At 37.3% G+C, this 72,089-nt stretch overlaps 1 protein-coding gene across 1 annotated transcript; it reads right to left on the reverse strand.

Annotated features, from left to right (window-relative positions):
* Nucleotides 1-7,644: 7,644 nt before the first annotated feature.
* Nucleotides 7,645-56,613, reverse strand: LOC117394660 (cadherin-20-like). The gene is made up of 12 exons (XM_033993054.3): nucleotides 56,355-56,613; nucleotides 23,159-23,553; nucleotides 21,519-21,813; nucleotides 21,155-21,274; nucleotides 20,349-20,516; nucleotides 19,062-19,249; nucleotides 17,709-17,962; nucleotides 13,422-13,558; nucleotides 12,702-12,823; nucleotides 12,127-12,244; nucleotides 11,420-11,671; nucleotides 7,645-9,462 (listed from the first exon to the last, which is right to left on the reverse strand). Exons 2-12 carry the CDS (start codon nucleotides 23,405-23,407, stop codon nucleotides 8,966-8,968), a joined length of 2,400 nt encoding a protein of 799 aa, XP_033848945.3. The 5' UTR covers nucleotides 23,408-23,553; nucleotides 56,355-56,613; the 3' UTR covers nucleotides 7,645-8,965.
* Nucleotides 56,614-72,089: the final 15,476 nt, after the last annotated feature.

Below are 72,089 nucleotides of genomic sequence, written 5' to 3' on the forward strand. Positions count from 1 at the left end.
AAGGGACCAAAAACAAAGTACACAGAAAGAGTACTTGGAAAGGCCAAGAGAGAGATAGAAATGAACGTTGCTAAGGGGGCTAAAACCAGTTCCAAAATGTTTTTCCAATATTATAACAGCAAGAGAACATTTAAAGAGGAGGTTAAATGTCTAAGAGACACAAATGGCAAAATCATAGACAAAGAAAAAAAAAATAGCAAATATATTAAATTATTACTTTTCACAGGTTTTTTACAAAGGAGGACACAGACAACATGCCCCACATGTCGACCTGTTCCTATCTAGTTTTAAATAACTTTAGCATAACAGAGGCAGAAGTGTTAAAGGGACTAGGAGCTCTCAAAATAAACAAATCCCCTGGGCTGGATGAGATCCTCCCAATAGTACTCAAAGAAATGAAAGAAGTTATTTACAAACCGCTAACCAAGATCATGCAACAGCCTCTTGACACGGATTGTACCGACAGACTAGAAAATTGCAAACGTAATACCGATCCACAAAAAGGGAGACAAAACCGAACTAGGTAACTACAGACCAATAAGCCTGACTTCTAGGAGACAGCATGGTTTTAGAAAAGGGAGATCATGTCTAACCTGCTTGATTTTTTTGAGGATGCAAGATTGACAATGGATAATTGCAAAGCATACATATTTTATTTAGATTTCCTGAAAGCTTTTGACAAAGTCTCGCATAAAAGATTAATTCTCAAACTGAACGCAGTAGGGATTCAAGGAAATGCATGCTCATGGATTAGGGAGTGGTTAACATGTAGAAAACAGAAAGTACTGATTAGAGGAGAAACCTCAAAATGGAATGAGGTAACCAGTGGTGTACCACAGGGATCAGTATTAGGTCCTCTGCTATTCCTAATCTACATTAATGATTTGGATTCTGGTATAGTAAGCAAACTTGTTAAATTTGCAGACGACACAAAAATAGGAGGAGTGTCAAACACTGTTGCAGCAGCAAAGGTAATTCAAAATGATCTAGACAGCATTCAGAACTGGGCAGACACATGGCAAATGACATTTAACAGAGAAAAGTGTAAGGTACTGCACGCAGGCAATAAAAATGTGCATTATAAATATCATATGGGAGACTGAAATTGAAGAAGGAATCTATGAAAAAGACCTAGGAGTTTATGTTGACTCAGAAATGTCTTCATCTAGACAATGTGGGGAAGCTATAAAAAAAGGCCAACAAGATGCTCGGATATATTGTGAAAAGTGTTGAATTTAAATCAAGGGAAGTAATGTTAAATCTTTACAATGTATTAGTAAGACCTCATCTAGAATATTGTGTTCAGTTCTGGTCACCTTGTTACAAAAAGGATATTGCTGCTGTAGAAAGAGTGCAAAGAAGAGCGACCAGAATTATCCTGGGTTTAAAAGGCATGTCGTATGCAGACAGGCTAAAAGAATTGATCTGATTCATGCATTCAAAATCCTAAAAGGTATTGACAATGTCGACCCAGGGGACTTTTTCGACCTGAAAAAAGAAACAAGGACCAGGGGTCACAAATGGAGATTAGATAAAGGGGCATTCAGAACAGAAAATAGGAGGCACTTTTTTGCACAGAGAATTGTGAGGGTCTGGAACCAACTCCCCAGTAATGTTGTTGAAGCTGACCCCCTGGGATCCTTCAAGAAGCTGCTTGATGAGATTCTGGGATCACTAAGCTACTAACAACCAAACAAGCAAGATGGGCCGAATGACCTCCTCTCGTTTGTAAACTTTCTTATGTTCTTATGTTCTAAACAGTAAATAATAATGCTGGTGAGTAATACAGCGGTGTGTATTACTTACGTTATAATCCCCTGGTTGGTCCCGAAATAATAGTCCTGTTACTGTATCCCCACATTAAACACAAGACACATACACTGTTTAGTGCGTGAATTAGTGACTGTGGTACAAATACGGTTTATAGTGATACAAGTGATTTTCCAGGTTTGTGCTGGCCTCTGGTAACAGCTCCGGAACGTGTTAGCTGTCTAGTGATTACAAGCAAACAAATAGACAGAACAAAACAAACACTCACGATTATTCACCAAAACACAGGTCCTTCCGGGTCACTTTATATTAACCAAAACGAAAGAACAGATTACATTGCTTCGACTCCTACTGTCACTCATGACCTTGGTGAACGATTGCAGCCGCTCCTCCAATACGTGGCTGCCACATCATTTCCCTTCCGGGTCAATGAGTTAGTGTACTGAAACAATGCCCCTTTTCTAAATGACTGGCTTCCTTTTAACCCTCAGAATGAAGTGTCAGGCCAAGTAGTCCAAAGTACTCTGTTCCCGTTACTTAGCGCCCTCACAGGTCAGGAGGGAGGTTTACCACCAATAATCATTGTCTTTCTGTCACATGCTCGTACAGTGTCATGGTTATATTATCAAAATAATCACAATTGTTTTCATATTTTTGTCATAAAAAAGTTGAAAGAAACTGAATTCTCCTCGATGTCATGCATCAGTGCTGTCTCCTGCAACTGTGCTGATGCTGTCTTTCTGTTACCACACATGCCATTCAATCAGAGCATCTACATTACTGCAGCAGAGAGAATTGATTTGGATACAAAAAGAGAATTTAGTCAAAGGCTGTCAGATACAGCTTCTCTTGATTGATGCCATTGATCATAATTTGTAAAATATATTTAGTTTAATTCCAAACTGTATGACCCAAGATCTGAGAAAATAATTATTATATAGGATTCATGGAACACACTACAACACTAGATCTTTTGGAAACTGGACATATTTGATCATGGTATACATTCTTTAGTGCAATCAATTAGTCAGTTATCACAGAACCACCTTGGAAAGCGCTCTACATTTACAAGCTTTGAAAACCCATCATCTTTTCATATTTCCCAGTTTCTTATTTGGCCAGCTTTCAGGTCTGTGACCGTCGATTGGTTGTATAAAGATTGATGGGTTCAACTGACTTGCAGTCTCTGTTTTGAACTGTAGTATGGAATATAATTCTCACTTTGTAAAGAAACTAGACAACTGTGGAAGACACTGTATAAAGATTGATTTTATTATTATAGTAAGAGATTGGAAAAGTAGAAGGAAAATGTTATACTGAGTGAAGGTTATGTTTTTATTACTCACACCTTGTACCTTTCAATGCTCTCTCTAATTTAAGTCTTAATCTTTAACCCTGTGTTCAGTTTGAAAAATAATCCACATTGAATCCACACTCCTGGTATTAAAGCCTAATTTCAAGTTCCATTCGAATTCAACAAAAAACTGAGTTTGTGACAGGGACCACAGCGAACTGTGGCTCACAAATCAAATTCAGCGTTTCAAGTGCATTTGTGTGATTGTAACACTTGCATTGTAATTCTTGAGATCTACTAAATAATGCATATATTTTCTATTATCAGTAATATTCTTCAATGGTATTTTGAATGAATTTCAGTTAAATAAAATGTTTTATGTGGAAAAAACAACTCAAATTGGTGAATTGATGTATGGTCAAATAATCCACAGTTTCTAACAGTTTCTCACTTATATTTGTTTTGTCTCTTACATAATCCATTCACTGGTACCCACATACCTCTGGTTCGAACACGAATGGACAGGTAAAGAGAGGAAAGAGTGGCCTGTGGTCAAGATTAAATACTATTACAGTGAGAAGTTAGCATAAGGACAGATCTCAAGCTGTGCCAGTGAGGTGGGCAGTGGTAGCATGGTCCTATCCCCAGAGGTGAGATCACAGCCCCATGAATGTGCTCTAATATATATATATATATATATATATATATATATATATATATATATATATATATATATACAGTATCAAGCAGTTGCAATTATTGTAACTATTCATTGGCTTTAATTGCAGTGACTCAAAGTCAGTAATACAATGACTAATTGAATTATACAAGCATTACTGAGGTTAAAATTAGATAATTAAATTGTCCTGGGGCGCTGCTAAGGTTACAAAAGTATGTTGTTATGCATAACATAGGCTTTCCATTTGCAATCATTTACAGTAGTAGAGTTTTAATAAGATAATACAATAAATTAGTTTCCTCTCATTTCTTAATTTTGTAATATGTGCCATATGAGCTCACTATCTACAGTACCTCTCCAATAATTTAGTTTTGTTAGGAGTTTATTGTCTTAATTGACTGTTTTTATATTCCTCTTTACGAATTACTGAAGAAGGATCCTGATGTTGGAAGAATGGAAATGTGCTGTAGTTATTTATCTAATCAGCGTTATTGAACTTGATTCAATTTTGAAAGAAGAAAAAATTGATTTTTATGTAAAAACAACCCCCCCCCCTCCCCCCCACACACACACACACACACACACATTCTGGTACTATCCTAAGTTGAAGAAAATTCTCAGTTTTCATGGCTTACTTTTAGGTTGCCTGTTCTTGCACTTTCTAGGTCAGTGTCTTCTATCCTGCCATTAACCAACCTACTGCAATGAATTGACCTAGAACGTTGTTTTAGAGTCTATATGAAAGTAAGGCAAGCAAAATGAGTGCATTGTTTAACCTAGTTTGGTACCAAATATATTTGTTAAGCACACCAGTGAGGGGAGCTTGTATGAGTTTGCAAATCTGCTACTACAACCATGACATTGACCAAATACGGCTTCCATATTAAAGCTCTGTTGTATAGAGGCAGTCCACTTCGATTGTCTTAATGTTTGGAACACAGCTGTATTCTTACATGTTCTTAGTTAATTTTAATTCCCGGTGTTGTCTTGAAAAGAATAAACCCTTTCATTGTTGCATTGCTTTAACTGACCAAATCAGAGATACAGACCACACACACTGACAAACTGTATGATTATGTCAATAAAGTTGCATTACAAGTGTTGTTTCGACCTCTGGACATATCAATGATACAGATCCTTTCTTCATTATATTTAAAAACTATTTTTTTCAGATATGAAATATAGCTTTAAAAAAGCAAAACGAAAGAGAAGCAGAACATTTAAAGACTTGATTAATGGACCAAAAAACATATTTGTACATTTTATTACTGGTGTATTTCCCTGTCTTGTAAAGTGTGTATTAGGTCTACCAGTCTTGTTGATTCAACTAAATGACTGCAACTATGTCTTTAAATCTGTCCTGTAAACTGAAAGATATGATGTAAACTTCTGCTTGCATACCTTGGGAAGTATGTACTGTTTACTTTAATCAGCCCAAGTGTTATTTCAAATAAAATTACAAAAGCTTTACTAGACCCACATGATAAGCAGTAGAAATGTTCTTATTAAAATTGTCATTTTGCGTTTAAGATTATCCATGCTGCCTCTGGACAATTTCACACGTGTGTAATTTATTTAATGGAAGATGAGCCCAAATCTGTTTTAAATTGTGAATTCTGAGCAGACATTTACAGCCAAGACTTTGATCTTAGGCTGATCATGCTGCAGCTATTAATGGTAAAAATGAAAATGCATATTATTACCTAAGGGGGCAGGCACAAACGTAACATATTGTGAGTCTTATTAACTTCTATTTGGAATTATACTGATACAGCACACAATGGAAATTAGGTGGCAAAAATCTATGACATTTTAATAAATCTACCTAGGTTCACAGTATTGACTCGTCAAGTGGAAAAATGTTTCTGAACACATCTAATCACACTCTAACATCACACGATAATACAACACTTTAATATAAATGAATACATTGTGTGTAGAGTGTCTCTAGTTTGGGTGAGAGGACCGCAAAGCAAAGCTGTCTTCTCAGACTGCGTGAAGTCATTTTGGTTAGAATAACACCCTACACACTTACTAATTACCTTACTATAAATCACAAAAAGCAAAGATCGTACTCAGGAATGAATATTAAGCAATAAAAAGCTGTTGTTGATTTTTTAAATTTATAATTGTTTCATATGTTCTATTCAGGGGTTAGCATATGTAGCCATGATGTACTGCCATTTTGAGGTGATTTATAATATCTGTTCCAGATTAAAGGGGAATCAGGTATGGTTTTTAAAACATCCCTAACCTTGTTAGCTTAATAGCTTTTATGTATACCATGTCCTTTATGACTTTTTTCTATAGATAGTTGTGCAAAACAAATTTGCTGCAAACAGGACTTAGGTGGTGTCAGGAACACATACATGCTGAAAAGGGAGGGAATCTACAGAGCTGTGATCACTGGAGTCTGAACAGAAACCATTACAGAAGGAGTTTGAATTTTTTTTCCAACTATATCACTTTGATTAAAGTTTTTCTCATTAAAAAGGCATGTACTAGTTTAACAAAACATCTACATTCATTAAATAATGCCATTTGATAATTAGATTGGGTTTGCAATTCAGGTGTATGTTGTAGGCTGGCTGATATTGTTATTTAAAATGAACAGAAAGCTCTCGGTTTGCATTTTGGTTTTCTGTTACTGTTTCTAGGCCATTTCAATGTCTTAGGGCTTAAAACATATCAATGGTTGCACAGCATGTTAGTCGTAAGGGGAAGTAGCTAGTTAGCCTGTTATGGCAGTGTATTACACAACAATGCCTGTTACACTTACAAACAAAGTTTTACCCTGGTATAATAACTAGACCCCGGAGCTGCCGTCAAACGCTGCAGCCATCAGTCTCATTTGATAAACTCCAACCTAAGTCATAAAATATGGAACAGCCGCAAGGCTTTAAATAGCCAACAGCCGCTAGATGTTTTCAACTCGCAAACATTTTAACTGACCCAGACTAAATAAAGGTTCTGAGTCTTATGCTCATCATTTTATTAAGAAAGTGAAAATAAGTTAAAGAGTGCAGATGAGTGCAAAGTTCACTGTAATGACAGATTTGCACTATTTTGATAGATATTGTTTACCATATATAATTTAAATGCGATTTGTTGTTATGATGCTGACTGGATAGAATCATCACAAACCCTATTTTCAAAAGCATGCATTTGGATTAATTTCCTACTGTATAGGAATGGGGGTGAGTGGCCAACTGAAATGTATCCCTAAGCATGCGTGAGTCTTTAAATGGACTGCTCCCATAGGGAACAATGGAGATGTTTATTTTTCTTTAAAAAGTTTAAAATGGAATTAAAATGGAATTAATAATAATAATAATAATAATAATAATAATAATAATAAAAATAATTTATTTCTTAGCAGACGCCCTTATCCAGGGCGACTTACAAGATAGGAATTAAAATGTAATGTAATTTTATTCTGATTTACAAAATGGTTATCAAAGACCTGATGAATAGAGGTTAATTTCATTTGGATGGATAATATTGTATTTTATGCTTGAGTTCTAGAAATCATTGGTATTTACAATAACTGGTATACAGTAACGTTTATCTGGGGTATATATCATAGTATTTTTTTTTTTGAAGACTAGTTTGATGATAGGGTGACTTTGGGTGGTATGGTCCTTAAAATGTGGAACAGTGACCCCCTGCCTGGGACCTAAACATGTCACTGTTTCCTTGTGCTGCTGTGAAAAAAAGACTGAAGGAATATACAATACTAATATGCTGCGTGCTAAGCTCTGTGTCACTGATTTAAGTTAAGTAAGCAAAAAAACATTATTTACTTACAGTCTTCCATCTGTTCCAAGAGTGAGAAAGAGTTGGAACTAGGAAAAAAAAAAGTACTACTGTATCGATGTTCAGCATAACATACCTACTGGTATTTACAAAAAAAAAAAATTTATTACCAAATATACAAAATATATATGTATATACATTCAAATATCTGTAACATTGTTGCTTACTGTGTATAATTCAAGTAGGTTTCCCCTGTAAACATTGCTCAGACAGACATAACAGGTCTGAGCCCTCCTTCACTGTACGACGTACTTTTTCCTTTCCATATTTGGCTTTCTCTTGTAGGTTTACTTTGCATTTGGCACTGGCAGGTCATCAAATTAACTGCCGTTTTAAATCCTCAATGGTTTCACAGCTGTACAGTCCAGAATAAAGCCAGCTCATCCTACTTAGGGCTCAAAGATAACTCCACAGATAAAGTCAGATGCCATTCTATTGATGTCATTCATGTACATGTTTTGCCTCCCTTTAAACTCAAGGGCCTGCGTTTGAATTAATCCCATTTATACACTGCACACAACTAGTGGTTTACTGAGTTCATGGTGAGTGTAAACTTTCTGAAAACTATGTTTAAACATTTTTACAAATCATTTAAACACCTCTATGGGTAGCTCAGTAGATGGGAGCCCTGTGGTTGCTTAACAAAAACAATATGTGGTTGCTTAGTCACAAAAAAAAACAAAAAAACAGGGAAGTTGAAGGCAGCCAGGCAATACAGTACACTAAAAAAGTAATTCCTTGCATTACAACTAGAGAAACAAGCACTTCCAGCAGTACTCAAACTGTCAGGTTTCAGTATGTGGGAGGCTTTTTACACATCATTTACCCTGTTTATCTTGCACAGCTACATCATAATTAGGCGGAACCATAGCATTTACATTTTTTGAAAATCACAGGAATGAGCCTCTAATATTTCCAATAATTTATATAAAATATAAATACTGTATTTCAATAAATATGAGCAGGAAATGTATATGCATCCCTAAATTTAAAAAAAAACAAACTAAAAATAGATATACATTATTGGAAGTACATAGAATCCGCACTGTTTACCATGAAGCTGTAAACCACCGGCAGTGAGAAAAGTGTAAATGTAATGTTTTCTTTACAATCCATAAGGGATTCTTGCCGCAAAGTCCCATTTTAAATTTACAGAATGGGCCGCCTAGGCCAGTAATATGCGATCTTTCTTATAATCAAACACAATACTTAAAATACCTTAGCAGCACACTGCTAAGTTCTTCTGTATCCAAAATGCCAGGTTAGTGTGAATGAGCTTTACAGAAGGACATGTTATTTTTATTTTTTTGCACAGGAGTTTGTTCTCCTTAGAGAAGGGCACAGTTTCTGTTCAGTGCGCATGGTGTTTGTGAAATACTGTAGTACTAGTTCCACAGTCTAAATGGCTACCATAAAGCATTGTCCATCTCCGAAACCCCATACATGTCAGACAGTTTTTTAAAGCGGGGCCCCCAGTCGCTGAGATAGTCATAGTCATGGTCGGTGTTCGTGGTGACAGACTGCAGGGAGCTGAGAGAATCCGCCACGGACCCCTCTCCTTCATAGGCATAGGTCTGTAGGGAGTCGTAGGGGGGCGCGCAGGGGTCCACATCGGCCTCATACAGCTTGGCCAGCACGTAGCCGTGAACGTTACTGTCCCCCATGTAGTTCTGAGGCACATAGCGGGACAGGCTCTCAATCTCTGGCACCATGTCCTGTCTGAACTTCACCACCTGGGATTCTCTCGGGTTCCACATGGCGGCAATGTCAAAGGCCTCAGTGTCCTGCTCTCCACCACCTTCATCATCATAGCGCACAATGTTCTCGTGTACATTCTCCTCCGCGTCTGTCAGGTAGGGCTTCTTCCTCTGGCTCCGCAGGGACAGGATGAGCAGGATCATCACTGAAGGAAGACAGTGTAAGGATTTAATAGCAAGCCAAATAATAAATGACATTACATTTAAACAAAATAATGAATGCATTTTAATATTAGAGCAGATCTGCTCAATACTGGGTACTGATTAGCTGCATTATTCTTAATTGAAATGTTTTTTATTATTATTATTATTTAAACAATCTATGCTATTCCCAGGAAGGAATTTTGACAATATATTTGGGAACTCAATATTATTTTCCCTGTTATTATTTAGTTGAACTTTGAAACACTTCTAGATGTAACTTCAGCGCTAGACAGTGATCTCAATGCTGGACAGAATGTCTCTTTCTGAGGAAACATTTTACTCTATAGCATTCACCTGTCCCATGGTTTCAGTGAAGTAGGACAGAACAGCTTATGTAAAGAGGAATTCTCACTGGAAAGGGGCTCCAGAACATGTGGACCAAAGTGAAGAAAATTAAAGTGCTAAAAGGGGAGCAGTAAAGGAAGAAATATGTACAGCTTTTTTAAGGTAGAATAAACCGGGTGTAAAAAACCAATCATTTTCTTACCCATGTATCATTCATGGTATGTGATTTCCAATCCTTGAAACTTGTATTATTGTAAAAATATGTTCTCTTCTAAAGACCAGTATACCCCGTAGAGATTTTTAAACAAAGGAAAATATGGAGCTTTATTAGGTGTGGTCCACTCGTTAAGTATTAGTGTCCACATTGCCATTAAAACTCTACTTCTCTGATACCAATCTGGCTGATACAATTTTAAGTGAATCACAATGGTCAACATAAAACAAAAAATGGCTACCAATATTAACTTAAAAGTAGCCCATGTGTTTCCTATGAACCCATTTTTTTTCTTTACATTTTTTGTAAAAAAAAATTCAATAATAATAAAAAAATGAAACCCTTTTTGTTCTTGAGAACAAATAGTTTTTATTTTCGTTTACAAAAAATGTAAAAAAAAAAAAAAAGGTGTTTCATAGGAACGTGAAGAACATTAACACCCCACTTATTTTGTATTTAATTTTGTTTGTAGCTTTGGGTACGTTACTTTGTTGCAAACCGATTAATTTGCTGTTACAGGGTTACTGAAATTGACCTGATTCCGTTCTATATTACTTTCCTCCTGTTGCCAACAAGTCACATTGTCACATTCAGAGTGCACATGTCTGACATCATACTAATGCTCAAAATGATAAAAAAAAAAAAAACCATGCACCTAACATTGCTTGTCTGCCAATCGCCCCTTTACAACATCTTCCTCTCAATTACTTCACAAACAAGAACGAACCAATTACCCGATCAGCAATTATGAACCATACTTTAAATACAAAAAGGTAAAAATAACACAACGTAAAAATTAAATGTGACATTAAAAAACTCTGGGGCTCGCACCTCAATTCAATTAACAAGACAGGAGTTAAAATGCATCCTTCGAGATTGAGGGGTTTACCTATATTTACAAGATGCTTCTACTTGGTTCCACTTGAGGGCTTTTTGCATCATCAGTGTGAGGCTAATTTGATTATTAATCTCATCTTCTACACCTATGGGAGCTTTCCTGCAGATATTTGCGCTGTGATGCAGTAGTTAATTGCTCCTGTTAATGAGATGCACTAAGTGGTGTTTTTTTCTATTGGGAAGCGCTCACACAGAACACTTATCTTAAGTCTCACGTTGATGATGCAAAAATCCTGTGTGGAACAAACTAGAAGCATCTTGTAATGGTATTTAGCAGAGAACATACTATGAACACACAATGTTGATCTTTTTTTTTCTTAAATAAAAGTCTCAAGGATGTAATGAAAACAACAACAAAAAAAAAACAACAAGATTTGGAAAGCAAATAATATCAATGATATGTGGCTGCAAGTATTATTTACATATTGTAAACCCTATTTATTTTACCTTGAAATCTACCTCAACATGAAATATACATCAACAAAAAAACTATGCTGGCTTACCGAGTAACACAAAAATGCAGGCTAGAATTGCAATGAGAGCTCCTCTGCTTAGGCTAACAGGAAGTGTGTAGGCCTCAGCAGTGCATGACATGACATTCCCTTCTGTGTCACAGCTACACACTCGGATTGTCAGGGTACTGGTACTGCTATGCACAGGCTGTTCCCCATCTGATATGAGTATTGGTAGGTAATAAATACTCCATTCTTTCTGGCTGAAACCTCCTCGCCGGGTCACTATCCAGGCTGTGTTGTCTGAAAAAGAAGAATGATAATTATACCATGTTAGACTTCACACAATGTAAGTCATAAGATGTATTTCTATAGAAATGAATACTGAAAAAGTAACAAATTCCTTACGCTTCCATATTGTGTTGGTTGCGTAATGTTTTAGTTGTTTTTATATTTCCATAAATGTAAAATATCAAAAAGTAGGTGGAAACGTAGCTTTTAATAAAGTTGGGTGCTTCTATTAATGAAAATTCTGAATATGTTTTGTTTATATAATTTTACTGAAGTTTGACTTTGTTTTCTACACTTTTTGTCGTAACATTTTTGTGAACCAAGAAATGTAGATTGTAGTATTTTAATGCAATTTGTTGCTTTGGATAAAGGCCATAACTGTACTGAGGCACAGTTATTTTATTCAACACCTCGACACACCGCTCAGGGCAGTAATGTAAATGATATATTCTGTCTTCTCTTATTACCTTGGTTGTCTCTGAGTGTGAAGTTTGGGTTGTTAGCTGCCTCAGGTGCCAGGCTATAGTAGAAATGTTGACCTCCGAGTGGGTCATCTAGGTCCACGGCAGTTACTGTCTGAATCAGCTAAGGCACAAACAAACAAAATCGATGAGGATAACAGCCTTCTATTACATTAATTGAACTACTGCAGGCTTAGTATTCTCCACTGAATTACATGAATGCATGCTGTCTATCCACAAATAATCTTTCTGAGTAAACATAAATGGAGCTGAAAATGATAGCAGAAGTGGAACATATTATTTACTTACTTTTAGGTTGAACTTTATGTTCAGTTATTCTTTTATACCACATTGCACATTTGACTGTTATTTTTAAAGTTATTTCTCGTATGGAAGCAGCATGGAGACTGGTGCATGCAAAATAACAGAATCGTGCTTATTGCCTATTATTTGCTGCCTCCACCTGCCAAAGTTCATTGTGAAGTTAACGCTTTTTTTCACAACAGCAGTGTAAAGTGGATAAGTGGCATGTATTTGTTTAAAAAACACTGTAAAACATATGATATTGCACTGTATTTTACCTGTCCAGCTTTAGTGTTTTCACAGACAAAGGCTTCATAGTACTTTGCCAGCTCTGGCGGGTTGTCGTTGACATCTATGACTTTCACAGTGACTGACACACTTTCAATTTGTGTGGGGTTGTCTGATATAACAAAAAGGTTAGATGCAGCATTCATGAGTTTTTATACAATTACATACAAGTACATTAACAATATTAAACATAGGATATATTACAGTACAGTTGGGTCATGCAGAAACATAGAATAAACTGTAGCAGCTTGAAACTATATTAAAAAAAAAACAACAAAAAAAAACAATGTACCCAGTTATCATGTACCTGTATGTGATTGTTAACAATATTGACAAAACTTTAACTCATCAACTCGTCTTTTTTGATAGATAACATCCACACCATCAATTGAAAGTTGCCTCAAAAAAATATAATGTGGTAACATTATGAAATAATTACATTGTATAAAAAGAAGAAAAAAACTATCAGTACTGCCTTTTATATTTTCATTTAACCTAAACACATTTTTAAGAGATGCTTGGAGATCCAGTGGGCTGGGACAAGCATTGCTCTTTCATTTTCTGTTCTATTTCTCTTGATTTTGCCTTTTTTCTATGTCCTTCTATTCTATAGCTTTCTGTCAGCTTACTCCAATGGTATTACAGTACATGGTTTGGGACTCTGCCAAGCCAGCAAAAGTTATTGTTTGACCTTGCTGTCTGCTACTTACTCATTTCCATAGCCATAACAGTAATGTTGTGCCAGGAGACCTCTTCGCGGTCCAAGGGCCTTGCAGTCATTAGAGCCCCTGATGTGATGTCGATGTAGAAGTATCTCCCTGGGTCACTGTTCCTCTCAATGGAATATCTTAGAAAACAAAACAGGGAAGCATGGGACTAATTCACGCCAGCATTAACTGCTTATTTACCTTCACTAATTTTAATTCACTGCTGGTGGTTGGCAGTTACATGACAAATACTGATATGATTTGGGAGTCCCTGCTGAGTAATGCATATTCCCTGCCTAAATCATGACACCATGAACTGTGAATGCACACAATATATTTTCCCTTACAAAACATATAACTGTAATTTCCCCCCAAGTGTATGTATTTATCTCTTTTCTAAGGTCATACAATGCACTCAAGCAAGGCCTGGCTGAAATGGCTGATACTGTGTTGACAAAGGGACATCTATTAATTATTATTATTATTATTATTTATTTCTTAGCAGACGCCCTTATCCAGGACGACTTACAATCGTAAGCAAATACATTTCAAGTGTTACAATACAAGTAATACAATAAGAGCAAGAAATACAATAACTTTTGTTCAAGCAAAGTATAAGTGTGACAAACCACAATTCAATAATACAGCAGATAATAGTGATAGTTACATCAGGATATGATTAAATAGTGATAGTTACATCAGGATATGATTAAATACAAAGTACTACAGGTTAAACACTTGGCAGAGTGAGATTTGTGTAGAGATTTGTGTAGTTCTGAGAGAATAATTAATTTGATTACATGAAAGATTAGACCTTTAACATTTTTAAAACCCTATGTAACAAGAAGCCATCCAGTGCCCTTTTCTGTCATGTAATTGTAATTAATTGTCAATTTATTCCTTTCAAAAACATCCCTGCAGTAGTGTTTTATGATCCATTTATAGTACAACTATGCCTGTAGCTGAATTTGTAAATCATCATTCATGCTCGCGCACGAAAGTCCCAAAGTATTTATCATATAGGCATAAAACTGCAGGCACGTGAAGGATACATTCATATGCTATATAATAGAAATTTTGGCATTTCTTTTTGATTGGATTATTTAATAGAATTTACTGTCCCCAGTGATTTATAGTCAAGTTGAAAATGAATAATTTATATGGCAGGCAGACCAAGAATAACTCAAAAACACTGGAAATCGTCAGATAATAATGCACATATAGTAGCCTGGCAACAGTGCGAGCAAACGCATTGCACTGCATACCAATTTTAGTGCATATCTGCAAATAACACATCAGTCTTTCATCATCCATCCTACCCCAGAGTGTCAGACATGGAACCACACAAACATGATGGACAGTTGGGACACCGCATAGCATACAAGTGCTATCGAGGTATGTGCATACTAATGAAATAATAATGAATGTTGGGACCAATTTCATGAACGCTGCTTGGGCAATACGTGCTCTGTCTACTCGTGGGGAAAGGGCTTGTTATGGCAGTGGTCTCTGGCTGAGCGAGGGCCCCTCGAGTGTTATGGCGGTGGTCTGGCTTCGCGAGAGCCCCTCGGGAGGCAGGCGAGTGTCTCTAGCCAAGGCGTTCTTTCGGGCGGAGTTGACCATCGGACACAATGTGAATCAATAAATGAATAGATATTGTTGCTTGTCATGACGTCGTGCATCAATGCGTGGATGAATAGGATGAGCGGGAGAAAGGCAGTGGGCAGGTGTAAATCAACTATAATAATAACGTAACGGACAGATTGGCGCTGGCAGACTAGCTATCAAACTAAGTGGCAAATTACTCTTTAACACCGATAAACTGGATGTCCATCCCTCACTCACTCACCAATTCTCCAGATCAACGAACCATCTCAATGGATCCAATAGAAAATCTATTCAGGGTACAAATTTTGCCGCAGGTCATCTAAAGATCTGCTCCAAACTTTCATCTTCCAAACCAACCGTCACAATGAGTACTGGAGTTCCGTCAGCATTCTGTACTCTCCCATCAAGGACAGCCTAGAAACGATGTTGTCTATGTGGGTGCCTCCGGCATGGCGAAATCACCACCAAACCTGTTCCTTGATCCATTATCGGACCCCTGCATCGGAGACCTTAAACTTCAATCTCAGGTCACATATTCTGTAGATTTAAAGCATGTAAAATATTGTATTAATCGTACTAATTGCCTTTGTGCTTCTAGCTGCCGAACTTCGGTCTCGGCTGGTTATCGAGGCGTCCTGCTGCAGTTCATATGGATCTTGGGCTTCGGTCTCTTGTCACATATCCGACATTTGGAGCGAGTAGAGCTTCGTCCTGGACGCGTTCATCCCTCCTGCTCCCTCTGGCAGCCCGTCAGGGTCCTGCTGCAGTTCAGGGTGGTTTCTATTTTTCTTAAACATAGTAAACCTGATAAATTAAGGGAAGGAAAAACTGTTCAAATTGCTCGCACTAATTCTGTTTTCTGTCCCCACACTCCCATGCTGAGATATCTGGACTCCAGACCCCAATCCGCAGCTCTGGACCTGCTGTTAACTGCGCAGAACCTGGCAGTCCGGGTCCTGGTTCTGCAAGACTCCAAGATTTCCAAAAAGACGGCCCTTCTTCCTCAAACTATTCATGCCATTCCTTCAGGACTGGAGCTGCAACCACAGCTGCTCAGCGAAACATTCCTGCGCATGTCATAAAAAATGCTTAGCGGTGGTCTTCAGATGTTTATGACATCTACGAAAGGAACAACAATAAAGACTTTCGCTGCTCAACAACACTCGGAACCTGCATCCTAAGAAGGACTTTATCCCAGGATCCAACCCTACCATATCCTTTCTTATATTGAAAGAAAAAACTAAATTAACTGCATTCTACTATATGATGCCACCTATTATGTATAACTATGCTATATATATATATATATATATATATATATATATATATATATATATATATATATATATATATATATATATATTGTAGGCCTGGAGGTCTAGGGCCCCTGGAGATTTTTCCTTTTAGGTTTTTTTTTCTTCCCTCCATTACCTTCAATCACACAAAAAATAGGTGGTATAGCTGGCCATAACTTTGTACATTGTATAAAAAACTGAATTCAGTATATTGTTTGTTCAGCATATAGCAGGTGGATTATGGCTGGGATGTTCAAAGGGTAAAATAATACATCAGGCAGCTATTGGTAGATACTGATCTCAATTATTTCAGCAGTGTACCACATGTCCAGGTGGTTACAATCAAATTGTTGCCTCATGTTTTTACATGGCCATTGGCGTTCAGTAGCAGTCGTGCTCTAGAGCTTAGCAAGGGTCCCAGGGCGCGGCTCAGGGGTGGCACAAGCGAGCACTATTTTCCACCTTGCTCTGCTCTAGGTGGGTAATAACCATAACGTTGCCCTGCCTTCATTGTATCAAGCCACTAAGGTTGCAGCCGTGCTCTAGACCACAAGATCAGCATTGCTGTCTCACCCCGCGCAGGGAGCAGCGTCGGCTGCTGGAATACCAACGCACTCTGATCGAGGGTACATCATCATGTAGTTAAATCATCTGGTTTTGCGTTATTTAAAAAATAACTTGTATTTTGGGGAGATGCAGTCCTGCCTTTGCTTAACTATCGAAGGCCAGGTATTTATCATGCAGCAGGTCAATTGGTTTGGCAATTTAAATGGCCTCGTCTGTTGGGGAGGGCAGCTATCTGCCCCCTGCCCATGGATTTCCTTCAGTCAGCCTCTCCGCTTATCAGCGGAAATATTTATGGGCAGGGACACCCCGAGGCGAGGCCAAAGGCCAAAGATGTATTATATGTTAAATGTGTTATCCTAGAACGTATAATATGCATAAAAGTGTTATCGTGTCTGTAATTTATCTGTAATAAATATTTTATCTATCGCATGAGTTCCCTGACTGAACTCGTGCTCTGCATGAATTACTAATTGATACTTTTGGGCACTAACTGTGTTAGCATATCGACACTGCCACCTAAAGATAACTTTCCAGGACTACATCTTTATTACAGGGGAATGAGGAAATAACTGAAATTCTACTCACTTGCTCCTCACATACTTTTTTTTGGCTTATTTAACCAATTTATTCATTTATAGTTTTGACCTCTTTCGGTAAGTTCATCATTGTATACTATGTGTTGTATTGGAAAGACTTATTTTAGTTAGCTCAGCTGGAACCAAATTTAAACCAGTGTCTTGGACACAATGACACCAGATGCCTGTATTGGCACAAAAATGGCAGTTTCTCCAGAAATGCCCAATTGCAACCCCTGGCTTACCTCACAGAGTTATTAGATACATCTAGGTCCTTGGCAGAGACTGTCTGGAAGATGGTACCAATCGCCACATCTTCAGGAACCTCCACATAATAGAATTTGGAATCAAATTGTGGGGGCTCGTCTACATCCTCTACACTGATATGTATGATGGTCACGTCACTGAACGGACCCATCCTCAGGAAACGGTGGTCCAGCTGTGTGTTGGCTCCCTCTACTTTTAAGGTGTAGCTCTTCTTACCTTCAAAATCTAGAGGCTGAAACAAATAAAAAAGAAAGGAATGAAGTTTGGTGTCATTTCAAGTCTGAAGTCACGTGGCTTGTTGTTACTGAAAAGGGTGGAAGGGTTTTTGGAAAGTGATTAGAAAGGGAGATCAGGGGTTTCCGTGTATAGACCGAGCAGCAGAGGATCCCATGGCTTTGTACTATAGAACTATTTACTTTCCATGAAGCAGCATAATATGTGCGTTCAGAATATCTTTGGGTCAGGTTCATCATTTTGTATATCCTTTTAAAAAATGTGTTGTGGCTCTCCTAAGCTTGTGTGAAGTAGCAATGTAATGTACTCTCTGCATAAGCCACCAGGGGTTCTTCTTATTAGTTCCATTTTTTATGTTTACCTGCTTTCAGAGCTAACATCTTGCCCAAAGGCTAGTTGCAATGTGGGGATACTAATGAAGGAACAGATGTCACAGATAATTATGCAGATACTTAGCACACAGTTCTATAATTACCAGCAACTGTTTTTAAAGGACCTAATACCCGACATTAATATTTAATATGGCTCAAAGCAATTTTTGTTACAGGTTGAAATGTACCTGACGGCTTTGTAAAGGTCAAATTCTTTAATATTTGGTAACTTGCCAAATGTTAAAAAGAAAATGCACCAACATTACCTATATTCTGTGTTCTAATGTGGGCACACATATTACCTATTTTCCAGTTGGCCTTTTCTGTTTTATTGCCAGGAAATTGCAACTGTTTTTTGAATATTTAATTTGAATGGAGAAACTGGGCTATCTGTTGTTAGTTTCTAGTGGATGACCAGTTACCAAATTACTGGGGTCTACTAAAATAACATTGCAGTTCCTTCGAAATCTCTTCAGTTAGATTTAATATGAGCTATCTACTGGTTTTGCAGACCCTGATTAGCACTAATCCTGGATTATCTTATTTTACTTAATCTTGGATTACCTAAACCAGCCATACTGTATATGACAGATCATCCACATAATTAGAGGAATAACAAGAAACAAAAAGCAATAAGATTGAAAGCTCAAAAACAATACTCAAGACAGTAGGATTTCTGTGGAAGCGTTTCAAATAATTATTCAACTACAATCGTCTGTTTCTTACTTTTCTGATGGTTATAATGCCAACTTGGTTTGTGGGATCAGTACTGATGTCAAACGTGTCTCTCCCGTCCCCATCAATGATGGTGTATCTCATTTCAGCATTGATTCCTTCATCCAGGTCCTTAGCCCTCACCCGGCCTACTATGGAACCAACTGGGGATGACTCTGGCACACTCATCTGGTACAGCTCTGTTACAAGACAAGAACAAAACGCTTTCAGGTTGTCTTTCAAATTCAATCATGTTAACCAAAAGAAATACGCTGACAGTCTTTTCTAATCTAAGGGTTTGTTGTAAACAGCCAAAGTGTACTGTTCACTGAAACCGTGAAGACTGCACCTCATGTTTGGTCAATGAAAACAAAAATTAGAAAGGGATATAAGAATCGTCTAAGAAAATAATTAAACAAAATTGGTCATTGCTACCTGGCTTAAACATTATAAAAAATCTAGGAGAGGTAGCAAATCGTGAAAGTGGTACAATGACCAAACACAAGCTGCATAAATAATGGAAACCTGTACTATACATATATTTATATAGGTTAGATAAATAATTCAACAACAATAAAGCACTTGGTGGGTGTTTGTTACAATGATATGACTTCACCCCTGGGCAGAATGAAAAAAAAGAGTGTGGTTTTCCCATGGTAACTCCACTGGGTAAGAACATAAGAACATAAGAAAGTTTACAAACGAGAGGAGGCCATTCAGCCCATCTTGCTCGTTTGGTTGTTCGTAGCTTATTGATCCCAGAATCTCATCAAGCAGCTTCTTGAAGGATCCCAGGTACCATGGTACCAATTATCTTAAAAACTTTCAATATTCATTGACTGTACTTACATTATAATCTTTTTATGAAAGCGTTTTAATAAATAGGTTTGTTTTTAGGAATAAATGAATATGTTTCATGTCTGTGATTATCTCATTTTATTCATAACACACATTTATATATATTTTTAATCATACTGTGTATCCCATCCACACAGTACAGAAATAAAACAACATTATCTTGGGTTGTGGGTTAATTAAAGGTCAGTGTCGAAACAAGTCTAAATGGAGTACCTGGATCACTAGGCCAGAGAGTCAATAATATATCTGTTAGGAAAAATTAGTAATATGGACTGAAGTTTGCCATTTGGTTCCACATCTATCCTAACGGGCAGTGAATGGAAACAGCTTGCAATATAACCCATTGGGATTGAGTTTGTTGTTTGGACAGATGCTGAAAATGCTGTACAGAACCTACAAGACCTAGTGGCACAGGGACAAAAGACATTGGAAAGTACTCACTCTGTGCAAATTTTGGTGGATTATCATTGACATCACTAAGGGTGATATTGACAGTCGTAGTCCCAGCTAAGCCTCCCAGCTGCCCGGCCATATCTTTGGCTTGTATAATCACTTCGTAATGCTCCTTGGCTTCCCTGTCCATGTTTGGCAGAGTCACTCGGATGATGCCTGCAAGTTCAACAGAGTCCAGCCATGAAATACAACTTAATAAACAAGCAAACCAGTAAAAAAAGGCCATGTCTAATTTACCTGTGGTGAGAAGCATACCACTGTGACTCACATTGTTCCTTTACAAAGACTTCCAATGTTCTACAGCACTGTTGTTGATCAGGCCCTTGCAGTTTAATTCCACGTCAGGTTAAATGCATTTTTTTCCCCCTAATATATATTTTGAACACTGATGAGTATGTGCCATACATACTGACACAGCTTATCTTTGCTTGTTTCAACAAATGTATTTTGTTCTTATCTGTTTACTCTGAGACATCTGAAGATACATTGAAATACATCAAAGTGACCACCTGATGGCAGCATTAGCTACGTTACAATGCAGAAGACGAGAGCAGTACACATCTTATTGTGGGTACCTCTTAATACACATTATGTGTTAGAGCCATAAATCACATTCCCGGTCCAATTTTATATACAAACATGAATAACCCAATATATACTTTTTGCTCTATTTTTCACAAAAAAAGTATTCTTGGATAAATATAATTTACAATTTAAAAGTAATATGTATTCATGTTTCATTTTCAGAATTAAATAATTCATTCATTCAGCATTAACTGTGTGTCATTGAGTACCTGTTCTGGGCTCCACAGAAAAGTAAGGCTGTCCGTGTAGGATACTGTAGACAACCCTGGCACTGTTGCCATAAGTGGGGTCATCTGCATCTGTAGCTGTCAATTGCAGAACAGAGGTACCTAGGAAGTGCAAAAGCATTACAAGTCATTAGATTGTGTTTTTTAAAGGACTGTTTAGAATAATTCAGGACTGGTGTGTTATTATTAAAAAAAACAGCTTCTGATTTTGGAATCTAATATATTGTATCTGATTGGTATTCTATACTACAATGATGACAAAGTAAAAGTAACATGAATAGATTTGGATTTAAAATAAACCTTGTTACATCATTAGAGAACTGTTTACATTAGAATTATTGCTTACCTATCACTGACATCTCGGGTACAGACGCTGTGTAGGGCCCATCCAGAAACTGGGGTTCGTTATCATTAATGTCCTGGATTTTAACAATGAACTCTGACTCGGGTTCCAGGGGCATGCCTGTTCGACGTTGCAGTGCCTGAGCCCGTAGAATATACTGAGCTTTCACTTCCCTATCCAGCCTCTGGGTGGCATGGATATCACCAGTATCGTCATCTATAGTGAACATAGTGCCAGCTCCTTCTCCTGATAAGATGTATTTGATAGAGCCGTCCCCTCTGTCCATGTCTGAATGAAGCTTAAAAATAAGAAAAGGTTTTATTCATAACAATGCACTTGCATAGTTACTGTACTACTAATTAAATACAATTGACTTAAAAACATTATTTTGAAACCTGGGTGTAATTGGTGATGTCAGGACATTTATAACTTGACTGTTCCTTTTGATAAGAAGAAGATACACATGGTTGTGAATGAGAAGAGTCCATTTGGCCTACCAAGGGCTCATCTCTTTGAAACACAAATACATTTATCTGGTTATTAAAATTGTTGATTGGTTAATAAAATATTTGTTTGAAGAAAGGGGAATCTCAATGCATTCCAACATTTCCTCAACCACAGTAATGTTTTCTTTATCAATTTTTTAAGATGTAATCAATAATGACAAAGAAACTGCTCTGCAGTATGTAAAAACAAATGTATTTCAAATTATGATTAATGTTTTATTAATGGAAAATACAACTAACTACTTATCTGAGAGGAGCAATTCAATTTTAATAATATAAGAAGGATCTCCTATTACAGTAGATCTGTCATGGTAGAAAGCTGGAGCCATTTTAACTTAATAGCAACTTTACAACCAGAACATTTGAAAAGTCTACAGTAGATGTCTGGGTTAAATGATGCATGTTGCAGCCTAGTACAGCAAAAACGTATTTGATACCAAGATAGTTTGCATTATTTCAGCTGCTGACTGTAATAAAACAATCCTTGGTTTTCAACATAAAATTCTTAGATCCAGAGTCTCACCATAATTTTACTTAATTATAGTCCTGAGTGGCACGAAATCTCTTGTAGATTAAAAGACTGCTCTTGGTAACCAGTCATAATGTGTCTGGTCATATCAGGATGATGACAGCAAAGCTATCAATTACCTAGTTCTTCTGCAGCTACCACTGGGAATCCCTGAAGCTATAGTTCTACGACTACCACACTAAGTTGTGCACTTCCTCAGGGGAGAACAAACCTAGAGTTATTCGTTCAAAGAAACTTGTCATATGTTATCAAGTCAAATCCTATCTGATTGCAAATAGGATATCATTGGCACCCTTATTGCAGTTAGTCCCTTGATTTAGGGCATTGCTGCGTGGGTTTCTCAAAGCCTTTTTACACCATCACTGTAGCTGTTTAGCTGTCATGACATTCTCCTGCTACTTTCCTAAGCCTTTCAGCTTTAGGTCTTGTGTCTAGTTCTTATTATAACTACCGATTATTATAACAGTAATAATAGGTTCAAAGGGTTTCTCTAGTACCGGTCCACTTAGAAAGTATCTGAATATTCTACTTAAAAATATGCTGTTTTTGATTCATAAAGCACATATTTCAAACCACCACCTTGTTACCTTCCTATATTTTACACATACCTTACCAACATACAAAGGCTCCGATCCTGTGTACTCTTCCAGAACAAAAAACTGGTTCCAGACCCAGCCTCTCTTAACTCTTTGATGGTGCTCAAGTGTTTCGTCAGACTGCAGCAATGTCTCATCTGATTGCTTTTCATTTTCCCCTCTAGTCTGCAGTGTGGGTTCCTCAGCCGTGGCATGTTGAAGGTGTGCCAGAATTATTAAGCACAAGCAAAGTCTGCTTTTCAGCAAATGCTTATCACCCATTTTCAAGAATGGTGCTTCCTTCGATCAAAGGATTTTATTGCTGCACCAGAAAGCAGCTTTTGAGAAATCTTCTTTAAGTTGGTCAATATGGTAAAATTGGCTCAAAAATCTGATATTTGAGATAGATTGTTCATATGTTGTTTATTCTGTTAAAAAAGAACACAAAACAGTATATATATATTTTTTTGTTAAAAAAAACAAACATTTTAAAAGCAACACATATAACCCAAATTCCTATAGCCCTTATCAAGCCTTTTCATTTATAGGGCCAATACTGCTTGAGACACTGCCTACATACAAAATGATACGATGTGACCAGTGTTACATTTAAGCGCCTACCAATTTACAAGACAGTACATGACATACACATTCACAGCTGTGTCTCCAGGTTCCTGGTGTGCTGGACCAGAATCCCAAGGCTGGGAAACACCATTATAAACTGTGTTTTATTTGTAACCCCATGATAGGTGCATGCAAAGTGGAGCTTGCTGAACCTGTGCAGCTCTAAATAATGGGACTTATTATCCCCTGGAGATACACATTAGAAATCCTTCTGAAAATATACTGTTGCAACTTCGGCTCTGTGATTTATTAGAAAACGATTCAGTACCATCAGCCAATCAGCTTCTAGCTCTAGCAGGCTTTTATCAGACTTAAAATCAATCCGCGCAAGCACTGACTTTTTCATTTTGACATTCCGTAATGAAAGCTCAGTTCATCTATTGGACTGTGTAGGTGAAATTGGTATGTATATATTACATGGTATGTAGTTTTCACTTGTAGTTGAAATTAGTGCATACAAGTCACTCGGCAGTAGCCTGAACCTGAGGGTGGTGTGTGTGTCGCCATAAAAATAACAAAGCTATGTTCAAAACTGGAATCAGTTAGAACAGGTTTAAAAAGATATCGTCTAAGTTTTAAGTTGTTCAAAACTAGAATCAGTTAGAACTGGTTTAAAAGACTAATATAGCGTAATAAAAATAGTTTAGAGTAATACAAATGAGTTAGCTATTATTGGGTAAGTCTGGGATGTTGGCAGCATGTGATAGGCTATATGTTAATGAATGCTTGTTTTGCTGCTTGTATAAGTAAGAACTGTAAAGCAGAAAACCTGTGAACTTCAGTGCTGTTGAGGGTCACCCAGTACTTTGAGTTTCACTGTACTGTGATGCTGTTAGACTTCTGCTTTCTGTGTAATAAACTACTTTTGGTGAGAAACATTATCTACAAGATCTTATTGACTTCTTTGATCACAGTAACATCACCTACAGACAGCAAATACTAAGCTAAGATACAACTGGTCCAAATTTATTTTATTGTCAGTCAAAACCAGCCAATCAATACCATGCACTGACAAAAGCAACCCGTCCTGTACCCGCAACTGACAAATCAGCCAATCAAAGCCTGTCAGCTCGAATGGATCTCAACATCTTTCAACAACAACAAACCGAGACACAAACAATTCAGTAACATTGCTCCATTCATATATCTAGCACTGTCCAGATAAAATATAAGCAAGGGTTTACATGACTGGTATGCAGGTACGCATTCGAACCATAACAAAAAATGCAGACTTCCATATTGTTCTTTAAGATGTAAAGGCATACCATAAGTACATTTTTAACAAGCATGTTTCATAAAGGCAGCAAGGGTGTTCACGCTTGCAAGGTGACCCATACCTGCCTGACCTCTGGATTTTCCCCAGTGACTCACGGTTTTCTATTCAGTCTCAGAGTCTCCGGGTAACTGAGCTGATCATAATTAAATATGTCCCCATATTTCACATAAGACTGAGGGTTCCAATTTAACAACAGTCCCTCCCTGCTAGCACTATCATTGGCTACTTCAAGTTTTTATTAAAAAATGGAGAGTGATAAGTGGAACCAATCCAGTTCATAACATCAATAATTTTCTTTTAATGGGCACTTGAAACAACCAATGATAGCAGGGATCTCTGTTAAGCCTTCCATTAGAGGGATGCAGTTACAGGAAGTGGCTCATTGACGGTTCACTTCCCAAACTGAGCGTGGGTGAGAGGTGTCGATGTTTGACACATTTAAATGTGGATTTAAAAAATACATTTACTTAACCATTTTACTTAAAATAATATATTTTCCCCCTTCAGTTATATCCTTATATAAATACTGTTGTGCCGTCAAGCTAACGTGTTCAACAACACTATAAGGAGATAAAGTGTTTGGGTTTTTGCTTTTGAATGACAGGGGCAGCAATATGGTGTTAGGATATTGAAATAAATAGAGAATGTCTGATGATTTATTAAAAATTGTAATAACCAGCAATCCGGACTCCTACCTAAACATTCATGAACTATTGTTGTGGTCTCTGACACTGCCTTCACAATTGTTTGAACTGTCGGAGGAGGTGGAGCTAGACATAGACAGTGACTTGGATGATGACCCATAATTTAGGTGCATACCTAACCATTTCTGCTGGTACTCATGTGAGAACCTAATGATAAAAGTTACGTGAACCCCCGACTATAAGGAACTCTGACAAGTAAAAAGTTTTTTGTTTGATAATTTTTTTTTTTTTTTTTATCTAATTGTGTATGTGATCCTTTGTGAACTATTTTCCTAAAACTTCTCAGCAGAATTATACCTGAATCATTACAAGTTCACACTAAATATAGGGTGTGAAGTGTTGTTTTAAAGGAAATAATGATAAAAATCGTTGAAGGCTCTTCCATGTGGTAGTTGACCTTGACTTTCATGAGCGCCCTCTTCTTCGACTCAGGACGCATGACTCCAGTTGCGGTCACCTGCCACACGGTAGAGCCTTCATCGATGGGCACTATCGCGTAAGTAAATGATGGCAATCTGACATTTTACATTGGCATGTAAATCTATATGTAAAGAAAGATACTTTACACCACCCACCACCACCCTCTCTTGCTTCTCTGCATATAATCCTGTGCCAGCAAAGCACGTTGACTATTCAGAACCCTTAGGAAACATGGGGCCCTAGGGTTGGCAACAGGAGTATTTTAGAAAGTATGATCTAAAATAAGTACTTTAAAAATAGCTTGAAAAAAAAAAACCAATCAGCTATTGTGTCTCACTGTCACTCTTAGAATTTCAATAGTCAGTTAATTATTATTTAATGGGGACAAAACATTTTGAGTCACTGGTGGGCAAGGCTCTTTTGTTGGATGTCTCCACAATGAGTCTATCTCGCAATTCCCCTCCATAGACTGAATGACATGACTGAGTGGAGGAATGCTGACCTCCATTAATGGTCCTTTCTCCACATTCAAGTGGCCTGTTGTTGTAATGAAGTCAAATTAGCCGGTGACCTCATTTAGGGTCACAGATTGCAGCTGTTTATTTTCCTTTGTCATGTTGTGTTTAATGAGGTGACATCACCTTATTGTGCTGCCAAAAACACTCTACACGTCTTTTTTTTCCGCTAATATTATGGCTTTTCACTTGTGAAAAGCAGCATTTTTTGTTTGTTTAAATAACCACACAAGTTGCTTGGAATATGTTACAATATGATACGCTTGCTCCGATAAATAAAGGAATGCAAAGCAGTTCCCACAATATGTTAAGCTATTAGTCTTGGGTCCAGAATTGCAAAGTGTTTTATGTGGAACAGCAGCTACTGCAGGACTGCTTCCATATTGGTTGGCGCAGATGGAAGTCCAAAGTCCTCAGCTGTCTAATACTCAAGCTGTCTGAACCAATTGTATTTGCACAGTAATTACAAACAATTTAACATATTTCAAATTTAACAAGTGGAATGGAAAATGCAAACAAATACCATTTCTTAAAAATACAGCTGTACAATAAGATAATTCTTATTGACGGCAAATATAAACTGATCCATCAATCTATGGAGATATTGATACTGTACGGCATACTTTTTAACAAGCTTTGTTGCTGTTCCCCTTAATCAATTTCCATGGAAAAGATTTAAGAAGCACAGAAGCAGAAAAAAGCCAATGCTCTCTAGAAAGGCCCACATTGAAAAGTTAAAAACTGTGTCATGTCTAATTTGTTAACAACAATCAATTTCTCATGGTAAAAATTGCCACCATGGATGCAGTTCATATCTTCGACCCCAGAAGCACAAAATGAAGTCATTTCTCATCAATTCCTTTGTGTTGTTCATTCTTGCTTCCAGTTCCGTTGCCTAGGACACCTATCTCTGTCCTTGTTCCTGCTGCAAAACGTTGCATGCAGGTTTTCCAGTCACTAGTTATGAATGGTGCTTTTGAGTCTCTCTGGATTATATGAAGACCCCCTTTATCAGACAAAGATGTACCACCCTGTAGAAGAAAACTCAGCCAGGAATCTAGTTTTAAAGCAAACAAAAAACAGTGACTACAAATGAATAAACTGGTGAGAAACATCCCACGCTGTTACTTTCATCTACATTCATGTTTAAGAACTCTCTATGAAGGCAAGAGAACAGGACATTAAATTGTTATTTTCAAAAGGCACACTTTAGCAATGGGATGCCTTTTTATTGTCTGCAGCATGTAGGTTCAGAAGAAAGGCTTGAATCACAATAATCTGGTTTTACTCCTAGAGTGTTTTTTTTTTCAGAAAGCAGCAATCTCTGTGCTTCGAACCTGTCACTCCCTCCTTTAATTGCTCTATGCCCCGTTCTCAATGGAACCTGTCTCTTTGGTGCAGCATCCTCCCTTGAGGAGGTTTAGTATAATGTATTCTTAATTATTTTTTTGCACCTGATCTGTAACTCAGGAACATTTTCAGACATCAAATTGGGGACTGATAACCAGGATCCTAAAAAGCCGTTCAGCCTTTTCCCCGCACAGAGCCACCCCCACCTCCCCTTTGTCCTTGCAAGAAAAAAACAAATATCTGCAAAGCCTCTTTTACAGGCTTTTTAATCATTTGTTTATTACTGGGAGGCATAAAAGAACATTGTCAGTTATGACGAAATTGAATCAAACAAACTTGCATTCATATCAAGCACTGGTGCATGGAAAGGATGCCATTGTGATTAAGTGTCATGAGGCAAGTTTGTAATCAGTGTCATTTTGGACATAAATTGAATCTGTGAGGTAATTGTGTGTGTGTGTGTGTGTGTGTCCTTGTTTTAGCGATGAAATAGGATATGAAAGGATTAAAGAAATCATCAGCCAGTAGACTGTTACCTTTCAGAAAACTGAATGTTGTGAAAAGATAAACTTACTTAAAAGACGAGGGGAGGGTTAGCTTCAGATCAAAAAAGTTCAGCAGCTTTTAAATCTTTAATCTCCTTCTCAGAAACAACTAAAGGTGTGTAGCTCTTTGTACTATATGGAAATGTGATTGCTGGTCATCTGTATGTTTTTCATATAACATCTAATTAAGACTTTTCAGTTTAATGTTTTAGAACACTGTAGGGCAGATACAGTCCTTTATTGAGTACCTCTTAACCTCTTTAAATTGCAGTGAATAAAGCCTCTGCAGTGAATTTCAGATATGTAGCTGTTAGGTCAACATAATCAATGCAGCTTGTTTTATCAACCTAAATACCACTAAACAAGTAGAAATCATGCATTTCTAATGGAAATTATATATTTATAACTGTTCATTCCATAAGCTTCAAAACGTATGTATACACTACATCCTTGAAAACATATACTGCAAATGTTACCAAATAATAGACTGCAATGTTTAACAAAGATCACATCTGACCAAAAACAAAATGTCTACTTGAGGGTTGTCCATTTTTAAGCATCGGTTGCAATTTCCTGATTTAAGATTTCAGCTACGGTATATTTTTTTATGTTAGGACTTGAAAAGCTCAAATGCTTGAATTTGAATTTGATTTCCATTACACGAGAGTAGATGTTAAAACTTCATGCTGATTTGAACTCGGCTCTCGCCAAGATAAGCACCAACTAAGACGTAGCTTTACAGTAAACTAATGTGATCCATATGCGTCTCCATCCATTTACGTTTCCTTCCATATGATGATGTAGATATCCTTCTGTCTGGTGTTAATGGCTGAAGTGTAATGCTGGCTCCAGGGATCAGCTTATTTTGCCTCCCTGGCGCATCAGCACACACAACGGCTGCGATGCTGGCTCCGGGGATCAACCAAAGTGCGGCCTCCCCAGCGCATCAGCATGACAACCGTCTGGATTGAGCTAAGTAGGGTACATCTCTGGGGTTTTCAAGTGGGCACCTTCCATCCTCAGTGTTTCGTCGACTAGCCCACGACACCTCAAGAGGGCTCGACGGTGATTCTGGCGTCCCAGCATCACCCCCCTCCGTCCCCCACTCAACTCAGCCCAGCTTACTTACCTGTCCCCAGCCAGAATCTTTCCGTCTCAACCACAGCCAGTTGCTGCTCCTCTCTGCTGCTTCAGATAAGTTCTTCACTGTGCGACGCAACTCTTGGCCACTGAATCCGACGTCTCTGAGAAACCGGGTTGTAGAGTGTGCCACAAATCCTCGACAACCCACTTCCACTGGGTAAACCCGAACTCTCCATCCTCGCTGTTCCGCTTCAGTGGCTAGTTGAGCATACCGCAGTTTCTTCCTCTCATACGCCTCATCTACAGCGTCCTCCCATGGCACTGTTAACTCTACCAGGTGAACAAGGCGTGCTGATCCAGACCACAAGACAATATCTGGTCGAAGGTTAGTGGTGGCAATCTCAGGTGGAAAAATAAGCCGTTGACCAACATCTGCCAGCATATTCCAGTCTCTAGCAGCTTCCAGTTGTCCTGGGCGAGGATTGGTTTTAACACCTTTTCTTGGTGGTTGCTCTCCTGGGCGGAGGAATGTTGTCTTTTGTGTGTAATGTTTTGATGGAACAGGTGGCAACTTATTGGTCATGTTACGCTTGTCTTCCAATGCTAAGGCCAAACATCGCAGCACCTGGTCATGGCGCCAAGTAAACCGTCCTTGGCTAAGAGCCACCTTACATCCTGTCAAAATGTGCCTTAATGTTGCAGGTGATGAACACAAAGGACATGAGGGATCCTCTCCTACCCAGAGGTTTAGGTTCTGTGGTGATGGGAGAACATCATATGTTGACCTGATGAGGAAACTGATCCTGCTCTGTTCCATTGACCATAGGTCTTGCCAGCCAATCTTGCGTTGTTCCACACTCTCCCATCTCATCCATTCTCCCTGTTTGGCCTGGGAAATGGCCTTTATACACCTCATCCTCTCCTCCTGCTTTTGCACCTCGTTGACTACCAGCTTCCTTCTTTGAGCTGGGGCCGCCTTGTGCCATGTAGGAGGAGTTGAACTGAAACCAAGACCCCCTCTTCCATGCTGAACTTGCCCCATGATATCACCAATTCGAAGGGCAGCCTTTGCATCTTCCACAGCTTTCTTTGCCGCCCACTTTCTTCCAGTTTTCAACACAGGTGCTGCCTCCCTTACGCATTTATCGCGTGACTCTACTAATGTCATTTCCAGTCTGACCTTGGCGCACTTAAACTCCTCGGTTAGAGCAGAGACTGGTAGCTGCAGTATTCCTTTACCATAAAGTCCCACTCTGCTGAGGCAGCGTGGAACTCCCAACCATTTCCTGATGTATGAACTGATTAAAGCTTCCAGCTTCTCTACTGTCGTCAAAGAAACCTCGTACACAGTCAGTGGCCACAGCAACCTCGGCAGTAGACCAAACTGAAAGCACCAGAGTTTTAGTTTACCTGGTAGAGCGCAGCTGTCTATGCTCTTCAATCCTTCCACTGCTTGTTGTCTAACTTCTCCCACACGAACTGTGTCCTTTAGATCCCCGTCGTACCATCTCCCAAGACTCTTCACTGGCTTCTCAGACACTGTTGGTATTGCCTCACCATTAATGAAGAATGTTTTATCTACTACTTTGCCTTTAATTATAGAGATGCTCCTTGATTTAGTGGGCTTGAATTGCATTCGTGCCCATTCAATGTTATTGGTTAATTTGCCCAATAATCGATTAGTGCAGGCTACTGTTGTAGTCATGGTTGTCATGTCATCCATGTATGCTCGAATTGGTGGTAGTCGCATTCCAGAAGCCAAGCGCTCTCCTCCTACTACCCATTTTGATGCCCTAATGATTACTTCCATTGCCATGGTAAAAGCCAGTGGAGAAATGGTGCATCCTGCCATTATTCCAACCTCTAGGCATTGCCATGTAGTGCTGAATTCTGAAGTTGAAAAACTGAATTGCAAATCTCCAAAATAGGCTTTCACTAAATTTGTTATTGTCATCGGTACACTGAAAAAATCAAATGCTGCCCAAAGTAGTTCATGTGGCACTGAACCATATGCATTAGCCAAATCCAGGAATGTCACATGGAGCTCCTTCCTCTCCTTTTTAGCTGATTGAATTTGTTGCCAGATCACATTGATGTGTTCTAAGCAACCTGGGAAACCTGGAATGCCCGCTTTTTGTATTGAAGTGTCAATGAAGCAGTTCTTTAATAGGTAAGCTGACAATCTCTGAGCAATAATGCTGAAGAAAATCTTGCCTTCTACGTTTAATAGGGAAATGGGACGAAACTGACTGATGCTTGTAGAATCTTTTTCTTTAGGTATAAAGACTCCACCTGCTCGGCGCCATGCTCTTGGTACAACCTGTTTTTCCCATGCCACTTTCATCAATTTCCACAGAATTCGTAGAACTCCTGAAGCACTCTTGTACACTCTGTACGGAACTCCATTAGGCCCTGGAGATGATGAAGCCCTTGCTTTTTTCACAGCTTGCTCTATTTCTTTCCACTTAGGTGCACAGTCCTCCATTTGGTATTCTGGTGGATTGATAGGTGGGATGTCTGACGGAATTGACATAGGCTCCTGCCTTTTTTAATCTGTATGTGTTTCCTCCAAATATCTCTCCAGCTCAACCTTAGATGCTTTTAGTGTGCCATTCTTCTCACTGGTGAATAACTTCTTTACAAATTTGAATGGGTCTTTATAAAAGTTAGCTCTCACACGCTCCTTCTTTTTGTAACGTTTCCGTAGGCGCTCAGCTCTGCGCAATGTTGCAAGCTTATCTTTTATGACCCTTTGTAAGAGATTGAGTCCCTCCTTCTGACTTTGTTCTGCTCTTCTCCATTGGTTCCTCAGCTGTCTCCTTTCTCTAACTAAGCGTTCAATCTCCTGCTGCCGTCTAGACTTTCCAGGAATAGTTTGTACTTTTTCCTTCCTTTTTTCAACTCCAAACCTCTCACTTCCATATGCGTAGATGATGTCCCCAAATTTATCCAGCTTCTTTTCAACTGTTCCACTTAATCTTTCCAATGCAACGCAGAGATCTGTGTTTACTGTGTCCCATGCAGTTTTCTCACAAGCTCTTGGCCATTTAACTCCAGGCTTGTGCCCGTTGAGGTTCTTTTCTCTCTTATGCTGGTTTGTCTGACCGGGTTCACAAGGATCATTAGGTTCATCACTAACTGTGTCCATGCAAGTCCTCCTCACATCTATGACAGGGGTGCTGATATCCTGCGAACTGTGGTTTGCTTCCTGTCGCTGGATTTCATTCGACTGACTTGACTGACTTCGTAAGAAGTACTGATCAATGCGAGGCCCTTGTCCCTTCTCCCTCAAGCATTTCATTCTCCCTTGATGAATCTTCAAACCCCTGACCGTTGTCGCCTTGCTCCAGCCGCAGACACAAACCTGGAGTTCTATGTCTTTGTTAACTGCAGATCTTGAACTAGTCTTTTGTGAAGTACTCTCCATACTCATATCCGTTTCCGTTCCTAAGTCGTTAACCGTGTTGTCCAACGTTGAGTCATCTTCCGCCCCCGCTCTCGCAGACTCTAGGGGTATTTTTCTCTTTAATTTCTTAGAAGCCTTGGGCGGGTGTCTCCAGCATCCTGTAAACACAGAGCTGGATACTGCCGACAAGGGTAGCTAACCCTTACCAGCCCCAATGGGGTCTCTTTCCTCCTGTCAGCTGTCTCTCCAGGCTGTCACAAGGTCTTTCCCTTGTTGCCAGCTGCACTATTCACAGCAGTCACTGGACGTATCCAGATCTTCATGATTTCCATTACACGAGAGTAGATGTTAAAACTTCATGCTGATTTGAACTCGGCTCTCGCCAAGATAAGCACCAACTAAGACGTAGCTTTACAGTAAACTAATGTGATCCATATGCGTCTCCATCCATTTACGTTTCCTTCCATATGATGATGTAGATATCCTTCTGTCTGGTGTTAATGGCTGAAGTGTAATGCTGGCTCCAGGGATCAGCTTATTTTGCCTCCCTGGCGCATCAGCACACACAACGGCTGCGATGCTGGCTCCGGGGATCAACCAAAGTGCGGCCTCCCCAGCGCATCAGCATGACAACCGTCTGGATTGAGCTAAGTAGGGTACATCTCTGGGGTTTTCAAGTGGGCACCTTCCATCCTCAGTGTTTCGTCGACTAGCCCACGACACCTCAAGAGGGCTCGACGGTGATTCTGGCGTCCCAGCATCACCCCCCTCCGTCCCCCACTCAACTCAGCCCAGCTTACTTACCTGTCCCCAGCCAGAATCTTTCCGTCTCAACCACAGCCAGTTGCTGCTCCTCTCTGCTGCTTCAGATAAGTTCTTCACTGTGCGACGCAACTCTTGGCCACTGAATCCGACGTCTCTGAGAAACCGGGTTGTAGAGTGTGCCACAAATCCTCGACAACCCACTTCCACTGGGTAAACCCGAACTCTCCATCCTCGCTGTTCCGCTTCAGTGGCTAGTTGAGCATACCGCAGTTTCTTCCTCTCATACGCCTCATCTACAGCGTCCTCCCATGGCACTGTTAACTCTACCAGGTGAACAAGGCGTGCTGATCCAGACCACAAGACAATATCTGGTCGAAGGTTAGTGGTGGCAATCTCAGGTGGAAAAATAAGCCGTTGACCAACATCTGCCAGCATATTCCAGTCTCTAGCAGCTTCCAGTTGTCCTGGGCGAGGATTGGTTTTAACACCTTTTCTTGGTGGTTGCTCTCCTGGGCGGAGGAATGTTGTCTTTTGTGTGTAATGTTTTGATGGAACAGGTGGCAACTTATTGGTCATGTTACGCTTGTCTTCCAATGCTAAGGCCAAACATCGCAGCACCTGGTCATGGCGCCAAGTAAACCGTCCTTGGCTAAGAGCCACCTTACATCCTGTCAAAATGTGCCTTAATGTTGCAGGTGATGAACACAAAGGACATGAGGGATCCTCTCCTACCCAGAGGTTTAGGTTCTGTGGTGATGGGAGAACATCATATGTTGACCTGATGAGGAAACTGATCCTGCTCTGTTCCATTGACCATAGGTCTTGCCAGCCAATCTTGCGTTGTTCCACACTCTCCCATCTCATCCATTCTCCCTGTTTGGCCTGGGAAATGGCCTTTATACACCTCATCCTCTCCTCCTGCTTTTGCACCTCATTGACTACCAGCTTCCTTCTTTGAGCTGGGGCCGCCTTGTGCCATGTAGGAGGAGTTGAACTGAAACCAAGACCCCCTCTTCCATGCTGAACTTGCCCCATGATATCACCAATTCGAAGGGCAGCCTTTGCATCTTCCACAGCTTTCTTTGCCGCCCACTTTCTTCCAGTTTTCAACACAGGTGCTGCCTCCCTTACGCATTTATCGCGTGACTCTACTAATGTCATTTCCAGTCTGACCTTGGCGCACTTAAACTCCTCGGTTAGAGCAGAGACTGGTAGCTGCAGTATTCCTTTACCATAAAGTCCCACTCTGCTGAGGCAGCGTGGAACTCCCAACCATTTCCTGATGTATGAACTGATTAAAGCTTCCAGCTTCTCTACTGTCGTCAAAGAAACCTCGTACACAGTCAGTGGCCACAGCAACCTCGGCAGTAGACCAAACTGAAAGCACCAGAGTTTTAGTTTACCTGGTAGAGCGCAGCTGTCTATGCTCTTCAATCCTTCCACTAAGTAACCCATGCTGTGCCATCCCCTTTAAACGATTTTGTTTCACAATTTAACTCTCATATTGGTATAAAAATATGTAAGTAAATCATTAATTCATTAGATTAAGCTTCAAATAACTGTAGACGGAAAGTACTCTGTATTGAGGTTAGAAGTAAAATGTAAGACTTCATACTTAAGGTTTAAATAAAACAACAAAATCAAAAACTCAGCCTTACCTTGTTACTTTCATGAAGTTTCTTGCTAGATTACATTTTTTACAGCATATTTTCTAATGTATTTTACATAAAACTACAAAACTAACACAATTATCTGGTTCCTAAAACTTTCGTCTCTTAAACACAACTTTTAAAAGTTTCTTCCTCTTTGGTACTTTTCACAAGAGATCTCTGAGAGCCAATCAGAAAAAAAAGCCCCTTTCAATGAAAAAGCAATCCCCATGGCGGTAACATCATCCTGTAATCTGTGACACCAGTTTAGAGAAGCGGTCAATGAGAAGATGGTGCTGGGACACAAGCCTCATGGGCGGCACTTAGAACAAAGGCAGTCATGGCATGTTTGGGTATTTACAAGTGAATAAAGCATCCTATGGGGGAAACAGTTATTTCCTTGAGCAGCAAAGAAGAAAGTAAAATCATCATACCAACCTTCCTTCATACATTTTAATGAGATTTGTGGTACACTATTGGATCTGAAGAGAGATTTATGGGCATAAAAGATTAAGCTAAAGTACTTTTTTCATTTTTCAGCTGTCTACCAAAACTGATGCAAAGCAATTCATTTTGGAAAATGGTACATGGCACTGGAAAGTATAATTACTAACACATATAAAGAAAGTGTAGAAAATGAATTATGTCATTTTCCCCTTTTTTTATTAAAGCTTTACAATACATGTCATGTATAAAGATAGCTATTATTTACAGTAGTTTCCTGGACCAACATTGACTTAACAATACCACACATATATAAATGAAACTTCAGGACCACACTATATACTTGTACATCAGCCTTTATAAGTGAATGTATTTATTTATTTATTTATTTATTTGTAATATGTGAAGAATTGTGAGATTGTTTTTTTTTATTATTATTAATATTAGGGCAAACATTTGCATACTAAGTACAAAAACAAACAAAGATATATAGTAACTGGTGAATATGATATAAATGTTAATAAGTATAAATGTAATAAAGTATATATAGATGTATACACAGTATATTTAATAAAAGCCTGACTGAAAGGGTGCAAGTACATATTGTATTTACAGAACGTGATTAATAATGCAGTTTACCACTTCTGTGTAACTAAAGACAGAGTGATATGAAGCAACATTTAAAACAACATTTAATCTGTCTTCCTGTTGTGTGTATTGTGAACCCTACCTTGTTTTTAATCCTACTTCATACACTTGTTTCCCAATGACTTTTTAAAGTTACTTAATCTTTCTGACAGAGTAATTTAGTCTTTAGTCAAGGACTAAAACACAGATAAAAGCAATACCATCCATAGGGCCAGATGGTCAAAAGGTTTTTCTCTCAATCAATTCAAGATATTTTTTTTGTTGATCTCTTTCAATGTTGTTTTCTCATTTGGCAGCCTATTCTCCTCCTCCCTCAATTCCTGTGCTTCAATAAAGATGTGACTGGTTAGTGTCCTGGCCAATCTGTCCTTGCATGCCTGACTACATCCTCAGAAAGGCAGGGGTCCCCTTTGTTTGGCCCCTGCATGGCTGGGTGGCATTCTGCACCAGCAAGCATGGCTTCCACCACAGTTGGAGCTTTGCAATAATTGCCAGGACAAATTGAACTGGGGCTTATCAGAGCCCATTATTTTCAGTGGGAAAATGGAGGTAGTCCCAAGAACAAGACCTACCGGGGCTTGTGACAATACAGCATAGAAATAGATTGGATACAGCCAGCGTGGAACTGTGTCCTGGACAACATCAGTGATATATGCCAGATGTAATAAGGACATGTTAGTTTGTGGATGAACACAGCCCTAGAACTGACTTTGAACAGGTAGGATAACAATGAGGAAAATGATGACGCCCATGACATATATCAACAATATATACACAATATGATAGGATAACCATTGCTTAAACCTTTTAAACCAACCCTATCTACAGTCGTTACTAGGGGCCTAATTGAAATGAACTTCTGGTATATTATTTGTACCAATGTATTTTTATAGTATTGTGCTGTAGTCAGTGGGGTACTTTTAAAAATGCAAACAGCAGGGGAAGTTATTACTGCCACAAACAAACATTTTCTATTATGAATATTTTTCTAACATAGTTTATGTTTTACTTTGAATATTAAAAATCAGCCCTGGGGAAAACAGATGGATTAATATTGATTTATAGAAGTTTAGTTGTTTAGAAGTCAAAGGGACCTCTTCTGGTGAAAGAGGGAACTGCTGTTTGGAAAGCTTAGTTCACTTCCTAATTTTTGATGAGAACTATGTAAATTTGTAGTAGAACCTTTAACGACCATTTAAGTCTTATAAACCCTAGTGTGTTAATCTTTGTAACAATGGAAGTTTGAATTTAAATTCAGTTAAAAACTGCAAATTGAGGTTTATCATAACAAATAAAATACTATTTCCTTCAACACTGTTTTACAGCATGATTATCTTAAAAGATAAAGGAAAAAAGTATATTTTTTGAATTTGAGATGCCGTTGAACATGTCTTACATTTTCTATATTTTTATATTGTTTTTCAGAGAAAAGTGTGCATCATACTTGCATTATAGAGTAAAACATTACTAAGATGGACTAAATAAAAAATGTCAATGGCCAGTGGACCTGAGTGCCAATATAACTACAACAATCAATTTACTAACCCCCCTGCAGTTGTAAGGTGTCTGAACCCCAGCTTCTGTACACTTCTGTGAGAACGTACTCATTAATCTGGTTGATGAGCCCGCTTTATGGGCTGGCTTATTGCAGTAATGGGGTCTTTAAGAAGATGTCATTAAAACATGTTATTTAAGCAATAACAACAGGGTGTATATAGTGTATGAAGAGATTTGAGGTTATGGATGTCATTTTGTTTTCTTTACCAGTATCTTAGTAAAAGGATTTCAGCCCAAATACATGTGACAGTTACAAAACCGCCTGTCTCGATGGGTGAAGTGGACTGTGTGTCAACTTTGAAAGCCTTCAAAGGGATATCTGTTTTCTTGCATGTATAGTAGGTGTATCAGTTTTCTTTAATTATTTTGTTTGCAGGAGTGAAAGTGGCTGCACCTGCACTTTGATCTGAAGACTGCTGACATTTTTTTTTATCATTTGATGTAGTGAAGATGTATTCAGAAACATAATTAATTTGATCTTACCCAATGCTGAATAATCTTGCTTTCTATTCTGTATGGAGTAAAAGGGCTTATCAACTGCACATGCATTTGAGAACAGTATTGTGTGAATACCAAAGATAGAGATTTGGGACTTGTTTTTTGTTTTCACAAATTCATAATATATTTATATACTGCAAAGCAGTTGTAAAAATAGCATTCTTTTGACTAGTTAGTAAGAAGCCGTTCACAGGCAGAGCCTGTGGAGCTCTTATGTTCTTTATCAATCTATTGTCTCAGCACCTGGTAAGAATTCAGTCAGAAACCACATTATTTCAATACATGCTAACATTTCCTTTTGCATAAAGCTGAATTGAATGGAACAAGGTTCTCATCCATTCAATTAACTTGCACATTGGGAAGGATTTGTTCTGATGCAATGATCCATTAAAGACATTGAGAATAAAGGTGCTGTGAAAGGTCCGTCATTCAGAAGAGAATGCCAGAGAGCATTTTAATTAAAATGAGGAAACAATAGACTCATTTGCTCCATTATAAAGATACAGCATTTGCTATGAATGTATTCCCTTCATATTAATTACAATCTTATTTACTCTACAAATCAATCCCATTGAGCCAGACAATTCATTTTGTAACACAGAAACCTTTAGCTATTTGCATTGACCTTGCTTTAAATGTAAAAAAAGTAATTAATCCGGTTCCAGGTGCCTGTAGTAGAAATAGGGACCAGAATTCTTTTCTTCATAATATTTTATTCAGCTATACACAATTTAAAATCACCCAGGACACTGGACTATGCAGGAGGAGTGTACACTATTTGAATGGCTGGTTACCAGTAGGTATAGTGCTGTATGTGTATCAGTTTTCTTTTAAGTATGCTGTTTTCAAGACAGAAGTGACTGCGATTGAAACACTGTGATCTGAAGATGCAGATATATTCAGATATGTAATTAATTTGAGTTTACCCAATGCTGAATAATCTTGTTTTCTATTCTGTATGGAGTAAAGGGCTTATCAGCTGCACATACATTTGAGAACAGCATTGTGTGAAAACCAAGGATAGAGATTTTCTTTAAGCAAATGTTTTCGCACATTGATCAGCAAAGATCTGTTACAGAGATGCAATACAAGCAATCAAGTGCCCTTTTTTGTTATTTTATTTATTTATTTGTATAAAGTTAAAGGCTATTATCCATTAATGTCTGAAACACCTATGGGGACTCTTTAGTCAATACTAATAACAGTGAAAACACAATATTTGCATTAGGATGATTCTAGTATAGAAGGAAGTACTTAATTGTAGAATGTATTGATTTTTCAATACTGTCATTTCACAAATGTTCTGATATAAACAGCAGATCTTATTAAGACTGTTGCCTTTCAAATCAATAAAACCCGCCAAAATAAATAAAAAACCTTTTTATTTTTTATTTTTTTTAAGTTATAACAGAAACAAATACACTATATAAGCTCACTTTTTCCAATAATTACATAATTTTATTTTATTTATTTAAGCCGACAACATTTGTAGAACCAGGTCTTCCATCTGTCTGATTGCAGAGAAAACCACCAGTGTTTTCACAGACCCAGTTCTATGTGTCTCACATTACACAATAACGTAACATTTGCATAAAATATGTATGCAAGGCTGATTTATTGGGATGTGACATGTACTCATGTATGCTCAACATCCTGGAGCTTTTGCTGCATTTTTTATGAAAGGCACTTGACGTACTTAGAAAACTGTATAGGGGAGTTGATTTGCCAGATTTGAGGTACACTTCTTGACCCATGTTCATCTTCCCTTAACTTCAACATGTGGAAGAGGCAACCTGTCTTGAAAATTATGAAAGGTGCACAATCAGGAGAGTCAGACGAACAAAAAGATTCCCTTTCCCTGTACCATGTAAATGCCTCAAGCTACTTCATCTTGGCTTTCTTTTACATAAGCAAGAGTAAACCCAGAGATCAACAGCTGTGTCAGATCAAATGTTCCAAAGTCAATGTGCAATTGTCTTAGCATATTACCATCCCTGACATAGAAATGTTATCATGTCTTAGGTGCACACCGACAGGCTTTCAAAACCATTTGCTGGTTTCCAGCACCTGTAATGAGTCAAAGGACAAGCTCTGAAACGTAATGTGGGAATCAAAAACAGAGGATGGCGTTCATGTTTAATAAGAAGATGTTGCTTTGTTGTCTTTGAAGGTTCTGCCTCATGTTATAAAAAAGAAACAAGTCCTCAGTGACTAGGGGATACTGTTATTATTATAAAAACCCCATGGAAGTTTATCACTCTTCAATTCAGTATACTTTACCCGATACCTGGCCCAATATCTGACGGTGAGTGCAGTCAGTCAGTCAGCACCACAAAACAGCACTTTTTTAATTAATTAACTTTTTTTCATATTCTGGGGTAGGTGTACTAAAGTGTTGCGCCTGTCGCAATAGTTGTAAACCAGTTGCAAACGAGTCGGAAGTCTTCGGTGAAATGTACTAAACAAGCGCAATGCTGTTAGCGACTTTTTAAGGAATACTTTGCGGCAGCAGTTTCTGTTAGCGGTTCAAGCGTAGATGAATATGTAATGGCCGTTCCTGCATAAATTTGCAAAAAGGGGGCGGAGATAGTGCAAATGAGGGTTCTCGAATATTATAATGAGATGTACGAAAGCTGCAGTCAGTTGCAACACTTACAATTGCATCAATTTGTTAAGAACTTTTGAAAGCATGTTTTAAACAGCTGCAATTGTTGCTGGCATTTCCCAGTTGTGCTCATTGCATTTTTTGAGGTGAACAGCCAAATACCTATTTTTCCCTAAAGCTTTGCCTCGTGACTTACAACACACCCGGGGCGTGGTGATATTAGAGCAGGGCTTCTCAAACTTAGTTCTGGGGACACCCTGTGCCTGCTGGTTTTTATTCCAATTGAGTTCTCAATTACTTAAATATACCCTTAATTGAACTGATAATTTGCTTAATTAGATATTTTTACTTGTTTTCAGCTGTTAAACAGTTGCAGATTTCAAGTTAGCTATAACATTTTGTAAGTAACTTGAACTCTGCAACTGTTTAAGAGCTGAAAACAATTAAAAAGGTCTAATTAAGCAAATTATTAGTTCAATTAAGGGTTTAGTTAAGTGATTGAGAGCTCAGTTGGAGGTCCCCAGAATCGGGTTTGAGAACCCTTGTATTAGAGTATATCACACACCCTGTCGTGCCTTATTGCTTACTTAACATACTGGTAGCCTAAAAGAAAGTGCGGTAGGTGTTGTCGCAGGGCAGAGCCCTGCCTGTAGATAAAGTGTTGGGGTTGTGTGTTTTGGTGGTGGTTGGCAGGAATGGGGTTAATTCCTGTCCCTGACAAATACATGTGCAAATGTAGCTGTTCCCAAATCAAATAATTGGTGCTAATTGGAAACAGCCACATGATATAAAAGGGACCTTAAAGCTCCATTAGAGAGAGGACTGCCAGGGAGCTGGTAATAAGAGGAAGTACTGTGTGGTTGTACTTGTAGAGTATAGGTTTTGTGACCAGTAAAACAGCTTAGCTGTCTCGTTTAGTTAAGGAAAACCAGTTAGGGATTTGCCCAGCCTGGTAAATTTAAAAGGAGTGGTTTTATTGAGAAAACGTCTTAGCCGTCCCAACCCTTTAGTTAGATTAAAACCAAGTTTAGTTCATGCTCCCAATTGGAGTTAGGCTTTTGTTTTGTTTGATTTTTGTGTGAATAATAAGTGGTCAGGAAAGCGCTAGAATACAGTTTCTGTGTCAGGGTCATCTATTTAAACAGCTCCAACCCAGCCCAGGCTGTGGGGCTATATCACAGAAACTGTATTTTAAAGCTTTCCTGCACACTTTTATTATTCACACAAAACCTATACTCTACAAGTATAACCACATAGCACTTCCCCCTTGTTACCAGCTCCCCGGCAGTCCTCCCCCTAATTAAGCTCCTTTTTTATATCATGTGGCTGTTCCCAATTAGCACCACTTATCTCATTTAGGAACAGCTACATTCTCACATGTATTTGTCAGGGATAGGAAATAACCCCATCACTGCCAACCACCACCAAAACACATAACCCCAACACTTTATCTACAGACAGGCTCTGCCCTGCCACAGTGTCCATTTGCTTTTACTACTATACTGTATATGTGTTTGTTCATAATATAATATGTGTAGCCTACCCAAAACACATTAGTGTTATTTCAGCAAAATGATTTATACATTTAAAGCATATTGAGCACTATAATTGTACGTGTGTGCGATTTTATTGTATTTTTTTAAACCCGACTTATATTTAAATGAGTGTATTGCGGCTCTTTCCATTAATATATTTTCTCTTAGTACATATGACAAAATGTATACTTTGCCAAGTGTCGCAACGAAAATGCAAATTGCGGTATGTTTGCGCTGCGACTGGCTCATCTTAGTACACCTACCCCTCTGTCTTTTCTAATTCTCATTGAAAAACACAAAGTGTATTTAGATTTAACATTTTATATTGGAAGAAAGGGTTTTGGGAACGTGCAATAAACAAAGCAAATGTAGTGCAGTATTTATAATAATTGAATAAATATATAATCCGTGATGTGTGAATAGAATTAAACTATATATATATATATATATATATATATATATATAGAGAGAGAGAGAGAGAGAGAGAGAGAGAGAGAGAGAGAGAGAGAGAGAGAGAGAGAGAGAGAGAGAGAGAGAGAGATTTTATTTTTTATTTGTAGGAAATTACATATTGAACACTCAGTCCATTTTTTATGCATGTCTGCAAAATGACCTTGTTGGTGATGTGGGCTTTGTCAGTTTAATAATATCCTATGCATCTGCTAATGGCATCATAATGACATGTAAAAGATAGGTAGATGCTACCTGAGTTAATGATGTTGTATTGTGTATACAGTGACTCACACAAACATACTATTAAAACAAAATGTAGAGACTATTAATTAACTCTTCTTTAGTCGTTAGTCAGACACAGTTAGCCACAGACGAGGAGGTTATATAGACACTTGGCAATGCTGAATAGGTAGAGTTGCCACAACCTTACATTAGCCCATAGGGGCGTTTGTGTCTGTAATGTACATGTTTAATTATGGAAAACAACTCCCCATATAGGCCCATCATGTGGTAACCAAATGTCAGTGTTCTGTGACTAATATTGTTATTCCACCATTGCAGCTAAAGCCCCAGTAACTTTATGTCCCGTAAGTACTCACTGCATTACTTCTTAAAATGATACTAAAAACTTTACATTTTGTTACATTTTTCCAAAAAGGATTTCTTTTTTAAGCATCTATTGTAACAAGTGATTACATTATGTTTATTTCCAACACTCTGGAAATAAAAACAGTCTGACTGAAAAGTAATGAAATTAATTATGCGTATTAACAGTCCAGGACAGAAAGCTAAGGTAGAAATGTAATTATCCACACAGACGCAGACACTGGGAGATTAATTGCAATATGCAAGCTGATTTTTTTACTCTAATCTTTCTCATTCTATTTGCTATTAACATTTGACATTTTACCACAACATGAGCAATATACAATACTATGTACTCAGCGTTTTTGTGAGCCTCAGTTGGCAGAAGATCAATAGAATGCAAAAGAAGCAATACAATGAATGAACATGGTGGGAATTTGCCTAAAAACCGACTGTATTTTCAAATTGTCGACTGAATAATACACATGATGACTTTTTTGTCTGATTCATAAAACCACCGTCAGTATAAATATACAGACGGTCCTGTTTTACTGGCATATTTTGGAGACAGAAAACAACTGGCAAGTTTCCAACCAATTACATTTTGTATTCAAATGAACTTTTTTTTTTTTTTTTTTTTTTTTTTTTTTAGTTGTTGCCAATTATTTTTATTATTTTCTCCCAATTTAGAATGTCCAATTATTTTTAGGCTCAGCTCACCGCTACCACCCCTGCACTGACACGGGAGGGGCGAAAACGAGCAGACGCTGTCCTCCGAAGAGTGTGCCGTTAGCCGCCCGCTTCTTAACACACTGCAGGCTCACCATGCAGCCACTCAGAGCTACAGCATCAGAGGACAACGCAGCCCTGGGCAGCTTATTGGCAAGCATCCTGCACTCCACGAGGAGCACCTTTATCGGATGCGCCACTTGGAAGCCCCAACTTGCCCCATTCTTATAACATTAACTGAACTGAAGGTTTATTTTGTGGCAGTATGGCTTCTTAAAATCAAACCATTGTGAGAAAAAAAGCCAGAATTACCCATTCGATTATGGAATATTGTTAAGGAAGAGGTTATGGCAAAAATGTAGATAAACTGTTTGGAGAAAACAGAGAAAAACGAATCTGGGCAGAGGTAACAGAACACATACATGATTTCTTGGTTGTAAAGCGAAGCATCCTGGATTGTCAGAATAAATGGCAGGACGAAAGATGTGATGCTGAAAAAGAAGCACATCTCCACAGAGAAGCTGTTGGCACTGGTGGTGGCCATTCCACTTGTGGTTTAATACAGGGGTCACATTAGACAGGATATCAAGCCATATCTAAAATCACTTTGGACAGACATTTAGATATTAAAAAACAAGTTTCCTCAAAACAAATAAACAAATATTTCAACTATTTCACCCTTACTCCCCAGCAATGTAAGATGCCACTTGTTTATGTGCCTGTCTTGCATTGTTAATGTGACTAAGAGACAGCTTGAACATTGGTTTTGTCTTAAATTATTAATCGTTTGCCAGTTGAGAGTTGCTAGCTATGCAGAAAGCTTAGGAAAATGAAACTTCCCAGTAGCTTACATAGGTGGCTATAAAATATTGATTGCACATACAATACATTGGGCAGCATGAGGAAGGCACATCAATGTAATCTACCTTCACTTAATACCATCATTAATATTTAATCATTAAGCCTAGTAGGACAGTCAAGACCACAGAAACATTACAAGCTACGTACTGTTCTCAAGACTAATATAATATACTGTAGTTCACATTCAAGACCAACTCCCTTTTAATTTATGTATATGTGTAGAGAGAATCAGACAATTAAAGCTCAGTTTTGAGAACGGGCAGGGGGTTCGGCATTCATCCATATTTTACAGCTAGACCAGTTACTTGACCAATTTTCTATTTTTCATTCCTTTGTATCATAGTAGCCATAGATAACACAATGTTATAGTTTCGTAGATTCCGATTTGGAACAAGATGGTTACAAACCGTTAATAATATTACTGTATTGTTATCGTAATGGTTAATTAAAGTTCAACTAAGAAAATCTTAAGACTATGCAGCTGACTTCTAAGCCATAGCCATACTCAGCAGTTTTAGTACCAGTATGTATTAGGCATTCTCTGCTGAGAACTGCATTGTAGGATTAAAAGTAAATTCTGACCCATACTTTTATAAAAAGAAACAAAAAAAAAAACCTGCATGCCTAGTATAGCCATTATGCAATTTATCCTATCTCGCTTCTAAAAAGACCCAGGGAAATCAGACCACTTGCTTACAAGCACTGTCATGTCCATGCATATGTTTGGCTGAACTGATAGTTTAGATCAGTTCAGACTGTGTTATGGTCTCTGATTAGTCTCCTTTCAGAAATTGTAAAATTCCTTTCCGACAAAAATTGTGATTTGGAGTAAATGGAGACTCCTGTCATGTAAGGTGCTTCTGGCTATGGGAAGAACAAGGACTGCATCACTTTAAAGAAATACAATGGAAACAGACTTAAACATTTCCTGTAATGTGTTTTCAGTCTTGTTAATGATCACAAAGGTCCCTAACTATGCATAAACACTCCTTTTTTTCTGTTCAATAATTACTCGTGTGAAATAATTGCCTTTTTGTTTAAATTCAGGTTGAAAAAAGGTTTACAAATAAAACAGACTGGGAAGGGACAGATAATCAGGATGAAGATTTGAAAACTGCCCTGGCAGTCAGAGATAATCTGGATACTACATACAGCTGCCTACAGTGTTATTACTACAAGTCTCTTGCAGAGCTGTTTGCTATATATATGTCACCAATGCACTGCAATCTGCCAAAGATCTGAGGCTGCAGATCCTAGCTCAAAGCCACTTCGTAATCCTACATTAATTTCATGTGATAGGCATTTGATGAAAATTAGCATAATTTATAATGAACATAACTTTTGTTTTAAATGTAGACATCAAAGTCTGAGCTTGATTGGCAGGTCTAATACTGAATGCAATGTCTCTTTATATGATTGTTTTGAATAAACAATGCACCTCCAGTAGTTAATTTTGCTAAACATTTATTTATTTATTTATTTTCAAAGAAAAGGGGTATTTATTTCTAGGTTTGAACCATGTATCTAATTACACAGTATATGCCTAATTAGGAAATAATGGCACACAAAAGACATAGTACAATAGTACTAATTAATAGCGGGTTAAAAAGCAACCAGTTCGATGTGCTGTAGCTGTATAAATAAACTTTTTTTTTTGTTGACTAATAATGTAAGTTTAAAATTTAAACTAATGTGGATTTGACTTGCTGAAGCAGTAATAGAAAGTCACATACAGCTAGTGATTTTTACCATGTTGTATAAACAACATCTGCTAAAAGGTGGGTAGGAGGATTCGCTTTGGAATCTCTTTGTGTCACAACCAGTATTGCTACCTTTGTTACAAATAAAAGAGGTCAACTACCTTTGGATCTTGCTCTGGCAATACTATAGAATCAACCTATTTTATTAAAATGTTTAAAAATGTTTAAGCTGAACAAATTATTTTATTTCCCTAAAAGAAAAGCCGGGCACAGTCAACTCAGTGTGCCTTTGAGATAATGAAAAAAGATGTTTGAGGTAACGAAGAGGTTATTGGGCCTTAAATCATTCCTGACAGATTCTTTGCTTGCTCTCTCACAAACTCTTTTTATATGTGGTGAGAGGTGGACATCCATGATAGAAACACAAGTCATCTAATAAGAGAGTTGATAGCTCAGTAGGTAATCTTGCCTCCAGGCATACAAGTCATAGGTTTGACCTGGGCACATTGCAAACTTTAGACCAACACCTTGGGCACTTTGCTGAGCTCACTTTGGATGAGGTCTAATGGAGATCCAATCTGTTTTGCAGATACTGAAGTTGAGTCTGGGCCCAGTTCCCATCCTAAATGTCAAGGAGAAATCCATGTTGTATTCTGACAAATGATTACACTATGTAACACAATTTTTGTTCCTGGGTAGTAAGTGTTATTTCCCAATTGCTTATGCCTCAAAAGTATAGAAAATGGCTATTATTCCCCACAAACTTTGCTTTTGTGACCAGGACAGTGATATTTTGAAATGTACCTATTTCCAATGAGAAAACGGGCGAATTTGTGTCTTTTCGTTCACATAACGTCAGAAAAAAACAACATATGAATCCAAATTAACATGTATTTATACTAAAGTAATACAAAAATGACTACAAAAGATTTAGAAGTGAGTAGTTTTTCGAGATTTACGATTATACTGTAAATCACTTTCACGAATCAGCCCCCAAATGTAGTCTCCCATCATGTTCTCGTTATACTGTCCTTGGTAGCGGCGTTCAAAGTCCAGTATATCCTGGTGGAAGCACTCGCCTTGCTTCTCCGAGTACACTCCCATGTTCTCCTTGAATTTATCAAGATGAGCATCAAGGATATGGACTTTGAGGGACATCCTACAGCCCATTGTGCCGTAGTTCTTCACCAGAGTCTCAACCAGCTCCACATAGTTTTCGGCCTTGTGATTGCCCAGGAAGCCCCGAACCACTACGACAAAGCTGTTCCAAGCCACTTTCTCCTTACTAGTGAGCTTCTTGGGGAATTCATTGCACTCCAGGATCTTCTTTATCTGTGGTCTGACGAAGACACCGGCTTTGACCTTTGCCTCAGACAGCTTAGGGAAGACGTCTTGAAGGTACTTGAAGGCTGCCGACTCCTTATCTAGAGCTCTGACAAATTGTTTCATAAGGCCCAATTTGATGTGCAGTGGTGGCATCAGCACCTTCCAGGGGTCCACCAGTGGCTCCCACTTGACGTTGTTCCTCCCCACAGAGAACTCGGTCCGCTGTGGCCAGTCCCGCCTGTGGTAGTGCGCCTTGGTGTCCTTGCTGTCCCAAAGGCAAAGATAGCAGGGAAACTTGGTAAAACCGCCTTGGAGACCCATCAGGAATGCCACCATTTTGAAGTCTCCTATGACCTCCCAGCCGTACTCATCATACTTCAAGGCATCCAGCAAGGTCTTGATGCTGTTGTAATCCTCTTTGAGGTGCACTGAGTGAGCCAGGGGAAGAGACGGGTACTTGTTACCATTATGGAGCAGCACGGCTTTGAGGCTCCTGGATGAGCTGTCAATGAAGAGGCGCCACTCATTCTGGTTACAGGCGATTCCGATTGTCTCAAACAGACTAGTCACATTGTGGCAGAAGCAGAGCCCATCTTGACGGGTGAAGAAGCTGGAAAAAGGTTGGTGACGCTTCCTCTGATCTGCGACTTGCACACTTTCATCCAGGATATACTGGACTTTGAACGCCGCTACCAAGGACAGTATAACGAGAACATGATGGGAGACTACATTTGGTGGCTGATTCGTGAAATTGATTTACAGTATAATCATAAATCTCGAAAAACTACTCACTTCTAAATCTTTTGTAGTCATTTTTGTATTACTTTAGTATAAATACATGTTAATTTGGATTCATATGTTGTTTTTTCTGACTTTATGTGAACAAAAAGACACAATTTTTTTTTCTCATTGGAAATAGGTAAATTTCAAAATATCACTGTCCTGGTCACAAAAGCAAAGTTTGTGGGGAATAATAGCCATTTTCTATACTTTTGAGGCATAAGCAATTAGGAAATAACACTTACTACCCAGGAACCAAAAAAAAATAAAAAATGTGTTACACGGTGTTATTACTGGTGATTGTTAAAATGTGCATAACATTTGTATTTAGCTTCTCTTTTAGATAGGTATAGTTTAATGATCTAAATGTGAGGTGGATTTTAATATTGCCACCCAACAACTTGTAACATTATATTTTGAATATATTTAATGATGTTAAACATTCATATAAGCTCCCGCAGGATGCTTAAATATATTATTGTTTTGATCGGATTAAAAAGTTTACTGGTAAAAGTCATAAGTTTACATGTTATCTCTGCAACTGAACAAAGATCCTTTTCTGTTTTTTTAATTTAAAAAACATGAACTGCCATTTATTTGTGTTCCACAATTTATATAAAAAAAATATGTTAATTAGAGGAAAAATAGCAAATTTACACAGTAAAGGTATTAACCTCAGTCACCAGTGAGATTATTCAAAATTGAATTCCAAATTCATGATTCCAAAAATGACATTTAAAGGCAGAAATATTTCCCCTGAATGGCTGGTAAAGCCCACTATATCCTACACAGGTGCTCTGACATTAGTTAAAGTAAAACACAGCCCACTGCCAGAATCAGTTTCAGCCACAAGGCTGATCATTTATAAATTGCACACCTGATGACTCCTTCAAATACATGCTATTAGGTTTTAATCAAACAAAAAGTAGCTCTTCTAAATAAACATCGCTGTAGAGGCTCAGCATGGCAGCAAATTCTGAATGTCTATGTGTGTCTGACCAGATGTTGACTCTACCATTAAAAAAACACCAGATACCATTGACAGCTGAGCAGACAAGCCTCAGCCAAAGCCCAGCAGGCTTCTGGGCTTGTTTGCTTTCTGCCTTTTGGCAATGCAGCCACCCTGCGGTAAATAGCATTTTGGGATGTAATTTTTATCTTCACAGATGAACTGCCCATTTGCCTGCTTCATGTCCTGAATAAAAAAACAGTGTTTTTCCATTAAATTCAGTATTTGGTTGCTCTTTCTTGGCATCTTTGTGAACTACATATAATTAGATTGAATAGCATCCACCATTTCTGTATTATTGGTTTGGAGGTAAGTACCCAGCAATACATAGAAATAGGGTCCTTTTATGCTATAATATTACAAGGTATTGTCACTTGAATACTAATAAGGAATGTATCGGCCAGGTTTACAAATTGTAAGGACCATTATGAACAGCTCAGTTCCAACCTAATTGTAACTGCTGGGACAAAGAAACTAACTGCACAATGCTAACAATAAGGAGACAGCTCTTTTTTCTATTCAAGCCAATATCAAGTTCATGCCTGAAGCTTGTAGAACAATTCATTTTTATGAGATTATATGTCAAACAGAAGGTTTCTAAAGTAAAATACTGTACATACAAATGGTCAAATACAGTACAATATATCGGTGGTAATGATACATTTTTACAAGAGTAGTGGTTAGGGCATTAGACTCTTGACCAGAGCATTGGAGGTTCAATCCCAGGTGGAGGATACTGCTGCTGTACCCTTGAGCAAGGTACTTTACCTAGATTGTTCCAGTAAAAACCCAACATAATGTGATATCTTGTAACAATTGTAAGTCACCCTGGATAAGGGCGTCTGCTAAGAAATAAATAATAATAATAATACATTAGAACCTTCTGAACACAGGAAGTCTTGCCCAAAGCACCTTGTATATTCACAACATGACATGTTTTGTCAATCATTGTTCACAAGCCTGTCCATTACAATCTTCAAACTGCAGATCTTGCTGTTAGGTACTGATTTAAAACTAATTATTTAAAGAAAAAATAAAAGTTTTTGCTTTCTTTTAAAAAAATAAGGTTAGCATCTAGTTGATTTGTCAGTGAATTGGTATTATGAGAAAGTCTTTCAACTGCTGTACAGTTGAAGCCTTAGGTCAAAAATGATCGAAACTTATTCACATTGTCACTTGATTGGGCCCTATGTGAAAAGAATTCACTGTTACTATGATCCACATGACATAAACAATTGGAATTGAGTTGACAGTTTCTCAGAGAGATCAATGACTAGATTGGTTCAGAAACTAATGGACCTTTCTGTGCCTCCCCAAGCCAAGCTTGAGACCCATTGTTGACCCATATCTGCACATAAACAGTTCAGTGCCAACCCAGTCAAAAATCTATACTATCCAACATTGTGACAGCCTGTCCAAATCATATCACATTACTTTAACATAACCAAGATTAACTATGATACAAATGAGATATATGGGAGTATGGCTACTGGACAATGTCATAGAAAATGCTTCCTAGTGATATGCAGTCAATTATCAAACAGCCAGGACCTCCCTTGGCCTCTCTTATACTGTACAGTACAAAACCATATACACTATGTATTAACTTTTAGTATATGTGTACTTCACTGTATGGATTATTAGATACCTTGCAAGCAACAGTGGTTTTATTACTAGAAGCTCACATATGTACAGTCAAACCTGTATTCAGAGACCACCCAAGAGACATTCTAATAGTGGCCTCTTAACACAGGTGGTATCTTAAAAGAGGGCCCATAACTTATGAATTTTCTATTTGTCTCTGACATGCTTTCCTGTAATTATGGGTGTCTTACATACACTGTAAAAGCCAGCAGATGTAATATGAACAAAAGGAAGTATGTAATTTAATAACATTCATTTAGATAATGCATTTACAAAACAAATGATTTTGTGAAAGTAATGAATGCTTGCTTGTCTCATGTCACACAAAATGTTTTAAATCCTTTGCACATTTCAATGTCTGCCTTTCAGGTACGTGTCGATTCATTGTATCCTGAAACCAATGCTAGCATAAGCATAAGATCTTTTTCGATTACCGCGCACATTGTTTTCATACTCTTATAAGTATGGCTCAAATTTTCCTTTTAACGGGTTGCCTTTAAGTCTTAAACCACTACATCCTAATTATGAGAACATTCTGTTAAATTAGCGGGAAAGAACAACACAACACGAAACTGACACATTGGAAGCTACCGAGTTCCCAGGCAAGTGCGAGAACGAAATGCAAGTTAAAGTAGCATCTGGGGGAAGTGATTAATGTCATTGCTTGCTCTTGTGTTTGAATAATGAAGAAGGTGAAACAGAATCAGCAAGTCAATAAGAACATTAAGGTAAAAAGAAGCGACTTTGTTTAATTAAGATATTGAATCGGTTCAAAACACGATCACGTGAGCAAAAATAAAAACCTAAAACTTCAAGCCCTAGTTCTTTCCGTTTCAAAATGCTGTATCTGCGTTTTTCTAGTGCCGAATTTTTCAGCAGTTTTTCTGGCACTTACTGTCTTTACAAGTTTAATAACTTTAATGCTGTCATCTAGGGAGGACCTTTTGTTTCTCCATGTTTCCTCTCTTCCTTTATAAGACAATGCTGTTGTTTTATTGATTACAGATAAAAGTCAGCTAAAATGGTTACCGTATTCCTTTGAATTTAGGACGTACCATTTAAAACCATATTTTTCTTATAACAGTAGTCCTGTGTAAGGGTGTTGAGTCTGTTGCTGGGTAAGAGAATTGTGGTCGCTGGTCGCGTTAGACAGGTGGTCGCTTAATACAGTTAAATAAAAGAACAAATATAATTGGGAGGTCACTTAGACCAGGTGGTCGCTAAATAAAGGTGGTCGCATGAGCAGGTTTGACTGTATGTTGAGTAAAACTGAATACCCTAAAGGTGAAAATTCCCAGGCAGAATCTTGTTTCCTAGATTATGAAAACCCACAGCATAAGGCTTTTTCTAAACATAACCAACCTTCATCTTTTATAAAAAAATAAAAAAATAAAAAAAAGAAGTTTTTTTTATAATAAAGTAAAAGTGAACAATAATTGACAGGAATGAAATTGGCAGGCTTGAAATGAGGACCAGCAATTTTATAAGAATATAAGAAGATTTGTGAACAAGAGGAGGCCATTCAGCTCATCTGTGCTCATTCCTACAAGATGATTAACCTCAAAACCTTGTCAGGTCAGGTCAAGGTCTTGTCAAGAGTCAAGGTCATTCAGTCTCAACAAGAAGACTAATTAACCCACTATATACCCTCATCACTCTGTATGAAAAAAATGAAACAGTGTCTCCATCCTTCTGCCCCAAGTCTATCTCTGCTTAATTTCCAGCTGTGGCCTCTGGTCAGAGTGATCAGAAGTTACTGCTTTACTAGCATTAAAAGAGAAAAATTGATCAATACATGGAGGATTATGGGGAAAGAACTATAGTAAAGGATATTTTAACATTTGAAAGCACAACAAATATTTAAACTTTGAGTAGCCTTTTGTTTGTAGCAACAAAGCTGCTTTTTGTGAGTATACCATTTTTGGCACTTTTAAAATAGGAACAGAGCCAAGCGGGTAACATAATTAGAAATACTGTTTGAAATTCAGGTCTTGTGCTTGCTTAAACATCATTAGCGCTGTTGTTACATGACATCTCCTGAGTTCCTAGTGAAAGCTAATGAAGTGTGAGGAGAACCAGGATGCATGACAATAAACGAGAGGGTAGAGCTTATATAAATCAAGTGCTCTTTTTCTTAAAGGGTAAAATTTAGCTTGAGGAGATGCCACATCTTTTTAATCAGGGTCATTTTCAAAATGGATCTGTTCACGTGGACTCACTTGCTAAAAAACGTACTCAAAAGCTTGTCTGAGAAAATCAATTTAAATTAATTTCTGCCTAAGGTATTTGCTCTATTACTTAAGCAACTGCAGATTAAATAGATTCATTACCTGAGAGCTTGGCTAAAAAACAAAGTACATAATTGCTCTAATCATGCTGATGGCTGTCAGAGTAATTTACTGGCCCATCTACACAAAAATAAGACCTTTGAATTAGGAGCACATGCACTTCATCCAATCATGTCACAGCCTATAAAAACAGCCCATAAAAACCCTTAAAGAAGGCTGGCCACCTGTTTAAAAATAATAGAAGTACAGTATAACTTGTATGGGAAAAAAATGACACACGAACATAAGCAATTTAAGGAAACAATGGACTCAAAGTCACCTGTGACAAGAAGATTAAGCTAAATTGAAACAATTGAAACAAAGCATGGAGTTATTTTCAAAGTTGACTCCATAGAAAAAGAATACCTTTAAATGTATTGTTATTCCACATTATCTGAGGGTTTAACCTTGAAGTATGTATTTATTTATTATTAGTATCGGAGCCTCGTATACAAGGGGGTCCTAGAAAAAATACAGCTGGCAGCACCCACGTTCTGATACAGCATTATTAATGTTATATTAGGGCTGCAAGTGTATTTCTATAAAATGAATCAAAGGTCTGATATAATAATATATAATTTTGAAAATGGGTGCTCCACTAGCCATACTGTACATTTATATTGTAGTTTGGAAGGGGACTCAACCTTCCTAACACGCAACACATCAACTGTCATGAACAATTCATGGTGAGAGCTGAACACCCTCAGAAGGATAGATACGTTATTTAGTTCGCTAATTCACTAAAAAAGCCTCACTGACATATCTGCCTTAGTTTCGTATAAATAACTGTGAGAAGAGAACACGGTGTGAAGTTCAAAGTTTAAAATAATAACAATCATCTTTATCACGTCTATAATAGCCATCTGATTTACAAACATTTCATGGAAATGGCAATTTCACTTTACTGGTAGTATAAGTCTATTAAACTGCATTCAAATGTTTCAGAAATGGGATTTATACTGTAGCGTCTTATACACTTATTTTGGGTTCATAACATGAAGACTAGACAAATAATGTAATGAAAGACATTTTAAGGGATTACTTTAATATCAAAGGAAACCAGCTCTGAATTTCATGTTGTGTAAGTGCTGTGTCCATTGCAAAGTATGAAGATACAGAAAGTATCGTATTCCCTCCTCAGACTATTTTCCTTTTAATCCTCACCCTGTATTTCATCCTTCTTTTGAGTTTAAATTGTTTTCCATCATATTGATTTATTTGCACGTCACAACTGACTAAACCTACTATGTTTTTTTTTGTTGTTGTTGTTTTTTGCTTTACTTTTGTAATTCCCTAACCACATATAAACAGGTTAAATGGTGCTCCCTGGGGACTGTACAAATAGATACTTAATGATTCTAGTCACACCATCCCACAATGAGATCTTTATCCACTGTTGGAAACTGTGTTTGGCAGAGGCTCTATGTTTCAAAAAGGAGAAAAATAGAAATAAGCGGTGTCCCTGTTGGCTTTTATTCTTGTCATCTGCCGTGGTTACTGTGTGGGCTGCCAACACAGATTCCTTTCTCTAATTTCAGTGTGAAACAGCCTATTCTGTTCCCAAGTGTATGGAATCCGATTAATGCACAGATAGCTTTGATAAGTACACATTGATCAGTCATAATTACAGCTGAAAGCAACCAAAGCCGAAGACAAGTGGAACCTTTTCTTTAAATTCTACTACAGCTACTTATCAACTTTGTATAACTAGCATGATGACAGCTATTGTTAAAGCACAAAGTTCAGTTCTACTCCAGTCAAAACGTTTCATTTAATACTGTATAAGCACAGTTTAGAATTCAACAAAAATAAAATATGTTCCAATATTTGTAACAAACTACTTTTTTTTTTTAAAACACCCAAATAACAATTTGATGGTTTACTACCTTTTATTATTATCGGATACTATATTTTACACATTCTAATGCACTGCATGTTAAAAATGTGACAAATTAACGATTAAATGGCCACTCCACACACACACACATATATATATATATATATATATATATATATATATATATATATATATATGTTTTCAGTAAATTGTAAAGCTTCACTGACATTATTGCTAATTTATAACAACAATTGCATTCAAAATATGCTTACAGTCTGCTGCCCTGATACATTACAAATTACAATTGCCAGAACAGTTGTTAAGCCACCCTGATACATTTAATGATCTGGTTACCTTAGTCCCTTCTGCCTTCTCCTTGTTAGTTTTGACACCTAAGAAGTTCAGTTCACTCCTCTCCCGACATCTCCAGATTCCAATGTAAGCTTGCTGTTCAGTGAATGCAAGCAAAATTCAAGTATCATGAACTCTTTTTTTTCTTTCACATGAAAAACACCCTGTCAGCTGCTGCAATAAAAAAAATAAAAAAGTGAAATGAGCAGGAAAATACACTGCTTAACAAGAGAAGAAGTCCTGTCTTTGGTTCCTCCTTCCCTCTGACTGACTGCACTGTGTGCCTGTGGCACTGGTACTCATTCCTCACCTCATGAATATTCTGACAAGGCAAATGCAGCTGAAGTAAATTGAATTAGCCTATTGGCTCCAGGAATTGCACTCCCTCTCCCCAGGGAGCTGTCAAAACTCACTCCCGATGAAAGGTGTTGCATCCAAGAAGCCCCCCCAGAAATAAGACAGTCGTCTTGCTGTATATCTGAGAAATGCCTAGAGATTCCCTTCCTTCATTGCATTCTTGGCAAACTGTGGGCCAAGGGAAACAATCTATACATCTGTTAATAACTTTTTTTGTTATGTGAAATGGGTGTTCGGCTCAGTTTTATTAAACCACGCTCAAGGACAATGAACACTCGTGTGTAATTATCCCAATCTATTGAACAGTATCTGTGAATAAAACACAATACAAATGTATAATTTTGTGCTAAGTAGACAGTTTACTGATTTTCTTAAATAGATGATAGATTAATTCCTCTATATTTACATGTATCTTTTCTAAAATACAACCATACTTTAAAAGTAAAACATAGTTTAAATCATTACATTTAGTTTATATTTAAAAGTTGTTGCAGTTCCAATTTGTGTCATAATGAATACTTCCACATTTAGAATCTTTGGATTTGCTATGTGCAGTATGGTATGCAAAACAACAGGCCAGATTTTCATGACAAAATGTAATTTGCAAAAAGAAAATCTAAAGTAGGAAGCAATTTTAAGGTTTCAATTTTGTGCCTAGGCGTTTACTGACTTTAATAAGTATGTCTCCACAGAAGCAAGTGAAAAGAGGCATTTACTGAAAAGAATTGTATAATGGTATACAGTTACCTAGAGATAACTAAGTTGCAGGAAGGAACAGCTCAATTATTGTTCTGCTCGTTGTACTGTATATCATTCCAATTCTTTTATTTTTGCATTTGTGATAAATATATTACAAATTACTGTTCATATGATTAGGGTTCAAATTAAGGATGTTTATATAAATACGTGTGGATTATTATGAATTGGTTGTAACTTTGTTGGAAATGGAATTATCATGGAAATAATACTTTAATATATTTTTAATTCCTTTCAGTTGTTGTAAAGTACTTATAAAGTAGCAATAGTAATGGTACAGTTGGGGGCTGGTGGAAATGGATCCAACAGGTGATCGATGTCATTGTTTATGGCTCTTCTACCGTGAGAAAGTTTACACTTTTTATTTTCCAAGGTTTGTAAATCACACACATGACCTTAACTAAATCACTGTTGTTGTTATTTTTTTCTGTTAACAACCTTTCCCTATGCTTGACAGCCGCTTCAAACATTATTGTTTATTAATAATGCATATCCACACAGGTCACACTTTATTTCAAGGGGAACTTGTTTTTGTTTAATAACTGTTAGCGACTACCTTACAACATATTAACAACAGAAGTAAAAAAAAAAATCATGCAAAATCAACATTTTTAATTTTAGCTAGTTGTTAACAGTCAATACTAATTAACGAAGAAAAAGTCCCCTTAAAATAAAGTGTGACCCATAGATCATTAATTCTGTATGATATCGTAATTGTAACAGTCCAACAGCCCTAAAATATTTTATTGCCGTAAAACCTGAAAACAGATGCTTGTCTGAATCAACATAACATTTTGACACTACACAGGCTGGTTGTATTCCACTGCATGTGTTTCTTTAAAACACTGGTGCATTTATTAAAGAAAACCTTGAGCAAAGTTTTTCTAATGTTCGCTGTTAAGTGAAAAGTTCTAATATATTCAAAGTTTGAAGCAGTATCTCACACACTTGTTCATGTCTTTTCAATGAGAATTATTTGAAGAACATTGCATTTGGATAATTATAAAATATGATATAGGAGATCAGAATTATGCATGTTGTCTTTTCAGAGAGCTCAGTACCAGTTAGTACCTGTTAGAAAAAGCAGTGGATGTCAAAGACGTTATGATATGGACTGGGACATCTGGTTTGGTGGAAAGTTGCTTAGTTGTTATTCGTCTGTATGGGATTTTTTAAAATTAAATCTGATGAAAATATACTGTACTTTATAGAAAGATAACAAAAAAAAAAGCTGTTGCTCATATCTTTACCACTCGTTAAAACCACAAAACCAAGAAAACAATCCGGTTTTAATTTCAATTTGCTATTTATGAAAATGAAATTAAATGGAAATTGAGGAATTAGCAAACAAATTAAATTAAAGGTAAAAGACTGTTGTATCTGATCCTGGCTCCTAGTACCCACAAGAGGCCTACTGCATCTCCCCTCACACACAGCATCAGTTTTTCCTAAAGTAGGCCCTGGGGGAAAAATTGCTTGATAAGTGTAATGACATTAATTTTCTTTGTGGCAATATGTTCCAGTTTCTGCCAAAAGAATATGGACCAATTATTCAAGTACAAACTGCAACGCTCATTCAAGAGATTGTTGTTGGTGCATTGTCAAAACAATAATCTGAATAAAAAAGAAGTTGACCATACACAAAGAAGTCATAGAAAGTCTTTATTATCTGCATCAGAACAATAAACAATAACACAATTAATAAAATGCTGCAAACCTACTGGTGTTATTAAAAGTAAATTGAATTAAATTATACATTAGCATCTCTGGGTAAATGACAGTTTATTAAATACTGGTTTTAATTTTGATTGCAATTTTTGCACATTTCTAGTAGTTTGTTGTTATAAATAACCGTTGGATTGTTATTAAAATTTGGAGCAAAATAGGATTTTATTAGTGCCTACATAAAAGTGTCTCTTGATGTTTTGTATGTTGTATTTTGTGTTTTTTAGGCTTCTAAAAAAGGTCCTTTTGATACTGTACATCTAACACTAGTGCAGGAAGAACTAGATTATTATTGGAATGGTTGTGGAGAAAGTATCTGAGTCATGAAAGGATGTTGAAAATAACTTGAATGTCAAACAAAAGAGTAAATCAGACGGTAAATAGTTCCATAATTTGTAAGAACAAAGAATGGCTTTTTAAACAGTGGGAACATAGATGTGCAAAAGCAGCAAGACAGCATCCTGACGAAGTATACAATCGAATCAGTGTCAAGAGAAAGGCTTTGAGAATTTCATGGAATGTCCTTTATTGTTTGACATTATAATATAAAAGGGAAGCTATTTAATTTTGGAAACGGTTTAGTTTAATGATTCTTTATTTATAATTGTTAAAAATAACAACAGAAGATTATTCATTATAAGATGCTGTCCTTTAAAACACCACATGAAACTTTTCCAGTGGTACTGTTCTATTCAAGTGACATTATATGGACTGTTCATCACTTTGTGTGTTATGGTAAAAGTCAACATTTACCAAGCAAAACGGCAAAATGTCACAAACTTTACTTCGGATATTTAGTCGTAAATCTGAAGAATAACCAAGTGGCTTTGGCTAATGACCGAATGTCTTTACAAAATAAACATGATAACACTTTACTTCGGACATTTACCGGTAAATCTCAAGAATAAAGACGTGTCTTTGGCTAAAGACCGAATGTCTCACTTTCACGCATTGTACGTTTTCAGGAGTCCTGTGTAACTCCAAGTGCCACACAATACTGCAATAAGTAAGTAAATGTCCCTATTCACTGCCTGTCTTTGTGAGGTTTTGTGTCATAACCAAAGGGTGATTTTCTGTTGAAAAAACAAAGGTCCTAAATGATTTAATTTGCATTTAACAGAATGTTATTTTTCATCAAACTACTACTTATTTGGAGTACAATATCCTCTACATAAGTGGGTCACAATATTGTTCAGTACCATGTTGAAGTAGTTTAAATTGCTCAATTGTGCATTATTGTAAGCTCGTTATTTTTTAATGGAAAATGTGCATGCAGAAATAGTTTGACAATAATGTTTTTTTGTTAATAGAACATTTGTATGCAGAAATACATATATTGTTCGACATCACTGTTTTTTGTTAATAGAAAATGTGTATGCAGAAATAAATATATTCATCGACATTAATGATTATTTTCTTAATTGACAATTTATATGCAGGAATAAATAAATTCTGCGATGATATACCTGCATTTATTAATAAGCTTTGGTAAATCATAAGATTAACAGGTATTTATTTATGTATTTATTTATTGCATTTATATAGCGTTTTTTATACAAAAGTAACACAAAGCACTGTACAGTACATAGCAGGAAAAAAAGAACAAACCACAATACATTTGTATACATACAACTGCCACAGTCAGACAATTTAAATAACAGTATATAATAATACAAAAGCAGCAATTTTAAAGTTACATTAAAACCCACTAAGATAAGAAAGCCATTTTATAAAAGTCAGTTTTTAGTCTTGACTTGAAAACTGTAATGGTCCCGGCTTCCCTGACAAACGAAGGCAGAGCATTCCATAATTTAGGAGCTCTACAAGAAAAAGCCCTGCCTCCCGTGTTGCTTTTGTTGACCCTAGGAATAACCAACAGCCCCGCATCCTGTGATTTGAGTGCAGTTTGGAAGATACAGGGTGGGTAACTCCTGCAAATAACTAGATGCTAATCCATTCGGGGCCTTGTAAGTTAACAGCAAAATCTTAAAATCAGTTCTATACGGCACAGGGAGCCAATGTAAAGAGGCCAACACAGGGGTAATATGTTCACTTTTCCTGGTTCTAGTCAGAATTCTAGCGGCAGTATTCTGAACAAACTGCAAGCGGGATACCACACGTTTTGAGACACCAGAAAAAAGTTCATTACAATAATCGATTCTAGATTAAACAAAGGCATGCATTAGTCTCTCAGCATCAGATAGAGAAATAATTGGTCTAAGTTTGGCTATATTTCTAAAATGGTAAAAAGATACTTTAGTAACTTCCCTAATATGAGTCTCAAATGATAGATCAGGAACAAAGGTGACCGCCCCTACCTCTTAATTTCTAGTTTAAGTTTTGATGAGAGACTGCAAGGGTCGAGCGCATGTAATCCCACATTTCCTTTTAGTTGGTTCTGTGATCCCACTAGCATAATCTCTGTTTTCTCTGAATTCTACATCAGAAAATTCTGTGACATCCCATGCTTGATGTCTGTAAGGCAAGTAGCAAATAACACCCAGGCAGAAGAAATTCCTGGCTTTAGGGACAAATCTAGCTGGGTATCATCAGCATAGCAATGGAAGTTCACTCTGTGTCTGTGGATAATGTCACCTAACAGTAGCATATATAATGAAAACAGCAAGAGACCTAGAATGGAGCCTAGAATGCCTGAAAATCAATCTATTTCTTCATAAATTCGGACATTTACTAATAAGCTTTGGTAAATCATAAGATTAACCGGTAAATGTCTGAAAAGCAATCTATTTCTTAATAATTTTGGACATTTATCACCTTATTTGGTAAATATTGACATTTACTGGTAAAACTTAAGATTGACCAAATTCTGACTTTTACTGTATATGTGTGGTTATTATTATCATTATTATTATTATTTATTTATTAGCAGATGCCCTTATCCAGGGCAACTTACAATTGTTACAAAGTATCACAGTACAAAGTATCACATTATAAAATATCACATTACAAGTTATCACATTATGAAATATTTTTGACTTGTTAAATTGTGGATTTTTAAGATTGTAAACTAAGTTTGTATATTCTCTACACTAGCAATGTCTGTATTGGCTAGTCTTTCTAGTAATATGATTTGTGCAGAAGCTGTAAAACCACCTTTCTTCATGTGGATTATCTGATGTGCTTTCCCCTGCAGTGCTTTTCAAGAATTGGTTTATGTAAAGCAAAACTGCTGTTGTGCTGCATGTAATAATATGAAGTTTAAAACTACACATTACGCCATTTAATTGTAACCTATTTGAATATCCATAACTCATCCCTTTCTAGGGTTTGATTTCGTTCCATTCACTCTTCGTCATGGTCTGTTCACTCTGCCGCCTGAGCAGTGCCCTCCTTCTCCGTTTTGGTGTCAGGTTCCTACTCGCCCTCGGCTGCACGTTGCCTTGGTCCCGGCCCAGAGTATTGCTAGTGTGTCTGCAGTGGGGGCCATCTCACCACCGGTGGGGGGTTTCCTCTCCACTGTGGTGAGATTAGTCATGAATACCTCCGTCAGAATAAATACATATAAAAATAAATACATTTAAAAAAAAAGAAATATTGTTCTCGTCACGTCTCCCTCTGCGTCTGGGGTTGGAGTTCGTCCCAGCTCTGTAAGGGCCTGTGCTTCTCAGTCAGCTCATCGGGCATCTCCTCCTCCAGTTCGCCGCAGCTCTTGTTTCACTGGGCATGGGTAAGTAGCTCCTGGCATTGGGAGCTGGACTGTTCCAGGGTTTGCGGCGGTTCCTCCATGGGGGGAACTTTTCATTTGGCTCATGAGGCTGACAGGGAGGAGTTGTTGTCTCCCTGTCTCTCTGTGGTCCGGAAGCCTCCATGTTCCAGTCGTTCCTGCAATGACATCACCTCATATTGCTGTACTGTTGCAACTAGATGCCGTACAGCTTTTATGAGATTATATTAATCAGTCAGAGGATGTTAAGATACATAGGTCTTTAGCCTTCCCAGAATGAAACACTTGTTTGCTAAAATAATGTAAATTATGGTCTCAGTGTAGACATCTTTTAATTGGAGGCTGCTAATACAATGGGAAGAAAAAAAGTTCAGGATAAAAAGCAACATAATATCAAGTGTAATATCGTGTTTGAAGATGTGTATTATTTTAGAACACATTAGTAGCAACTACATGAAATGTGGGTAGTGCTGTGTGGTAGACTGCGGTTACAGATTCTGTTCGCTGTCGGTGAGATGAGATGAGTTTGTAAGTATTCAGATGAGCCCGGCTCTTTTGCTTTGTGATTAAGATGGTTGCTTGTGGCATGCGGGGGTTATTCACACTAATAATTGTGGTTACAAGCCTGGCAAAACAAAGTGAATGCGAGAAATACACTCCCAACATGATTAGCAACTGAACACACATATACATACATTATGCACAGTTTCCAGGGATATGCAAACATGTACTGTATCGTATATACAGATTTTTAATGAATGTCAGTATAACCAATGTTATACTGATTCAATAGAATCGGCCAAACCATTAGGTCTCTACACTTAAGTAATGGCATGCTAAAGGTGCATTCTGTCTATTACATTGCTATCAGGACTCCAATCATCATGGAATTAAATATTACATTTTCCAGTTTTGTGAACAGATCCATTTTAAATGTGAAGTACTTCATAATCACTTCCCTTGGAACAATGGTATTCTGTGTTTGCAAGCCAGCCACAAAAGTCAATCGTTTTTAGTTCAGGAGCCTCATATGGAACAACACGTTTCAAGAAACAAACGATTAGCATTACAATTTGTATTGAAACATTTTGGAACCTTATGGATGCAGCTTTAAGAAGAAATATAAACAAATGTTTTGGAAATTTCAAGTCTTATGCAATGAAACCTTTTTGATCTGGTTTATTTTGTGACTTTTCGAAGTGTATGTTTATAGTTATATAAGTTTAACCTTTTGTGTAATGTTTAGGCAACTCTCCCTAAAAAATAAACAGATTCTCTGGATAAGCATGGCTGTTTTATTTCGCTTGCTCTGAGGGAATGTATTGCCTGGCCACAAGGAGAGCCATGGTGATTAAATTGACCCCTTGGCGATAAGGTGGGCGTGCACATAACTCAGCTACCAAAGAGATCTTTTACACACAGATACAACTGGCTAAACCTCATTTCATTGCAAGACCCTTCTGCAGCACTTGTGCTTCTAAATGGCCTATATATAGTATAAAATACTATATATATATATAATGTTAAAAGTTTACACTGTAGGCTACTCTGTGAAGTTAAAATCAAAATTTCGCTGCCAGGAATAGCGTGTCTAAGTGATACAAGAGGCCACCAATTGCAGGAGGTTGTAGAACTGTCTTTGTACTACAGGTGTACATTGTGCATGTTTGCATGTAGAACAGTTCCTGCTTATAAGATCACGATAGTATCCAGTCAGAGGATGCAAAGATACATACAACTTTAGCCTACGCAGAATTAGGAATTTGTTGGCTAAAATAATATAAATTGTTGATTCAACATCTGGACAAACTTTTTTTTTCTATTCTGTAAACCAGTGAACAGCAAGATGATTTATAAATAAAGTAAAATTTAGAAAATGTAACCACAGAGGAGGTTGACACAACCAAATACAAGTCTAAATCATTAATGTGTAATTGTCATTAATCTTACCTAATTAAAAACACCCTGTAGCATGTTTTTAGCTAATTTATTTAATTCCTGCTGCTTAAGTCAAAAGTTAGCCTTCAATGTTGCCGAGTACCTCTGGGGGAAAATAAAAAGTCTACTGATTGACATGGAATACAATACAATACAACTCACTTTTTTATAGTGCTTTCCATGTGAAGCATCCCAGGGTGCTTTACAATAGAACTAAAAAAGAAAAAGAAAAGCTCAAAAATAAGCTAACTCAAACAGATATGTTTTTAAAATGTATTTAAAGTTTCAGCTGTGCCAGCATTCCTGACATGATTTGTGATAGAGTTCCAAAGGCATAACAACTAAAGGCCTTTGCCCCTTCTGATTTTAGCCGACTTCTAGGATCTAGCAGAAGACCAGCATTTTCTCAGGGTACGACTGGGGGCATAAGGTACCAACAGTTCCTGCAAATATGAAGGCCCTAAGCCATGAAGGACCTTATAAGTAGTCAGGAGAATTTAAAAATCGATCCTTGACAGGGAGCCAATGTAGTGATTTAAGTACCGCAGTAATCTGTTGTGAACGGCAAGTGTGAGTTAGCACTGTGGCTGCAGCATTTTTAAATTCCTTCCTTAAATGCGCTTTACTTGCTCTTATCTGCCCCCTATTTTACTGCATTTAATCCTGTACTTTAGAGTACTGTAATCTGTTAAGTGTTATTTAATCTGTAGTATTTTGTATTCAATTATATCCTGATGTAACTATCACTGACACTGTTATCTGCTGTATTATTGAATTGTATTTTGTCATACTTGTACTTGCTAGAACCAAAGTCATTGTATTTACCTTTAAGAACCATTGTATTTATCTTGCACTTAATTGTATTATTACTTGTACTTTGATTCTTGAAATGTATTTGTTTACGACTGTAAGTCACCCTGGATAAGGGCGTCTGCTAAGAAATAAATAAAAATCAGGAAGGCCAACAAACAAAGCATTACAACAATCTAGATGAGAAATAACAAAAGCATGAATCAACATCTCAGCATCTTTATCAGATAGAATGGGTCTCAATTCGAAAATCTTCCTCAAATGACAAAATGAGGCCTTTATAACTGAGCTAATGTGAGTATCCAAACATAGTATCCAGAGTGATTCCCACATTTTTCACAGTATTAGATGGAGTCAAAAGATTCTCAAAGTAAAATGTTATTTGTTTAATAATGTTATTATTATTATTTTTTTTATCTCAATATGTATGTTATGTTATTCTTTTTGAATTACAATTTTCAGAACTATCTTCCTTAAACATTTCTCAACAGAAGGGTATTAGAGTTGGGATACCCCGTTACTGTAATAATATTAGTTTTGTGAATAATGAGGTAATATAACGCAATAGATTGTGAATGAGAGTAAGTATTAGTTACTTTCCTCAAAAAATAAACAAGCTTGTCTCGTTACCTTTTCTCTGTTGTACACCCACAGCGGTGGTATTTTCTTTTTTTAAAGCCAAAGTACATTTCAGTTCAGTTGTAAGCGTAAATGTGAACTGCTCTACGGCTTACGTCAGTCCCTAAATATGTAACAGTGGATACCCTGAACACAGCTTTCATTAACTGGCTTGAGTACAGAGCTTAATAAAGGCATAACAGAGATTCCAACAGGTACACAAACAGCTTCTTCTTCAGTAACCTACACTCCTTTTGATGTGATACAACAAGGACTATTTCGATTCATAAACAAAACATTTAAAATAGTTTGACAATGTATGCTTTGAAGAACTCAAATTGCATGCATACAAAAAATACCACAGCATAATTGATACATAAGTATGTATCGACAAAATACATGTGTACCTATTACGTTAAGTAATGCATCTAACACAATGTTTTATATACATCACGTCCGTTTTTTCCACTCGCTATTCAGTTATAAAAAGCCTTTATGTAACTTAAGTTTCTTATTTTTTAATGTTCACTCCTTATGACTTGTGCAAAGTCACATGTATTGTAATGATTACAATTTGCTATATCCTGTCAATTATTAAGAGTTGTTTATTTTTTATACTACAAACATTTTAAAAACCAGTTTGACACATTTAATACATGAATTACAGTTAAACAATAGGCACAACAACAGTTTTGCAGGACAAGAGAAAACAATATAATGAGTAATACAACGAGTAATATAATGTTACTTTTATTAAGTAAGAAGTAAGGACATTATGTAATTGTTTTTCTAAAGAAATGAGAAACGAGGAATAAGTATTTTTTTCAGTAATATGCCCAACACTGCCAACAAATCATTACAAGTACAAGGTAAATCTAGGTTTTAAAATGTTGTTTTAAAGAAAATAACGATAGTGCTATCTTGTTGAAGGCTCTACTATCTGGTAGCTGACCATGACTTTCGTTAGCAGTCTCGCCTTTGGCTCGGAACAAATAACTCCTATCGCAGTCAACTACCACATAGTAGAGTCTGGTTGAACTTAGTGAAATGAGTGATAGTAACATATTTTTATGTGTCAGGTGTTTGAATGAGAGATTATGCACTGGTGAACATTATAGAAGGAATATCATTTATTTGGGATTACTGGCTGCCTCATAACTCAATTGATAAAACTATACAGTAAGTGGAAATTCAATGATCATCAATGTATTCTGGACAAAGGACAAAGGCAGTTTTGCTACAAGTTTTTTTTTAATTAAAATCAGGGGCAAACACATTTTGACATAGCCTTAGAGGTTTGCCCCATCATCAAAATCAAGCAAAGATGTGAGTCATCTTGAGTTCAGCACCACACATTACGTTAAAAGGGCCTTTATTGTCTGAAGGTGACCTGCTTCTAATTGAATGCCTTCCTAGTGTTTTTGGAGTCATGCTCTGGTTAAATGATGATATGAAACATAACATTTTAAAATGGAGAATCACCCATGTCAAAGTTCAAGGATGCAATACCTTGGTGGTTAATGACAGCACACGATTCTGTCCACTTCAGGTTTAATTGATCATAAAGAATTGCAGCACATTCTACTTGTGGTATGGTACTGAATGAATTGATAAATAACATGTCTTCTGTAAATCACTGGAGAAAGTGAAAGTATCCTGGAACTCACTTCTTCATTGACATGGCACAGAATATTCTGTAGCTCTACTTTCTCATCAAAAGAAAAAACACCTTTTGTAACTGCCATCACAACAAAATAATAACACCTGCTTTCTATCTGAGGCCAGTGCATCGGCACATTTCCACAGAGAGAGGCAAACTGTACTAACATTCTCCCTCTCATTTCAAGTGTGTATAGAGGGCACAGAGAAAGAATAAACTATGGCCCTTGTTGTACTGTAAACTATAAAACACTCAATAGTGGGGCATTCAATTACTTTCACGTTAAAGACATTGAGAAAGACTTTTATCTCGACAAAACGATTTGTACTGTTGAAATCCTGACATAAATTATCTCAGAAAAAGGAATTAATTACCTGTTTTTTTTTTTTAGATCCTGAGATCAATCATTTTGTGATCATGAGATAACGGAATGGTAATATCGAGATCCTGAGATAAATTATCTTGTGATCACGAGATAACAGAATGGTAATATTGAGATCCTGAGATAAATTATCTTGTGATCATGAGATAACGGAATGGTAATATCGAGATCCTGAGATAAATTATCTTGTGATCATGAGATAACGGAATGGTAATATCTAGATCCTGAGATAAATGAGTTTGTGATCACGAGATAACAGAATTGTAATATCGAGATCCTGAGATAAATTAGTTTGTGATAACGAGATAACGGAATGGTAATATCAAGATCCTGAGATAAATGAGTTTGTGATCACGAGATAATGGAATGGTAATATCGAGAACCTTGAGATAAATGAGTTTGTGATCACGAGATAACAGAATGGTAATATTGAGATCCTGAGATAAATGATCTTGTGATCATGAGATAACGGAATGGTAATATCGAGATCCTGAGATAAATGAGTTTGTGATCACGAGATAACAGAATGGTAATATCGAGATCCTGAGATAAATGAGTTTGTGATAACGAGATAACGGAATGGTAATATCTAGATCCTGAGATAAATGAGTTTGTGATCACGAGATAACAGAATTGTAATATCGAGATCCTGAGATAAATGAGTTTGTGATCACGAGATAACAGAATTGTAATATCGAGATCCTGAGATAAATGAGTTTGTGATCACGAGATAACGGAATGGTAATATCAAAGGTTTTTTTTTTTTTTTCGATTGCCTTAACGAGCTACAATAGTTAAGCAGGTTTCGATGTGAGACCTGCAAATGAAAATTGCCTTTTGAAAATGTATCCAACATGGATTTGTAATTAATGCAATCAATCTGGTGAGGAGAGTGATTAGAAAATGTATAGACAACATGGTGTCAGCAAGTGGGTTGCAGTGCGCAGGTGTAGTGACAGTTCACAATGAAAACAGCTTTATTTTTGCTGGGTTGCGTGTCAAACAACTCTTTAAATAATATGCACAGGCTCTACACAACCATGTGTATTGTGCCATGCAAAACGAGGGTTACACTCCCAAAATAATAGGACACTTTTATAATATACATGTAACACAAACACGGCCACGTCTCCAGACAGCGGATGCTCTATGCAGGTATTTAGTGACAGGACAACACAATCAGGACAGTGGTGCAGTGTAATCCGGTGTTTGGTGCTGGCATGTAGTGACAGCTCCCGGTTCATGTTTAGCCATCTAGTGAGAACAAACAATGATAATTAGACTGACAAACAAACAAAACACTCACGGTACTTTTTACTTTTTACTTTTTCTCGTTCTCGCTCCTTGCTGTTTAACCATAAACAAAGGAACAAATTGCTGTCACACCCTCTTTCGGTGGTGTGGCCAATCACGTATCCTCCAATCCGTGACTGACACATCGCCTACCGCATTAAGGCGATGATTTCTGGTATCGTGGCTCCGCCCCCTTCCTGGATGGCTGGCTTACGACTGACCCTGGAATGAATTGCCGAACCATCCATTTTGGGGTACTTTGCTCTGGTTATACAGTGCCCTCACAGGTCGGGAGGGAGATTGTTGATAAGGCTTCATTCGCTCTCTGTCACACATGAATAGCATTATTGTAAGCCTGTACTGCCCGGTAACACCTGTAACTCACCTTGGATAAAGGCATCTGCCAAATAAATAAATAATAGCATTTTGGCATACATTTTTGTTGGTTGTGTGGTACTGCTTTTTAAAAGGAATGCTCGGCAGGCTATGTCTTTATATTAGCAAAATATTCTGCAACTGTTTTTTAGGCTTCCTGAAAGTGGTAAAACATATCGATCTGAATGACATCCTACTTTATACAAAGCAAATATTACTTTAGATGGGAGAAGAGTGGCTGGCAAATACTAAACCAGGACTAAAGATTTCTCGCAACTTGACAAAGTGAAGTAGGCTATTACAAGATGTCTGAAGGTTTCTCATCAATAGGGCAAAACATATAATTACAACTGTTATTTCTCATCTTGCATAGAGTGCCAATTACCATTTTAACTCACATGGATCCTGAATGTGAAGCTGCAAACCATGTATTCCCATCTTTTCATCCAATGAAGGTAAGAAGTGCTTGTTGTCTGAGATGTAGTGCACACTGCAATTTCTGAGGTAATGAAGTCAGATTGTGTGAAGATTTGTGTGGTTGCCCACTCACATCTTCATTGTGGATGAGAATAATTATAAAAAGTAAAGTATGTACTGCAAGGATAATGAATGTGTCTCTGTTAATTGGGGAGCTGAAACTTTTGAAATGTGCATGTATGTCACACCTTTATCTATTTTCCATGTTTGTTAAAGTGAGAGGGGTTGATAAAAAGCCTTACATTTCTGGGTTCCATAATTAATTTGAATTCCTCTTGCTTTCTATGCAATCCAACTTAACCAACATCACTGATAAAATGTTGTCGGCCTAGGCACCTTACCTTCGTTTTGCTTTATACACTGGTGAGCAGTGTTTGCTCAAAGAATAAGATAGTAAAGCATTGCCTGTTAATTAAAATCAATTCCCAAGAACTGTATTCGGTGTCCCTCCAGGGCAGTGGAAACTCGACCAGATAAAATAGAGGTCTGGCACTGTGTCTTTTTTGTTGTATGGTGTATCAAATGTAAATTAACATTCACTGCTGTCCAAAAAGACTAAGCATTTTTTTTATATAAATACCATTTTAACACAAGGGTGGATTTTTTTTTTATATGTAAACACAAATAAAATCACTGCAGTATATCTCAAATTCCTAATTTGAAGTATTTGTTCATCCATTTGTATTTTTAATGTATATGTTACCTTTTGTTCTATAATGTATATGTACCTTTAATTGAAAATGGGTCCAGTCTTGTCCCTCAATTCGCTCCTCGTCTTTCTTTAAGATGAGTATTAGACTAACAAGAAGTATTGTAATTTAGAAGTACCTTATACTGTAACTTAATTGTTTATTGTGCCATTTTACATTGTTTCCTTGGTTTATTGTACAATATGAGTAACCTACTACTTTGGCAGCAAGAGCTCACCAATGAAAATAGCATATTTGTTCCTGCTTTGGAAATGTGTATGACTGTATGATAGAACATTAAAGATACAGTTCTGTATATTTAATCATATGTGGCTTTGAAAACAATTGGTAATAAGATAATTAACAGCTAGTTAACCCCTCGGCCACAGTCTGCACGTGTTTGGTAAGGATGCGTGACTGTCAGCTAGTCAGTAGCTGATCAGCCACGCATCCTCACAGGGTTTTTAAATATAAAAAACAATAACAAAAGACGTGGCGCTTTTATCCGCACCGCAAACAAAAATACAAATAATAATAAATGAATACATAGGGGCGGGACACTCCGCCACATCATCTTATTAAAACCATTATACGCTTTGACATATATAACTGACTACCTTTTTTGGAAAGCACTCACTTGGGTCTCAATGTAATATACATTTTAAAAAAATTGTGTGAAGAAAATAAAAACTCATTTTTGCCCCACTAGTCTTGTGCCACAACAATTCGACTGCTTGGTGTCTGGATTAAGTTAAAACAACACTGACATGGTAACAACTTCATATGTGAGAAAAAAATAAAAATAACTTTGTTTATACGACCACCAAATGGTGTCAAACGGCATAGCTGTCAATTAAAAAGTCACTAAAAGTCTTTGAGAAGAGCAGTTGTTTAACTCAAACATGTGAAGGTCATATTCACCCTGTAATAGTCAATGAGGGCAGGTAATTTATTATTCTAAATAGGCTGTCAT

This window comes from Acipenser ruthenus, chromosome 3 (genome assembly GCF_902713425.1).
Source record: "Acipenser ruthenus chromosome 3, fAciRut3.2 maternal haplotype, whole genome shotgun sequence".
In the NCBI taxonomy this organism is placed as follows: Eukaryota; Metazoa; Chordata; class Actinopteri; order Acipenseriformes; family Acipenseridae; genus Acipenser; species Acipenser ruthenus.

Coding starts and splice junctions, on each gene's coding strand:
- LOC117394660 (XM_033993054.3), bottom strand. CDS start 23,407: ATGGGTGATAAGCATTTGCTGAAAAGCAGACTTTGCTTGTGCTTAATA. Junction 19,250..20,348: donor TCCACCAAAATTTGCACAGA/GTGAGTACTTTC, acceptor GTCTTGTAACAG/AGCTGTACCAGATGAGTGTG. Junction 13,559..17,708: donor GTATCTAATAACTCTGTGAG/GTAAGCCAGGGG, acceptor TTGTTTTCTAAG/ATATTCCATTGAGAGGAACA.